The sequence below is a fragment of the Saccostrea cucullata genome, unplaced genomic scaffold, assembly GCF_032062105.1.
Source record: "Saccostrea cucullata isolate Sc308-1 unplaced genomic scaffold, CSIRO_AGI_Scuc_v1 ctg1153, whole genome shotgun sequence".
Classification (NCBI taxonomy): domain Eukaryota; kingdom Metazoa; phylum Mollusca; class Bivalvia; order Ostreida; family Ostreidae; genus Saccostrea; species Saccostrea cuccullata.
The window spans coordinates 350,897-422,985 of NW_026930762.1; the positions used below are offsets into that span (position 1 = coordinate 350,897).

The following is a 72,089-nucleotide window of genomic DNA, read 5'->3' on the forward strand; positions in this document are numbered from 1 at the left end:
AATGATGGCTTTAAATAAGGTTGCTGGTATTCATGTTACATTAACTTGTTTGCTAATAACTAATTGTTTTAGAAATTGCGTACAGCATGCTCTAGAGAATGTATCCTGTTAAATGACAGTTATCCAAATAATGTTATTTCAAAAAAAAATTTAACAGCTACATTTGATGGCATTTTAATATGCCATTTTTCTATATACTTAATTTTAAATGTGAAATACATATTATTTACATGTATCTTATGTTTAACTATAAATTTATGGGATCATTATAATGAAAAGATATTTTGGACATACCGTTTGATACTCAGTATGATATTATTTGTTTTCACTGTCGTTTCAACGTTTTGGACAACACTCGTATGATTTTGTTTATATTGTTTATCTGTAAATCATGGGAATCAGTAAATTAATATATTTGTGTGCATAGTTACCTTTTGTACTGATTCTGCCCCAAGTTAAATATGTATAAATATTTTTTCATTGTGTTCGTCAAACTTTTAATAAATCTTAGATTTCATGACTGCAGTGTTGTTGATTTTACGATCTTATTTAATCTTATTAAAAACAGAGCTGCAAAGAAAATATATATTTAACAGGATGATGCATAATTGTTTTGGTAAGGAAAGAGTGTAGTCACAGAGTTTGTTGATAAAGCCGCACAGATGCCCACTTTTTTCATTACTATTGGATTAAATACAAATACGCTGGCTTTCTTCATTGATATTTCAAAACTTAACCTGAGATGAATTCACACAGTATTTGACACTTTTTCACACGAACCATCTAATGCATCAACATTCAGACTTCTTGTGAAATCTAAAATCAATGTTTAGTCTATGAAGTTCATAGAGCATCCTGATCACTTAAAATTGCCTAGTAGTTAAAAATACCCTGTACACTAATATCTTAACATATGACGAGTGTTGCCTATGCATCTTTTTATTTTCGAAAAATGAAATTTTGCATAAGGTTTGCATATTTAAAATTAGACGCTTCTGGTTATTTGCAAAAAAAAAAAAAAAAGCAGTTTTGTAATGAAATAAAATTCTCAAATACTTTTCATAAGAAACAATTTTCATATTTTTTTTTACTTTTTAGAGTCATTATTTTAACGTTGGGATCTGCCTTCCCGGTAAAAATCGTTAAGTTATATTTTTTCATGTAAATAATTATTTTCTCGTATTTATTAGAGCTTGTTTGTAACCTTATCACCAAAAGGGTTATCAGATGTTTGAATTTCAGCTAAAGACAGCCTAGGTAAATATTTTTTTGAAAAGCAGATGTATGAAGTTTTGGAGCAGAGTTCAAGACTATACATGTCTCTTGATGCATCTTCTGATGGACACTGCCAGTACCTCAGATGCAGGAACTGACCTTCATTTTTTTTTAAGAGTGAGCAGGTTAAAAAAAAGCAAGGTATGGTTTCAATACAAATCTTGCCCTGTGATTTTCTTAAAAAAATGAAACTTAAGTAAAACATGAAAATTCATGCTTTCTGAATCATTGAAATTCCAGACAGAAAAATCATACAAATTATTTTTCTCACATGCATTTATAAATACTAATTGTGACGTCATAAACATGTGCATTTTCCCGTATTTTCTTAAAAGTTGCAGAAGACACCAATTTTCAATAGAATTTTCTTTCAGAAAAAATTGTTCACATGCATCGCCCACAAAAAATTTCAGATATGTGATTCTTCATTGCATTTTGCAATGATTTAAGAGTTAAGTGGGCTATGGCTGTGGACACTATTTTCTGAAGAAAAATTACCCTTGAAATGAGTCATTTTCAGGCCTTTTCTGTTTAAAGTAGAGAAATGTTTAAATTAATGACGTCATATATCCAGAATTGTAGTCCTTTATGCCATATTTTTTTCTGATTTATCACAGTCATAAACTAGACTAATATTTAAGCCAATTTGAAAACTTTTTGAAAACGTTGAATTTTAAGGGCACGATAAAGCTAAAACCATCCCGTCTTCTTTGGAACAGGTCTCATTCTTATGTAACTAAAACCCTTATTGTGACTAATATTGCATCTAGGATTGTACATTTCCAGGCATGGTTTATCTTTCTTATGTTTTTTCCAACTTACTGAACAAAAATTTGCTTTGGAGCAATATTTTTTTTTACATCCTTTCAATAATATTATAATAATATATAACAAATAACAATAATAATTACATTCGTACAATTTTTTCACAAATTAAAGTCACTATCTTCTTATTATATACATGTATACTGTATATATATCGACACGATAAATCCCTTGGAGCCTAAAATAAAACATACCACAATATCTGATATATTTGTTTCAAATTCTGATATTTTACTAGGGAATAGGAATAAAAAACCAACTTTTATGTTGAACCTGATGACTTACTGAAGTATGAAGCAATATACTCTTATTACCTGCAACAGGATTTAAATCTCTAAGTTGCTTTGATACCCAAGAGTATGCTCTAGCCAAGTGAAAGTATGGGGCAATGACATTCATCAAAGAATTTAAATATGTATGAAATTAAAAGATACTGCATGTAGTACTTGTTTGTATTATCCCACAAATTCGGGAGTGTGACTTGTTACAGAAAAAGTTGTTGACGTTGTCATAAAAATTGCCGAACGCCAGAATACTAGTAACTTGCACAAACACAATATGTACGAGGGTTGTCCCGTTCGAAAAGTAATGGGCGATACTGAAATTTTCATGTTTATTCATCATATTTAAGTGTATCATAATGTTTTTGATAATATATATACAAAAATAAAGATTTTATTCTGCTTGAAGGTGCACAATGGTCCTACGGCGCACGGTAGAAATAACAAGGTTGTATTAGAGAATATACAAGTATTAATTCGTAATAAAAGTTTTCAATACATAAGATAAGGATGAAAATTATTCTAATTCGATTCCTTAATCAATTCTATCGTCTTTTTGAAAATTTCAAGGCATTTGGTTAATTTTTGGCTGTTTCCCGAGAATTCGAAATGGAAAAGTTGTATACACAAAACACGAAAAATGGCGACGTTTCGTGACGTTACGGCGCACCGGAGAGCAGTTCAGTTAGATTAGGATGTTTAATGACACTTTAAAAGACTTTAAATGAATACGGAAGAACGAAAATATGATATATCACCAGATTTTTATTATACAATTAAAATGGACGTTTTCTTAGCGAAGTATTGAGTTCCCAGATAGTACAAAACATGCGGACAGACTGCAATTGTAATAGTAAAAGACGCTGTCACTGTTCGATATGAGATTCTCTGTTAGTTGACTTATGTGAGAATACTGTACGTAACTTGCTCATCAATATTCAGAAGATCGCATGAGTGTGCCACATTGGTTCCTTAACTGGTAATAAACACTCACGTATGTAAATCAATAAAATTTCTAAATTTAAGTGGGGCTTATCCAACTTTATTTTAGCAAACATGAAGCGTGACCTATTTTAGACACGTCGACGTTATCATCCGTGCGCCGTAGGGCGCTACAGTACTTAACATAAAATATTACAATTTGTTTATTTATGCATATATCTATTTGAAATTTGCTATTTACATTTATAATATATGTACTAAAAAGTAGTGAAACTTTCAGAACGCAGTGATGATTATTTTTCAAACTAGACAATTTGTCCACGATTTAACGGGACAACCCTCGTACAACTTAAAACTTTCATATTATGTTTATACATTTTTCATGGATTTTCCTTAATGTACACAGAGTCAATAATAATTATTATACAGTTAAATAGTATTAACATTTTTCAACACAAAATATTCATGATGAATAAATAGTCTAACACAAAACGTGATTCTTCAGGTATATAAGTTGAACACGATATAGGTGGTATTGTAATCATTTCAAGGATCAAAACACAGGCTGTAAATAACCATCCTCATCGTCATAGATAAAGAAACATTCCGTGGAAGAGTTTGACACTCTTTGCATCACTTCCCGGTAACATGGCGGGGGTGACATCACCTGTGTTCCGTCACTTCCGCTCGGAAATGGCGTCAACACAAACGTCTCATTATCTGTCTCTTCAGATGCGCTTGTCTCGTCTGAAAGCAGCTGCAGGCGAGCAGTACTTAGCTTTTGTGTTTCAATTTTTAGTTTAAGTTCCTGTCGAGCTTTTCGTTTGAAGAAACCACACTGTCAGAGAATAACGTTTAATATTATCTTTAAAACACTGGTATACAAAATGTTTAAGACGTTTATGGATATAAAAAAGGACAAGGTATGGTAACCGCTGAATCTGGCCCCTTATTTGACGTAAAAATCAGAACACAGTTAAAACTATAATAGTTTTTAATAAAGAACTTAAATTGATGCTTGTTTTAAAACAGCACTTATTTTATTGAAAGCCTACATAGAGGCCACAAGAGGGTGTAACAGTAGGATGTTTGCCAAATTTTCTCAATTCTAGAGGAATTTTGTCAATTTTGAGATACTTTTCACTTCGGGAAACGTAGAGCATAAGCTAACTTTCGTTTCTGAGATTTTCACATACAAGATGCATCTGACACTAGTGTATGAAATGTACAAATTTGGTAAATAGGCAACCTTGTGCTCTTTGGTTTCTGAAAGATAATATGCAGAAAAATTGATTAAAATTTGCATAAAATGAAAATTTCGGAAAGTCTCTTTTTGACCTTCCTGTGACATCTGTTTATCCCACAATTTAGAACCAATACTCATTTTGTGGCAGGGCTGATAAGTGATTTTCAATTTATAAAATGTTGCATCATTCTACAAGACACCCTTAACCGAGGACGAAAAAGAGGTCTTACCCTATCTTGTCCTTTAACATAAACTTCATAAAAATGAAAACATAACAACATTAATTCCATTAATATACAGAAGGCTGCTATGTTGACATCATTTAAAGTAACAAGGAAGCTATTTATGTAGGTTTAACGAAAACTTTCTCTAACGAGAAGATAATTCCCTCAAAAGGTTTTGGAAAATTAATAAGTAATTTACCTTGTACAAAAAGCAACTTATAACCACTAATATGACGAAGCCAACAAATACTGCCAGAGTTAGAAACCAATAGTGTACTCGTCCATCTAATTCATCCCGATAGACATCTTTCATTTCAGTTATTACGCTTCTCTACAAAGAAAAAAAAACATTGGATATTTTATGTAATTTTTGTCCCACTCTTTCGTAAATTTTGGCTTCTCATTATATATAAAATACGTTGATGACTCACACAGATAGGGTTTTCTCCAAGTATTGTAAATCTGCTTTTAAAGCATATCTGTGTTGAATATCTATGATCCACTATCCTCTACAGAAAAAAAATTAACATTATTCATCTAATTAAACAATACGTTACGAAAATATCAACAGAACACTACATTACCATTGTTGCTCAATATATTCCTATATTCTTAGGTATAGATAACGATAATTAAAAACTTTTCTCTCAAGAGTCATTCAAACTGACTCCAATATGCAGGATTGGAGTTGAAATAATCACAATTTTACAAAGTTATAAAGAACGAGGTGTGTTTGTGAAACACTATGCCCCCAGTGGTTTCAAAGTTCTGGGGTGGTATACACTTACCCTTGACAGCACAATAGTTATAGGACTGGTTAAAGTTGATAACAGACAGACAGGCAAACAAACACTCAAACAGACAGACAGGACAAAAACAATATACCCCCATGATCGTTCGATTCAGGGGCAAAAAAATACCTCTTTAATACGATGTACAGGAGTAGCAATGTGGAAATTGTACATTTTACACGAGCATCTGTTGTGAGTACAATGAAGGCTTCATTTAGATTATTCAAACCATCTTTAAAAAAACTTGGTTTACAAAATAAGTTTTACAATAAATATCGTCATCAAAGTACTTTGGAGTTAACGTTACATAAAAGAAACCTACAATTTACACCTCACTACTAAAACATTACCACTTTTTTGCTGCCTCTGTTGTGAAACCTTTCATAATTATCACTTTATCACTTGCAAAATTTACATCACTTGCCTAATCACTTACACTGATAGGTTTCCAATGCTGTAAATTAAGTGTGAAATGGAACAAAGCTTTCAGTACTATGATTCTGGATTTGGGTCTCAGTTCACACGATAAGATATCACAGTAAGTGTACTCACAAATCTGAAAAAGAAATCCAAGAGGATACATTGAAATTCTTGTTATAAAACATTATACATAAAAGAAGTATGTGCCACTAACATTGAGTAATCTCATAAAGAGATTCGCACTTTTAAAAACAGTAAAAAAAATCTCAGCGGTCTCAAATTTGAAAATTTCCGTAAAAGGATTATATTTGGATGTATATTCTATATAGCGCTTTTGACGGGGAGAAACTTGTTCAAAAATCAAATTCCACCAAATAACACACATGCTAGATATAATATCTGATTGACATTGAATATCCTATTTAATATGGCTTCATATATTAATTGGATGATATTTGTTGAAGAATTATCTAATGCCAATTGTCTAAATTTTCTTACCTTGGGATATTTTAAAATGTTGACATCTGTTAAAGTATGTGTAAAATTGCCCCATGCACATTCCATACTGGATGTTCCATGCTTAATCACCAACTATATAGGGAAAATCAGTTAATATTATTGAAAGGATCGATATATTTTATATAACTTAAAAACCTCTATAAAACAATATCTAACTTCAAGAATTATCTGCATGAGATTGAAGATAAGAAGTTTAGAATTGTATTGTAGGATTTGAGGTTTTTTTTTCGTATTTCAACATAATTAACATATTTGAAATAGGAAAAAAGAGTTATAAATATCACTTCGAAACTTGTTTATATGGGCAGAATTATAAAAATACAAATGATTTTGAAAATGTTAAAATTTATCATATTGTAGATATCTTTGACGATTTCATCTGCATTTAGTAGTTTTAATAGTTTTCCCTAATCATGCCTACTAGAAACTATTTTTTTAAAACAAATGGCCTTTTAAAAAATGATTAGGTTCAATTACCTTTTCCTAACATAATGTATCTAAAAGTTTAAATTGAACAAAGCTTAATATATCGTCAAAAATTAATGCAAATATGAAAAACTTTCATTAATCTGCTTTGAGAAATGAATAACATGAAATGTGGAAATAACGAACAGTAACGACGATTAAAAGTGAACAGAAACAAAACAAATTGGAGAAGAGCACACATGGACCTCTAGAATCATCAAAGGTGGGATTGGGTGTCATGGAGGAGCAAACATCCCCTATCAAGAGGTCATATCCGCCGTATGCTCCCTGTCATTATGGACCAAGTGGAAAAATCAATGGACTATATACAGTGTGTAAATAATGAGTAAAAGAAGGAAAAAACTCACTTCGGAAGTAGAAAGTTCTTTTAATCTTGGAACCAAGAAGTACACATTCTCCACATTGTCTGGGTCCGTCAAAGAAAGGAAAAAGACGTGGGTAAACCTGTTATCTAATACTCTCTGTGTGTTCACTAGCATAAAATTCGATGGTCTCGAAAACCTGGGAAAAATCCAAAACAATTCTAATTATAAACAAAAAAACTTGGATCACTTTATTATCCATTATGATTTTCTGGATAGTTACTTTCAAAATGTTGCCAGATTTTCTTTAAAATGCGTTTAGTTTAAGTTTATAAAGGTACCTTTTAATATTAGCATACACATATCGAACAGTCTGTACAGTGTAGGCCTGACTTAGCCTCGTTCGATTGCTCTGGACTGTGGTAGTTGTTACAGTGCTTTGAATGGTAACCTGAGACATGTCTGACTTAGGTTCCTGTATCATGTACTCTAGTCTTACAATAATTTGTTCGTTTGCTTCAATCATTCCAAAGAAGCATTCTAAATCTCTGTGTTGTTCTTTCCTTTTAATTGTACAGGAGAGTGTTCGATTTGAATTCGCGTTTACTGCTTGTAGGAAAAACATTTCACCGGGAAACACCTGGTACAAGATGATGTTGTTAATAGAGACACCAAGATTTGATAACTTTATCAGAAGTGAAACACTCCCTGGTTCAATGAGAAAATATCGACCATTGACTAATTTCTCCCACTCAAGACTCATGTTCATCGCAATATTACAGTTACTGTTGATTCCACAAAAATTCTTGTACTCAAACTGTGAAAAAAAGAAAGTAATTCATTAGAATATGAGTATTGACGATAATTTTTAATGACAGGAGAAACAAAAAATATAGAGGGAAAAATGATGAAAAAGTATTCTACACTTGTATAGACGTTCATAGTGTGCAACTTAAGCAATTGAAAACCAAAAATCCATTTACTTATAATTAATTGCCGATTGTATAAAAGTAAAAAAATAAGGATATAAAGACTATTGAGGTTTAACAAACATTCGGTTGTATAAATTATGATATAAATAAGCTATGAAAGAATAAATTTAATCTAGATTAATAACAATTTAAAAAATATGTTTCATACATATAGGTTCATCATTTTTGTCTAATAACTTGCTGAAAATAAGAACTCTATAATTTGCATATTGGTATGTTGCCTATTTTTCGTTTGCTTCTAAATTTTAAAAGGTGATATTATACTATACTCATATTCAAATATTGATTCCTAAATTATCATCTTTTTGAGAAAAAAAGATTACTCCAAGTTTCCAAAACAAAATCACATAAAGAGTGAAAATATGGTTGCTTTTAATACCTTATAAGGAAAATCTGCGGGTGTCATAGGTTTATCCAGTTCTCCTTGGAAATTATTTATGACAAATGGGGTTGTTACATTAGAAAGTTCAAATGATATTTTTGTTTGAATGTCCTCATATCCACCACAGCAGTCCTGAAATTAAAACATAAGTGTAGAGCAGAGGCTTTGACCTCTGGAACCTGGTCTCTTACTTCTACATGTATAATATAGATGTCAAATTCATAAAGCATTCAGCTTATCTTGGGTTGTATAGAGGATGCCTTTGATAATTGTATATTTTTTAGAAGTAATCGATCACTTATTTCTGTATAATTATATAGGATCTGTATCATTCTGATGATGTAATTTGATGTTGCCAAAACGACTGAAATTTCTGATGATTTACCTGAGTTGTTATTTAAAATTTTTCTTTCTTTTTTTTCGTATCAATTTTTTTTTTTTGCAGTTTAAGCTTAATCGATCTGATGAAGCTACTTTCAGCGTTCACAGAAGTAAGGAAATAATTATCAGAGTTTCAAACAAAAATCATTCCAAGATGTTACTGTTTTCAATATCGTTTACATTAAATTAAATAATCTTGATATCAATGAAAAAGTTTAATAATAAACGCAGAAATCATATTGAATTTAAAAAAATGTTGTTTTTAAAAGGATAAAATTTAAAACATAAAGTTTATTTACTAAAAATGTTACTTTTTAACTTCTTTATGAAAAATGTAATAGATGATCTTTTGGCTTGTGAGTACAATATTTTTTATCATTCCTAGAATATGAACCAAGAACGATAACTGCTCTATTATTTTCAAATAACAGACTAAACAATAAAGTTACAATTCTTGTTCCTCCTTTACATGATGCTAGAGGGGGAAAAACTATATTTTCTAACCATTAAAGTTAATTTAATTGGTTTGGCAGACCAAATACAAGTCTTGCATATTAATGCACGTACCCGGACTTGTACAATGATTTTGATATACTCAGATATTCAAATAGTGCTTAGTAGCCTATGTTTTCTATTCAATTGATGAACATGGATCGTTCTAATTAATTCTAGTTAAAATCCTGATTCATACCCCCGGTATTCTCTTTTAAGATAAAACTTCTCAAAATACTATTCAGTACAATTTAAGGCAGGTCGCGGGTTTGCTTTTGTCATCAGCTTTGGTACACAAATTTGATGATTCGAGCGGTAGTTACCGGTCACGGTAGACTAGTGGTAGAGCGTTCGCTTCGAGATCGGGAGGCCCGGGTTCGATTCTCGTTCGCGGTGCCGCGTCATACCTAAGACGTAAACATAGGTAGTGACTGTTCCTTCGCCAAGCGCTCAGCACTACAAGTGAAAGTCACAGGATATGACCTTAAAAACTTAGGTCCAGTGTCACGGTAGGCGTTGGCACGATAAAGAACCCTCACTGCTCAATGGCCCTGAGTGCCGAGTATAGGTCAAAATTTGAAGCCCTTTACCGGCATCGGTGACGTCTCCATTTGAGTGAAAAATTCTCGAGAGGGACGTTAAACAATATACAATCAATCAATCAATCGAGCGGTAGTTTTGTGCACATTTGATTATGACGTCGGTTACGTCACAAAGGGAACGTTACGTTGTTTCCCATTTAATTCTCTGCAAATGATCTCAAGTCTGTACGAATCAAGTAGATTAATACAAAGTGCAAACCTCGTACATGTTTAATAATTAAATTTCAGTCTGAATTCTGATGTGATTATATGCAATGTCTTTGGACTAATTAAGTACAATACCAAGCGAAAGGAATAATTTATATTGTAAGTGTAACTAAACTGCTAAAAAGGCAATCAGAATAAATCAGCGTAACAGTTATGATATGCAGAAAGAAAGTTATAATGAATAAAAATTGCTTACAATGTAGCAGAAAACTTGAGGGGTTGTATGTGCGCACGTTATTTGAAACTCAGGGGAACATGTGTATTGGATCTTGAATGCCAATCAAAGCCGAGGCGAAAATATGCGTATACTTTTCAAAATGGAATCAATCCTCATCACTAAAAACGTGTTAAAGTTAATTACATGTATTTTCCTGGGTTTTTTTTAATTATCATCATCATTATCATTATTGTTTGGTTGTTATGTATTTAAATCTCGTGTTCTCGCCTTGGTTTGCTGGCTAATGAATTGTGAAATGCATAAAAAATATAACGAACAAATTTATACAAACAACTGGACTTTAAGAACCATAAGACACTGTAAACAATTTAAAGATATCATTTTTTGCTATATATATTTTTTATAACAAAAGCTCAAAGTGTATAAGCTAAATACAAACTTGTGTTTTACGTTTTGCGTATTGAAATTTGATTCAGAGAATTCGAAATTAACAAATGTTTGAGATTTAGGGCCATATACTATAGTTTGCGACTAATATAGAAATTAAGAACATTGCAGGCAAACCCCCCGCCCCGCCACCCACAACCCCCGGCCGCTTATTTCCTCAGTATCGGGATGTTTTTCTTACCGTTTTCGAATAAAGTGAGATTTTTGTGTTATGCCTGAAATCCTATCGACCATGAATTTTCTAAAAATACAGGTACTAATATTTTATAACTTGCGTTGTTGTCGCTGTATGTTAATTTTCATGCACGAGGAATGTTTATACCGTTCATTCTGATTTTGTGATCAGAACATGAATTTCACAATGCTAGTGAAAATAAGTTCCTGGTCATCCTTATATGTCTCCGCAATAAACTAAATGATGAATAAAATTAAATTTTGTATTTATGTCACCTTTTAAACCTTGCATATTCCAAAGATCAAGTTAGATATTTATACTCGTACTGTAAAGGTGACTACGTTCAACAAATGACGTTGTAGATACATAAATAACGCCATAAACGCAACATTTTAGCAGTATAAAAGAAAACTTTGAAATTATTTAGTAAAAAATCTAGCGAGAAGACATATTGATTTTTTTGAATTAATAGTTTTGGTTTTACCTCATCTTCACATTTTGAAATTCCTGACTAATTCGTCTACGTCTTTAAAAAGTTATCCAATCTTTTTTAAAAAAAAAAACTATTTTCACAAAATTGGCTTAAAAACGTCATTTTTCCATACATTTCAATAGTAAAGCGTAAAAAAAGTACTACCAACAATACCGCGTTTACAGTAATATAGCATTAAAACTACGTAGGCAAATTTAATAAAAATTGCAGATAATACGCTGTAAATTCTAAGGAACATTATATCAAATTTTCAGGGTATGTTTTCTTGTAAGAATTTTTATGCAGTAAACCCACGACCTACCTTATATCATAATCTTTTGTTTCTTCAGTGTTTGATTATACATGTACTATTTGCGCTATATTTTAGATTGAATTTTGAAAGTATAAGATACTTTCCGTAAGTACAAAATGTACTAAACAAAACTTGAAATTATAATCACTGATTGCATATATCAATATGGTAAAACAGAAAAATACACTCTAGTAGTGAGTGGGATTGCTCTTTTATTAAACTTAAACAAAAACTTTTCTCCAAAGGCAAGCTCTCGAAAAATAGTTCTTGTTGTAAGTTTTATGAGACTGAAAGAGCTATCTAACTCAGGTAAGTGAATACAAATAGTATACATACTTTTACTGTGATAAAGTATTGTCCAGAGCATCGTCTTTGGTTGGAAGCCAAGTAAACTGAATCTTTCAGTGTTGAAAGAAACTCGTGTTTTTCGCCTTTATAATTTACAAAAGCGACCATTAGAGCAGGGTCTTGCTTAATGGTTGCAGTAAAATTCAGAATAGCTACAACAGAAAAAAATAAGTTAAAAAATTGTTCTATTTATAAAAAAAAAAAAAGAAACGAATAAAAAATCATCACCAACAACGACTATCATAAAGTTTTAAAAAATTCAGTTGAGGATGTTTGATTTTTTTCTTTTTAATAAAAATAATCATTTTTATTTTAAATTACCACTGGTATTTGTATTCTCCAATGTGTTGATAGAATTAATGTAAGTTTTCACAATTTTTTCTTAATCAATTAGGCAACAAAAATGTTAAGGAAATGTAAGAGCCATAGCTCATTTGATAGGCATTTTCGCCCACACTACTAGTGATTTTTTAAATTACGTTATTTAACCTTAATTTTCTCATAAAATCTTAGTTTATACATGCATAAAACCAAATCACACAATAAAGATATGTCAATGTAAATAGTTCCCTCATATGATAAATATAAAAATATCCAGTTTGTATGGAATATATAGTAAATATTGAGGTATCCACCCAACGATGACAAATTGTTGCCAAAGACCACCCTTAACCAGGAAAACAACTTTTGAATATTTTTGTTTGGATAAGACTACTCTTCATTTCATTTAAATAATTTTGGTTAAAGGTGGTCTTCATATTGAAAATGATGAAAATACATATTCAAGTTTTCTTCTCATAAAATTTAAATTCTTTTTAATCTGTCTTAAGGTCAAGATCTAGTAAATGAATTTAGAATAACTTTTTGATGCTAGGTCCATTATGACGTCATAATCACTTTCAATTTTCTTTTTCCCGTACTTTACGGCTCTAATAGAATTATGCAGAAAATAAAGTTTATTCATGGAATTCAATTTGAAATCACATGAAAAGTAGTCCCGATACCTACATTTAGTTTGACATTATTTTAAAGAAGAGGCCCAAGAACATACAAAGTACCGTTTTCCAAGAAACTGTAGGCAATCTGGATACATTTTCTTTGTCTGATATGGAAAAAAAACCACATATTCATGACCGATTTTCTTAATTTTTCATTAGAAATGAGAGTTTAAAAAATATGATTTTTCATCTTGTTTCCCTACAAATTATGCCCCAAAACTCCTTATTTGACCAAGCTAAAGTTATAAAGCACCATTAAAGGAATTAATTTCTCAAATTTGATTAATCTGTAGGCACCTTTCATTTACTAGATCATGATCTTAAATTTATCCATTTGATGTCATTGACTTCGTTAGCTCAATGGTATGATTGCAGGAATGCAAATTTAAACAATAAAATGCTTTCTTTGTTTGTTATTACCGGAATTAACGGAAGCAGCTATTGCAGAAAAAAAATTACATAGCCCGCTTACTGTTGCAGAAAAAATACATAACCCGCGTAAGCGGGCTATGTAAATTTTTTCTGCAATAGCTGCTTCTGTTAATTCCAGTAATAACAAATAAAGAAAGACATTTTATTGTTTATATTTATATCTGTTTAAATAATCATTTAAAGTAGTATTAAAAAGATTAATTATTGTATTAATGATGCGAACGTCTTTATACGTTTCATTGATGGAACAGCCACTGATCAAAAAATCTGTACAGGCGACATGCCTAATGTAGTTCATGCAGTGATTAACGCAATGGGTTTTCTTAAGAAATAAAGGAGAAAATATTCAATGGATGCAAACATATGGAGATTGCATGTTCGAGCCCCACATTTTTCCATTTTAGCTTTTTTTCTTTTTTTTTTCTTTATGTATCTTTTCTACGTTTTTCTTTATTATGTTTTATAATAAACAAGGCTTGATCCAAAAGTTCGTGGAATTTCTTTCTAAAATTTTATCGTGATCTGATGAAAGCAAACAACAGGCATATTTAAAATATTGAGCCATAATGCAACAATATTGGAAAATTTCACTACTTTCCAATTACCAATAAGGCCACACGAGCTTTCTGAAAAGGCATAGTTGTGAAACCCGGGGAGGACTTCCACGTATCGTCAAGTTAGATATGTATAAGTAGACGCATCTCACCCTAATATCCAATTCATATACGTAATTCAACAAAATACTGGTCCCTTTCTCCATTTTTTTTTCCTCACGAAAAGCCTGGGTATCCTCTCGCATCCAACTTATCTTCATTTTTTATTCATATTTCAAAATACTCGCGAACTTTCCATATGATGTTCCAATTTCAGTAGCAATGTCAAGAGCAATACGACAACGCCCATTAACGAGTTTAATTTTTCAAGGAAGATAAACACTTAAAAGAGAGCCTCCAAAAGAAGTACAACCTTTTAAGGACAGATGATACAAACAAACTTTTTTTCAACAAATATGAAAATAACAACTTGAGTCATGTTCTAATGAGTAAAATGAAAAACTTTCACCGCGTAGTTTTTAATTTTTTATTCAAATTTTCACAAAAATGGGATTTGAAGTGAAAAATATTTGTATAGATAAATAAGGATGGTTTCAGAGAGACAGAATTTAAACATCACAGAAGGTTTACAAAATCTTTATATTCTAGAATTTTATTATTTGCATCATTTTCAATTAAATTTAGCCAAAAAATATATACCTAACAAGGCATCCAATTTTTTGTTTGTATCATCTGTCCTTAATCAACGTCCATTGAAAACCTTTTTTTTTCTTAAATTTCTCACCAAAACCAGTAACTAAATGCATTTTCCTCAGCCTATGTCAATAATATACCCGTTTAAAGTAGAGTGATTCCGGGATTCACAAAAAATGACTTTACCGAAATTTTACGTTGTTTAACAACTTAAAGATGAAAAATAAATTATCAACTAATAAATTAAACAATTATCCTGTAAAACCAGTAAAACTCTCACACAAAGGTTTATAAAAGATCAAGCAATCCTAATAATGACATAAATTCCGTTTTATATACCACATAGGGTGGTTTAATTCTCATTTCACATATTAAAAATTAAAATGATAAAGAACGCGTTAATGTCTCCCTCGCATTTCCGAACAACCGTTTCTATAGCAACTGCCACAGAGTTACAACCATAAATATCTAAAATGTTTTATTATTTAAAATTTTCAACAAATGTCTATATTCCTATTTGTAATTTTCAATCAATTTCACTTAAAAATAAATAAAATAAATAAAGAATAAAGAAATTCCACGAACTTTTGGATCAACCCTCGCACATGTAAGACTCTAAACTCCGATTGCGAGGCCAAAGTCCGATAGTCTCGCCAAACTCCGATGATGTGCGCCAAATCCCGATGTCTCTCTGTTGTTCCGGACGACAAAGTCCGATGGCCCGTTTCCTATGAGACAAAGTCCGATGGTGCGGATGAACAATCAACGTTAATGACGTCACAATAATCCGACGTCTATCCTTGATGCCGTTGTCCTGCATTCAAAAGCCATCATTTCTGAATTTGTCCCCAAATACAATCTTTTTAATTTTTGCTTATTGCTTGCACCTCCCTGAAATATTAGGGTTAGTCCTCGCACACCACTCGATTGATTAGGGTTAGTCCTTGCATTGCACAACCAGAGAGATTTAGGGTTAGTCTCGCACCCACCCAAGATATCTAGGTTATTGTTAATGCACACTTTTCGAGCGTAAGTCTCGCGCATCTATCTGAAAGATAAGGGTTGGTTTTCGCATTTATTTATTTATACTTATTTTTAAGATCTTGGCATGCCGCGACATTGAGGTTTGGCGCAGTGGTACTATGGCGTCAAACATGTTAGTTGATTTCAGCACCATCGGACTTTGGCGTGTCAGACCATCGGGGATTAGCGCAGACTATCGGACTTTGGCGTGACTATCGGACTTTGGAGACCCATCGCACTTTGGAGTTCTACATACATAATTTCAGAAAGTTGAATTATACACATAACACTTTGAAAGTATCTCAGAAAAAGGGAGTCCAAAACTATTTTATATAAGTTTCCAAATTCAAAGCTACCTGTTTTACTTTGATTTTCTGAATCTTTTGTCTCAGAATTGAACAAGTTAAATGTTTGTCATTTGACATACTATGAAAATATAACACTCGTCCTCAAATCATATTACATATTTTGATATTGAATTGAAAAGGTACAGTTTATCTATAAATACAAACAGGTGATTTCCTTTTAAATTCTTGAGTCGGCCGTGTCGTCGGTAAGGCAGCTATGGCTCTTTGCTAAACTTAGTATTTTAGTACAAGTTAATTTTAACAAAAACTGATTATTTAAAACCACTTTCCTTGAAAGTTGAATTTATTTCATTGTGAATAAAAAAACATATTACCATATGATAAGCTGTCATCTTGTTGGGTTTCTACGAGAAAACAAATTCGAAAAGAGACACAGTTTTGACAGGTATCTGATTTCTGTGATATCTGTACGCTGGTTCTAATGTTAAGTACTGGTAAACTTTGTAACACAACAGCTTGACTTGAAGTATGACAACCAACCGCCACAACTAAAACAAACACAATTCAAAGATATTTAGAAGTCATTTTAAATAATAATTTTTAACAGCAAAGTAATATGCATGCAGAAGATAGGAACAGTCAAATGGCAGAGAAACAAAAGTAAATGGGTTACTGTACAGAGATATATTTGAGATAACGACCAACAGTTAAGCTCAGTATGTAGTTCAGATGTGGATAAGTAAAAATTCCCAGGACCTTGGAGAATATTTTGATAGATCAATTTTTTTTTTCAATTACATCAACAGACATACATTTTCAACACTTTACACGATTATAAATCAAAATCTGACATTTTTAACATCATAGACGGCTGTTTTCGGTACCTTTAAAGTATTTATTTGCAAAATTATTTTGTAAAAAATCATTCTGGTTGTACATTAAAGAACTTCATAGTTCATAGTGAAAACAAAAATGCTTAGGTTTCTGATTGACAATGTCTCTAGGTTTTAGAGGTCAGATCCTCCCACAATCTGTAGGAATTTCCATTCGTACCAATTGTGCCCCGGCAAAACTTATTTTGTATTCATAAGATGTTCAAAAACTTGTATATAAGGAAAAGAACAAATTTGCTGTTGACTTTAACTCGACATTAAGATACATCGTAAACTATTAATTTTATATACTTCATTCATACATCCACTCGATATATCCCAGTGCATTTGAAATGAAAGATTTTCTAGGTTTTTCGTGCGCTGTTTAACGTGGCGGCTCCGCCACAGCTGTATCGTCACAACTAAAACAATCAATCCCATAGTTCAATTCTGTATCGTCACAACTAAAACAATCAATCCATAGTTCAATTCTGTATCGTCACAGCTAAAACAATCAATCCCATAGTTCAATTCTGTATCGTCACAGCTAAAACAATCAATCCCATAGTTCAATTCTGTATCGTCACAGCTAAAACAATCAATCTCATAGTTCAATTACATTTAAATATTAGTGCCACTGTAAGAACGATATATATGAAACTTCTTTTTTTTCTTAATTTACAAGATTTATGATATTTTTAAAGTCTTCAGACCAATACATTGATCTTGTGTGACCTTCCAGAATTTCCTCTGTCCTTTGATGAAACACTGTTGGTGCATAATTTTCAATGTTGGGGGGTTGTAACCTTTTTTGCTTATATATTATGGAAACATTCTGGAAATGTCCTAACTTTTGTTTTAAAGTGTGAAAAAGATATCGATTAATCATTAATATTATTGACATTTTGAATCATTTTGCCAAATTATTTATCCCATTTGTGAATAATATTAATGATTCACAGGGACCATGTGCTTTTTTGTTGTGATTTCTTTGCAATTTGGTCGCAAAATGACAGCGAATATTTGCACTTCACTTGCCTTGCGCCACATTTAAATTTGAAATGATTAAGAACTCTGTATTCCACAAAGTCTGACACATCTGTTTCATTTTTGTAAAACGTACAATGTTAGGGAATATCTTATGTATATGAAAATAAATGAAATTCTCACAGAATCAATTGAAATGTCTACGACTTTTTCCGGTGACCAGTCGACAGGGGGTGCTTTCTCTTACATGACACCCGATTCGACTGCTGATGTTTTGAGAGTTCCGTTAATTTTGCTCGGCTTCTGATGTATTTTGTTACAAAAGACTTTTGAGCTAAATAACTGTTAATTTACTCCATACATAATGTACAAGCTGATGTTTGATTGATCTTAACAGGACCTTTTTAGTGAACGTAAGGTCAAGATCTAGTACACGTTTCAGACCCGACAATACAGTATGCATCCCAGCGAAGTCACATAGAGAAGCGGTCCCCATCGATTTAAAGATTTGGTTTTGTAATTACATTGTAGTTTAAAGTGTCTTTTAAACGCTAGATCCATTATGATCTAAATCTAATTTTCCGTACTCACGGCGGTAATATAATAATGTAGAAAATGATGCATTTTCAAGGCATTCAATTCGAAATTTTGTCCAAAGTAACCTCGATATCTATGTTCATCTCTAAATCATGCAATAATGATATTATTTTGTTTCACAGCATTTGAGCCAGATCATATTCTGATGAAAATTTGTACTACATTTCTTTCATAGTGTTATATACGGATATACATTTACATATATTTTGCTAGAACGCGATATGAAAATATAATATTGATTATATTGTAACTGTATATACATTGTATATAAACCTTCACATTTGCCAAAATAACTGTTAATAAGGAAATATGAGGAAAGGTGCAAGGTGGAGTGGGCTATATATCGAGTTTTAGTCCAATTAATTTTTCTCGATTTTTACGCAGTATCGCTGTATTTTTAACAACATGAGACCCATGGGCCACATCGCTCACCTGAGTAACTTTGTTCATGCAGTTCTTGACAAGATTTTCTCCTTGTAATACCTATGATGACCCCGCCTTACCCCCTCCCCCCCCCAAGGGTCATGATTTTAATAATTTAGAATCTACACTACCCCGGAATGCTTCAACATAATTTCAGCTTTTATTGTTTAAAATAGATCATGAAATATGTAAAGAAAACATTAACATTAATAAAAAGTTAGTAAAAAGTTCCTTTTTTCGCCTTAATTTTTGTAACCTACAAGATAATTTTTTTTCTGGTTTTTGTTTTGAATTTAATAAATTCAAGAAAATATTGCTAACTGTAAATTGAAAACGCGAAACACGTGCTTTTTTTTAAACGAATGTCCCTTGCCATCCTGAGAATTAACCACTGATAGAAATTAATACCTCGCTTAATAAGTAATATATTGGAACATTTTTCTTTTCTCTCTAATCAACAAGAATTTTAATTGCATAATTTAAAAGTAGAAACACATGATTGAAATATTTTTAACTCGCTTTGAGAAATAAAGGATTTTATAGAACAGCTGGATTTAAATCACGAAAAGAACATAACCATTCCTAAGAGAGATAATTATTTAGTTTATAGGAAAGTAGTAGACTACATTTTATTGCTCAGATTTATATATTGACGGACATCGTATGAAAGCGTACATTTAAAAAAGTTACTAATGTTGACAATATATTTATAGGAAAATAACAAAAAATACTATATTTCAAAATGGTGAAATTAAATCAAATTTAAATCGGATCTAATCTTAAGCCAAGGGTATTTGATACGCTACTCTCCTCATAAACCCTTGGCATACGGTAAAGTGAGAAGACGGGATTGATTACGTCATGTGATCTCCAGTTTTGAACAGGTACTCACAATTTGTGTCATCAACAGAAATAACTAACGTACATGTATTTAAATCATTCTCATATATGAAAGCTTGTTAATTAACAAGAATGTATTGGTTTTTCGTTTGTTATTTTAAGAGCAAATTTACATGCTCAATATAGATTTCAATTGAATTTCATATTTTGCACATATCTTAATAGTTTGAATGGATGACACCATATCAATTCAAAGAATAGCATGTGATTGTTGCTTACTTGCGTTTTTCATTCCCGAGAGTAAAGAATCAAAATATGTCCCGAACGCAGAGATCGTCATTTACAAAAAATAGCTGCTGATTGGTCGATCAATATCGATCCACTCCAATCAAAACTTGAGAAATCAACTTGAGAAAAAAATCCCAATTTTTTTTCAAAACGGTATGTCAAGGGTTTATGAGGAGAGTAGTGTATCAAAAACCCTTGGCTAGCTAAAATGGGGTTTACCTAAGAAAATTCCTATTCTTTGATTTGTTTATTTATAAGAAAAATTAGAGGGAAACTTGATCTTTTTCACAATATTAAACGCAAGGTGAGGAATTTGTTAATTTATAATAATGGATATATAAACTATGGTCAAGCTGTTTCATTCTGCAGTGGTTCTACTAGTAATATAACATTTTTAAAGATTTTATCATATATATATTATCAATTTTTTTTATGTAAAAAAATTGGTTTTATTCATTATATTAAGTTTTTGTCTCAGTAGGTGTTCTCATTACCCGTTATAGGATAAACCATTAACAGCCCTGTTTAAATTGAGTGTATAAAATATGGCCTTTTTTTTTAGATGTAACCCATCCAAATTGAATTGAATTTAGCTTTAATTGTTTTATTCTAATTTCACTGCCGCCAATTGCCACCTTAACATAATAAATATAGAAGATTTTTAAAGATTTGTTCTATATATTTCTATGTAAAACTTGGATTCCATAAAATTGTGGCCCCGCCCTACCCACTTTTGGGGTCATGACTTTTAACAATTTTACTCTTTTGCCATTGAAAAAGTGATGCTGAGATCAAAATAAGTTTCAGCTTTCCTGGCCCAGTGGTTCTTGAGAAGAAGATTTTTAAAGATTTGTAATCTTATATATTTCCAACTATGTAAAATTGTTTTAAGATTGATATGATATATTAAGAATGATATTTAAGAAATTTAAGGGGGGGGTTTATAAATTAAACTGTAGTTTTATGCTTTGTAAAGTGTCATGATGCAAAGTTAACAATTTATTTTTTATTTGACATGAAGTTGTACTGCTTAAAGTGCATATAAAATCATCTATTTAAATATAGAAAATGGCTGATATGTGTTTATCAACATCGCCTTCACTGTTTTTGAAGACATTTGATGCAAGGAAGATTTTTAAAATTTGAAATATATATATTTAAAACTATGTAAAAATTGGATTCCCTATTGTGGCCAAAGTCCAGTTAAATTTAACTTTTTTCAAATGTAGAGCAAATTGCAATGTTTAAATTTTTAAAAATCTAAATACCGGTACCAAAAAAACATTAGTGAAACATTCCTGGCACAAATTGAGCCAAGGATGTGTGAAAGGACTTTATTCGGCCCAGTTGTCCATCTTTGAGAAGAAAGATTTTTAAAGATTTGACTTCTATATATATTTCATGTAAAACTATGATGTCATATGTTCGAAATGACGTCAGGAAAATGACGTAAATTTAAAATTTGCATGATTTCTACAGAAAAAATATATATTACGTCATTGTTTTGAGTAAAAGTCACCAAGTGCAAGTCTGCTCAAGCTCAATATTTTGATATACTGTATAGAATGATAAGATCAATGAAATATATCAATATTGTTCTTGAGCAGGCCTGCGCTCTATGAATGTTATTGCCCAAATTGTTAAAATTGTGTTCATTTTGTCCTTTTTCTGAAAAAAAAATATATTTCTATGTAAAACAGAAATTGCCAGTAGCCTTCCCTATTGTGGCCCCGTTTCCAACTACCCCTGATTCTGTTGGTAAAGATTATGATTTTAACAATTTAATATCTAAACTACCCAAGGATTTCCACAAATTTTCAGACGTTATGGCCCAGTAAACTCTATCAGAAGAAAATTTTTAAAGATTTGTTCTATATATTTCCCTATGTAAAACTTGGCTTCCCGTTTGTGGCCCCGCCCTAAAGCTGGAGCAGAAATGTTACTGATTTTGAATATTTCAGTTGTGCATATGTTTTTGTCATATATTCAAAATGGCGCTATATAGGAAAATGAACGTAAAAAATTTAAAATTTGCTATTTTTCTACTAAAAAAAATATATATATACGTCATTGTTTTGCAGAATTAAGATGTGAAAAAAGGGCTGACCCCTAAATTAAGGGCTCAAGCTCAATATTTTGATATACTGTATAGAATTTGATAAGATCAATGAAATATATCAAGCTTTATTGTTCAAAATTGAGCAGGCCTGCGTTCTATGAATGTTATTGCCCAAATTGTTAAAATTTTGTTCATTTTGTCCTTTTTCTGAAAAAAAAAATACAAAATCCGACTTGTTTGAGACGTCATAAAAACAGAAATTGCCAATAGCCTTCTTTGAAACTATTATTAATAATATGTTTTGTTAATTTATATTTCTCATACAATTTATACAATTCAGCACGTTTCAAGAAATTTTCAAAATATGACTTTAGCGGGTACAAAAATATGCAATATACCGCAAAAAGTTCTTTCACTAATACAGATCAGTCTGCAAGGTCAAGTTTAGAAGGTTAAAATATAACTTCCTGAAGAAAAGTTAATATATGATAGTTTGGGCACTTACTGTTCAAAATTCATGGCCGTGGTAAAGGTATTTCAAATGTAGGTCAAATTCTAAAAGATCAAAATGGTTGGGCCCAAAATAAGCCGTATCACATGGAAAACACAAGAAAAGTATAGCAGACATTATTATAATACTTAACATTCTTTTTTATCATCGAATCAAAACTATATGCATGTACCTGTCTTTCTCCCATTGTCAATTTTCTCAGGGCGGGAAAATGATATTCCAAAACCTTTAATTGACTTCTGAAGGTCACGTGATTTTATGTGTTGTGTATATACCGGCCATATACCTGATATAAAACCATTAAATATATAAATTCCACCGCTTCCGTCGTCTTCATAGGGGGCACCAACAACAATATCTGGAAAAATATTTTTAAAAAATTAACAGCAAGTGTTAGCTTCTACGATAATTATACACAATAGACTAGGTTTTTTGACATCATAGACCAAGTCAGAGATGATTTTTATTATTTTTTTTATAATTGACACAAGATATAAGCAAATATTAGTCAGATGATGTTTTTCATTTTTCAGGATCAAGTAAAAGTATATGCTTCACATAATATTGGATTCCGAAACTTCATAAGAATCCTTACAAACAAAGATACATCGGGTTCCAAAGATACATTGCGGGTTACTCCTCACTAAGATATCACCTGTATACGGCGTTTATATACCACGGTTGATCCTATACGCAGGGGCACGCTCTGCGTGTGAACAATTTCTAAAGCAAGGTAAATCGTTGACAAACAAGTTGATGAAACAAGAATATCAGCAGTCTCGTTTAAAGTCATCATTTCATAAGTTCTTAGGTTGACACGATGACCTTGTCAGTAAATACAATTTATCATTGAGTCAAAAGCTGACTAGCGTGTTTCATACTCATTGTTTGTCCATTATTTATACACTAAATTGACGACGGATTTTCCCGTTATTTCCCGATCATGACAAGGAGCACACGGCGGGTGTGACCGGTCAGGAGGGGATGCCCACTCCTCCATGGCACCTGATCCCACCTCTGATGTTTTAGAGGTCCGTGTTTGCTCTGCTCCTTTTTTGTATTGTTTTTTGGACTTTGATATTGAATACTGTTTGTTATCTCGACATCCTTCATTTATGGTATTTCCATCCTCCTATGTTGTCATAGTTTTTTTGCAAAAACTCTTATTACTTTAAATTCATACTCAATAGAACAATATCTTTTGGAAGAATGGTTTTCTATAGTTGTAATGATAAATATTGTTTAAAAAAAGAGTTTTAAAAAAAGGGTATGGAGATAACTAATAGTATTTAATATCAAAGTCCATAAAACCTTACAAAGTAGGAGCAGAGCAAATACGGACCTCCGAAACATCAGAGGTGCATATTTTCTTCATTGGCAATAACTCCTTCTTAGGCATCTTCATTCAGGCATTTCAAGCTGGGCATTTCTAATGTAAAATAGTTTCCCTGATACAATTCAAAATTATCTAATAAGTAGCAAGTATTTTTGATTTTTCAGCATCAGAGTTATGTACTTGAAACAGTTTTTACAACATTTTTATCAAAATGTTAAAAAAATGTACGATTTTTCATGTTGACATATGCTTCTGTTTAGTTATGTTTCTCATCTTAAATAATAGGGCGACCTATACATTTTTGGCAATAACTGGTTAAGAACTGCACACGATAGCATTGTTCTCCCGCGTACTTCCAAGTCAATTTTAAAAGTTAACATATTCGATGATTTTTTGATATTTCTAAAGATAATTATATGGATTTTCATTTAAAACAATACTTATTTGGGGAAACAAAGAAAGGTAACTCTAAGATTTTGGTGAAACTTGTGTTTTTTTACTATAAAAATCAACGGAAAACGGAAAATATTTTTAAAACATCCCCCCCCCCGTGTCACAAAAACTTCTTTTCCTAGGTAATATGGACTGTTATTTCACCAATTCATACACAAGATTTTTGTATAACACGGGGGGACATATGTTTATTGGCAAAAAACGACAAAAATTGCTTATTTTCCAACAATTCCTAAGCGATTTACAACTGAAACATTACATTTTATTAATATATTTATGTTTTATTTATTTCCCTAAAACATAAGAAAAGATATAAGGAACATGTAATGATATCCAAGACTATTTCAAATATGGTGATGCCTGAAAATCCGATTTCAATGGAATCTTTCGTCTACCACCCCCTTTTTTTTTCAAGATAGAGCTAGAGGTACGGCTAATTTACTATTTAGCGCTGGAATTAAGACAGTTCATCAATATTCATTGAACTGTTCTTTGTATTGAACAAAGAATATATTGACAAATTGCCATTTATATTGAATTAAATGGCTGCAAAATGTAGGCGGGAATCGAGAGTAAGCGTGCGTATTTCTTTAAACTTTATTAAATGAAAATAAATGCAAACTTTGTACTTTGCACCATTAAAATTGTGAGATTGGAAAGATCTTAAATTCTTTTGAAGCGGAATTTGATCAAATACTTGACTGTACTGAAAAGAAGTCTGAATACTTTTACAACCTTGAAATCGTCGTTAAGATAATTATTTAGACATTTTATTTTAAATTATGTTTATTCTTAGTCAACAATCATCAAAGATTTTTTTTCTGGTTATCTGCTTCAATTTTATATTGACATTCTATAATAATTGGATATAATTATTTGAACTTAAAAAAGGCACCAGATTGTCTGGCACACCTGTTTCATAATTTGGATGTTTTACTAGAAACGCTAGCACTAAATAACAGAATTTAATGATAAAACTTCTAACCTCTTTTTGAATTTTTTTTTTTTTACGTTTTCCTTATTACCGAAGTGAGATAAAATCGTGTAAAGATGAAATCCGATTATTTAAGTCAATATTTCGAAAATTCTATGGTTATAAAAGTGGTTTTGATTAAAAAAAAACAATATTTATTCTTAATAATTGTCGACTGATGTCTTTTGTTCTTTATCCCATCTGATTGAAGATTATTGGTCTCATTATGATGGTGTGATTTCCAATGCTGATTGACGTAAATTTATTTAGGTATACGTACAGTTGTCGCAACTGGAAAATCAACACCCTATCTTATATTAATATCGTAGCCCGCGAGGCGCAGTGGGTGGAGTGTTTGTTCTAGGATCGCAAAGTATGGAGTTTATCCTTACGTTGCGGGTTCAAATCCCACTGTGGGACGTTGAAACCGGTCCCTCGGATGAGTGTATAAACCTAGGTCCCGTGTCGCAGTAGGTGAATGCACGAAAAAGATCGCTCAATGCTCAATGGCTGTAAATGCTGATTAAGGGCAACATTTATAGCTCTCCACCGGCAAATGGTGGCGTCTCCAATTGAGTGAAAAATTCTCGGTTATTATTAAAATGTATATCACCAGTGCACATTTACAGATCTTTCGACTTTGTACATATTTGTTACTTATAAATAATTTTCTACACTTTTTTACAACTTAATATAAAACGGTCAAAAACACGTGAAAAGTTTTAGATATCTTATATGACAATAAAAAAAAATACTTACCATTGAAGCCATCGTGGTTTAGGTCACCTAAGTTACCAAGAGATGCTCCAAATTGTGCATGTGCAAAGGAGACACCTTTTAGAGTAGTGATAAGTCCAAACCCTAACTTGAATATAAATTAAAAGAATAACAATACTTTTAGCTTCAACAAAAATAAAATGTCAAAGTCATATTTTTTCACTTTCTGTGTGTTTTAGTGACGTTTTTTTAAAATTATTTTCAAATTACATGCAAGAGAGAGAGAGAGAGAGAGAGAGAGAGAGAGAGAGAGAGACTTACAATTCCTCTTGATTTGTATACATAGACTCTCCCTTCGTTCTCCAAGCTATTTGATGTGAAGTACGGTGCTCCAATTATGATGTCATCCAGGTATTCATTACGTATCCTGTATGTCAAAAGTGACGCACCAAAACCAATCCCAATCTTTAAAAGTTAGAATATAATTATGATTTATTTTGTCCTATTCATTATAATACGTGGTGTAGAATTTAAATGTTATATTATGTTTTGTCATGAGCCACTTCAGTTGTTCTAGTTATTCCTAGTAAAATCATGACAAAAATGATAAATGCATTTCGCGGGAAAATGTCTTTTCCTTATTTCCTTGTCAACTTCTAACATTATATTTAATAGGTACATACATAATCAATGAAGACTTTTGAATTTAAAAAAAAAGCTGGATTTTTATTCGTTGTTTTTCATGCTGTTTTGCATTTACATTTACATATGGTTGGTTCATAAGAATAAAATAGACCTACATTGTAGCTTGGAAGTAGACATTTTCAATGGAAAAAGTAGAAAAAATTATATTTATGTGAATATAAATAAACTTGAAACGTTGAAATGGTTTGACAATTTTATCATGCGTAAATCAATGTCAGCTTCTAAAAGTGATTTTAAGGCTTCCATAGCCTGATGACGTAAGAAATTTACCTTGAATTTTTCAATTTAAATTCAGTTCTTTGAAAAAATTAAGTTAAATGTGTATTTTTTAGGCCTATTGGAGAATAGCATATATTGATTTTCATTGTAGATTAAATGTTATATACCGGTAATGTTAATGTGATATAATGTTAGTGTTATAAAGCACCCTTAAAGGAATTTATTTCTTAAATTTGATAAATCTGTAGGCATCTAGATTTACAAGATTTATCCTTAAGTATATTTTTTTATCATTCGAAAAGACAAAACCTTCATAACTCATTGACAATTAAATAAAATTCAAACGCTCATACTTAACTTTTATCAAATTATATATCTTACACATGTAGCAAACCTGAAAAATGCTGAATATAATTTGCTTTGATTTAATTTTAGGTCTGAAATGTATTAATTACTTGTGCATTCTGTATAGTATGGACAGGTTCCCTATTTCTGTCCATCCATTCGTAAAATAAGACCTGTAAAACAAAAATGATCATCTAGGGAATAGATAATACCAGAAACCGGCCATTGTCTTATTTCCGTACATTGGAACCGATTTCATTTTTAAAACTGGTAATACATGTAATAGTTTTGTTAGATAATTTTTATTTTTATGTATTATGCACTGAAATTTATAAATAGTCCTTATGTATATGTTGACAAATTCATTTCAAATTTCCTATCAAATATATGAAAGTTGTGTCTGAAAAGTATTTGCCGATAAGGGACTTCACCATTTTCATGCAATTAAAATCTTTGTGAGAATAAAATGATCAGACTGTTGTCTATTTTTATGTGGCGGTCAGCCGGGTTCGATCGCCGGTGGCCAGATAGCTCAGTTGGTAGAGCACCTGACCGGAGTTTCAGGGGGCCCGGGTTCGAATCCCAGTCTGGTCCGCTGCATTTTCTCCTCTTCCGTTACATTTGGTACCGTGCCATGTCCTGGAGTTGACAGGTGAAAGACCTGCCAGGGATGAGCCTGGGTTGGGGTCTTTGGAGGGCCAAAGACCTTTAAGGAGGGAGGAATGTGGCGGTCAGCCGGGTTCGATCGCGCATGTGAGTTAAGGTTACATATGGAAATCTCTATACAAAAGATCTAATTAAATTCCATAATTGCTCTACCTACCGCACAGAAAATGCTAAGACTTGTTTTCTAATACATTCATGGTACCCACAAAATGCGATAGCCAGTACACATTATGACGTCATATTATGACGTCATCGACCTGTACTACACAAGTTTATAAGAAACATCAATAAAATCGCTTCGGCGCAAGGGCATACCTTACTTTGTTTTACAGAAACAAGGTATCAAAAGACGCAGGATATTCCAGGGATCTAAGATATTGCTGCACAAATGTCGGCACTTCAATTGGTTACTCACTATTCGTGCAGTTTTAAGTTTTAAATCGGTAAAAATTCACTGTCCAGGGTAAGTTTCCTAAAATTTTTATCAATTGAGAAAGTGCATAGGATTTGTGTAGCAATTTTATTAATTTTAAGAACATTCTCCTTAATATTATATATTGTTTATTTTAAATTAGATAGGATAGGCCCTTGCGCCGACGTGATTTTGTTGATATGTTGCGCGCCGGTGGCAAGATAGCTCAGTTGGTACAGCACCTGACCGGAGTTTCAGGGAGCCCGGGTTCGAATCCCGGTCTGGTCCGCTGCATTTTCTCCTTTCCCGTTACATTTACTATCATTTAGGCGTAAATACATTAAACCTGAAAAGATACACATCCAGTAAATTCTATGGTCAATACGATGACCTTGTCAGCAAATATGATTTATCATTGAGTCAAATGCTGACTGACGTTTTTCATACTTATTGTAAGTCCATCATGTTATATGTAGTAGTACAATTGAGGACGAAATTTTTTCGTTATTTCTCGATCATGACGAGGGGCACACGGCGGGTGTGACTTGTCGACAGGGGATGCTCACTCCTCCATGGCACCTGATCCCACCTCTGATATTATTCAATCTAATTAGAATCAGACTTTTTAGATCCGCGCTATATACACTATGCGTAAGAAGATATGTCAGATCTATTTTAACAGAGTGTATATGGCGTGGATCCAAGGTGTCTGATTTTCATTAGTTTTGAATATTATTATACCCATAAATGCACATGTACATGTACATATTGCATGAATGTTTCAATTTTCTCGATACTGAAAAACAAATTCATTTTGTTAATCAAGGTAGATTTCTGAATGACGGTTAATTGTATGTCAAAGAGATTTCATTAGGCTCGTTTAAAGTCAGCATATCTATATCTGTATATCTTTCATCTGTTGGCCTTTTTTTTAACATAAATTACATAAGCATATATACGTTTTACTTTAGGGGAGGGGGGCCCATTTAATTTCTAGTTCTTTTTCTTAATTCTGCTAGTATAACATTACCTTTCCTGCTCTTGGTGCTCCCAAAGCCAGGCTTTTGAGAGTCCTGAATAAAAAATTTCCAACAGCAAGACTGCTTCCTAGGGATCCAAAGGAATGATTTTTAAAATATAAGATTTCTTTAAAAGTAACCTATAACAATTTAAATCTTTTTTCAGGCAACATGATAAAAAATTAATATTACAAAAAATATGAAAAATAAATCCAGATAAATTTTCCAAAGTACTTGAAATGTATTGCATGCAAATGAGAGAATGTTTCTAAAATAAGTATTTATAAGTCATTCAAAAATATTCCAAACAATTCATTTCCAATGTCTTACAAATTAAAATATAGACAATTAATTGTTTCAGAATGTGTATACAGTATTGAATTTAAAATAAAATGTATACTTAACCGATTTGAAAGTCCTGATAAGTCCCTCTAGGAGGTTCAATGTAATGGAGGTCGTCCTTGTTAGATCCATTTCTTTCAAGTACAACTCCTCCTGAAATGATAAATACAGTATCAACCAGACCCAACCTGACACACCAATAGTCCCAAAACAGTCCTTGGGTATCAGACTGGGCCCTCTTGGGACTGCTCTAGGACTGCTTTCTGTCAGGTTGGGTCTGGTTTGGACTGCTTTAGGACTGTTTTGTGTCAGGTTGGGACTGCTCTAGGACTGCTTTGTATCAGGTTGGGTCTGTTTTGGACTGCTCTAGGACTGATTTGTGTCAGGTTGGGACTGCTCTAGGACTGCTTTGTATCAGGTTGGATCTGGTTGGGACTGCTGTAGGACTGCTTTGTATCAGGTTGGGTCTGTTTTGGACTGCTCTAGGACTGATTTGTGTCAGGTTGGGACTGCTCTAGGACTGCTTTGTATCAGGTTGGATCTGGTTGGGACTGCTGTAGGACTGATTTGTGTCAGGTTGGGACTGCTCTAGGACTGTTTTGTGTCAGGTTGGGACTGCTCTAGGACTGCTTTGTATCAGGTTGGGTCTGTTTTGGACTGCTCTAGGACTGATTTGTGTCAGGTTGGGACTGCTCTAGGACTGCTTTGTATCAGGTTGGATCTGGTTGGGACTGCTGTAGGACTGCTTTGTATCAGGTTGGGTCTGTTTTGGACTGCTCTAGGACTGATTTGTGTCAGGTTGGGACTGCTCTAGGACTGCTTTGTATCAGGTTGGATCTGGTTGGGACTGCTGTAGGACTGCTTTGTATCAGGTTGGATCTGGTTGGGACTGCTGTAGGACTGTTTTGTATCAGGTTGGATCTGGTTTGGACTACTTTAGGACAGCTTTGTGTCAGGTTGGGTCTGGTCGTGACTGTCTTTGTAGAGCCAGCTTACTCATTCTAGGCACCTGATCCTACCTGAAATTTCCAGAGGTCCGTGTTCTAGCCCTCTTAATAAATTTGTATTGATTATAAATGTTTTGAGATCAATAACTGCTCGTTATCCTCACCACTTATAGGTAGGGACTCTAATCTTAGTCATTTGTCTAAACCTTAACCTAACTATTACAATGAATGAAAATAACGAACAGAATTCAAGATCAAAAGTCCATACAACAACACAAAATACAAACAATGAACCTCGTGTGATGGTGGTTATTTTCATTGCTGTGGTATCAGCATACCCACAAATATAACCTCTGAAACCTTTTCAATCTTAAATCCCTACAAACGAATACAAGTAATCCTTCCTTTCTACAAAAATGTTATGCCATGAAAATATTATTTTACATTATGCTATACATTTACAAAATGGGCTTGGGACAAAAAGTCCATAATTGTATAATACAAATCTGTACATGAACAAGACTGTTTGCATCAGTTGACACTAGACAGTCAAACCATGTTACTGGATCAAACATATGCCTCGGTCAATATGAATATTTTTCTGGTGAATAACAAACCATATTCAACACCAAAAGAGTCCATAATTGTATAATATTTAATAGCCATTCTCTGTAAGCATTTAAACTCTTATATAGAGAGTGTGGCACGCATGATCTTGGATTTTTATGTAACTTGGCATATATTCCTATATTGATGTATGTAACTAAAATTCATAATAGAATGGTTGCTATGGTCCATGGTTACCATGGCAACCAACATACATTTTTCATGGCCTAAAAATCACTAAATTTTAATGAAAAATGACCCTTTTTTGACTTATCAAAAGTCTTTAATGGAACAAGCTATTAACATGACTTTACCTTTTTGCCAAAAAAAACATCATTTTACAGTGCTTTAGTAAATTTTTAGTATTTCAGTAACTTTACCTCATAGAAAAAAATATCCCTCGTTTATAGGTAGGATTTTTCTTGGGGAAAATTGTAGATTTTAGGCTCTTCTGAAAAGCCTGTTATAAATTTTTGCGGATAGTTGGGAAAAAATGAATACATTGGTTTGAAAGTCTATATATAGTTCTAATATAAACTACAAAGAACCACTTGGTATTCATATTTAGTTTTCATGTTACCATGGTTACAAACTTATGCTTTTTTAATTAATCCTAGAAAAGTACAACACGTAGATACAATCAGGATCCATATAATTGCCTGAGTATTTTCAAATGGATTAAATTTTTTTTAGATATATGGTAAACAATAGCAAAAGCAAAGAGAAAAAAAATCAATTTTCATGACTAAGGGTCGAAGGTCAAGGTCAAAATGGCAGATTTAGATAGATATTTAAGAAAACTAAACAACATTTTTTCTGTGTCATAACTAATACTTGTGTTTTAAACAACAAATGAAGAAACAAAATTACAGTTCTGGTCAACAATAACTAGCATCATATGAATGTGTGCCCATATGGACAGAAGGTCAAAGCTCAAGGTCACAATGGTATATAAAGAACTACGCACGCTAAATCTCAATTCCCGCCTACATTTTGCGACTATTCTATTCAATATTAATGGCAATTTAGCCATAAAATCTTTGTTTAATACAAACAGTTCAATGGTATTTGATTCATTAGTTTAATACCAGTGCTAAATAGTACATTATCCCTTATTCCAATTCTTGAAATAAGGGGGGGGGGAGGGGAGGAGTCGATATTTTCCATTGAAATCCGACTTTCAAGCATCACCATATTTTGAAATATCTTGGATATAATTAAATGTTCCGTATATTTTTTCCAGTGTTTTACGCAAATAAGTAAAACATATATATATTAATAAAATACCCTGTTTTAGTTGTAAATCACTTTGAAATGTGCAGAAAAGATCGAGGCATTTTTTTCGGTTTTTGTTATTAAAAAATTATACATATGCCCCCCCCTGTCTGTTTAAACATTTTAATATCGTGTCATGTCTTAAGAAGCCTACAATTTTTTTCAATTTGAGTTTATACCACAAGACCCTATTTATTTCTAGGTCAAAAGTCAAGGTAAAAAAAAAACATTGTTTGTATGTAAACCTTTCATCTCCGAGCGATATCTCAAAAAGCATTTCGGTAAGCTTTTTTATATCATAACTCCATATGGTCCCACCCGCCCCTCCCCTACCCCCACCACCCTCTGACACACCCCCTCCCCCGTCCACTCCTCTTAATCTACACAAGTTCTTATCTCCTTAAGCAGGGGACACATATTCTTTGAATTAGCTGTTTATAATGCATTTTACTCGGGTATTCGGAATACTGGTATTGTAAATGTTGTATCCTGACCTCTATCCTGAATATTAAATGTATTTTATTGAAACTGGTATTACATTCTCCCTTTAGCATGATGCATAATGTGAAATTGCTTATAAGTTAGGTTTTTCGGGTTTTATTGATATAAATTTAAGGTAGGCAATTAAGAATATTGAACGACTATACACTTTCCATATTGAGTGCAAGACTTTTTGTACGTAGAGAATTGTGCTACAAGCATTTAAAGACACTCTTTTGTTTTAGTAAACTAATTCCTTGCTCCTAAATGTACATTTTTAAGACCATATTTAACAATTCGAACTTTTCAAGTGACAGTCAAAATGTGTTTTCCAGTGACTTTTTTTCAGAGAAGTTGACGGAAAAATCTAATTTACTTTGCAATATCATTCTTAAAAAATTGAGATTTTAGAGATGCTGATGGTAAATATTTCAACTCAAATGTGCTTGGATCTACGCAAAAGATCTGCTATTTCCAAAGTTTAATCAATAATTTGTTGTAAAAATCTGCTGGACCTGTTCGAATAATCTGCCTTTGTGCTTTAATTAACTGGGTTTTTTTTTTTGGGGGGGGGGTGTCAGAAAATTATTTTCATTATTGATAAAAGATTTAATATTATTAACTGTACTGCTGTGAGATTAAATCATAATGTATCTTAGTCCAGAGAAATGATAAACCGTTAACTTTAAATTTGATTCACAGACAATTTGTATTTCAATGCAACTCCCCCAATCATCAAAAGTATATTTTTGACTGATTAACAAAACATTTTTATACTTGTTTATCCTGTTTAAAAACTACTGTAACATAATATTACTGCGTTTACTATGGGTTAGGGTACGACCTTTGATCCAGAAGGGGGGGGGGCAATTTTTTTCAAGTTAGGTTTATTTTCATGGCAGGACATATTATTTATTTCCAAGATGATCTTAAGGGAAAATTATCAATTTTTTTTCACAGAAAAAAGTCTGAAGAGCAAAGAAAAAACAAAACAATAATAATAAATAAAATGCACAAACTCTTTTTCGTTTGGGAAGGGGAGGGGGCTTGTATCGGTAACAATTTTTTAACCCATACACATGTATAATATGTATTACACTATGGGTTTCAAAAATTATTATTGAAATAACGACCTATGGATGGGAATTGTAGCTAATATTCGGTATTGATTTTTTTTTTCCTTTCAGCCAAGGACATATTATTCAGTTTTAAAAGATTATTAGTCTTTATATGCGTGCCACAAAAGTTTAAGTGGTTACAGAGAATGGGTATTAAATATTTTTAATATAAAAAAAATATTTATCAGCAGCCACTTAAACTAGGAGGTAAATTATCTTATAAATGTAATCTTTAGAACTTATGTTGTAACAAAGAAAATAAAAACCTGAACAGTCAAATGAAATATTTGGTGATAATGAACAGTATCCAAAGATTTGCTGTTAGATACAATCGACAAACACATGTGTCGCAAACAGGATGCTGCGCGTTAGCTCTTAGAATATCAAAGAGAGTAATGTGTAAATTAAATCCCCCATTTCCTGTGCATGATATATGTTTAACTATTTACATCCTTTTCAAGAAAAAATATAAATGTGAAACAGATGTGTCAGACTCTGTGGTATCTATTATCAATATAAATTATTAATTTTGTGTACAAACCTGACCAATCATTAAGTCCAGGTGCGCCTAGAATTAAGTATCCTGATACCTGGAAAATACAAATTTTCACGGTCCTTTCAGTTAATATTATGTGTCAATATTCTTTGATTTTTTTTTTTTTAGAAAAGTTTTTAAAAAAAATCCAATTCGGTTGGCAAGTGCATAAAACATGCGCATGCATAATAAATGACTTTAATTACAGTTAAAAAAGAAATGATGAATAAAATGAGCTATTTTAAAGATAGCTGAACAGAAATAATCATTATATAGGTGAATACCCCAGAATATATTGCCGACATTCCTAGTCCACCCATGGAGAATTCGGCATATCTTTGACGATTGACTAGCCTTTCTCGAATGGTCAAAGCCGGGATTTTTCTGGCGGTTTTGGAAAGACTTGAGTCTAGTTGATAACACATACCATTCATGTGAGTGATTCCATTCAGATGTAAGTTTAAATAGCTGTCTTTCCAGCGATGAGCACAAATCTGATGACATAGAACATTAAGGGCATTTGTAACGTACATGTACATAAACCTTACAATGTATTTATTTACCGACTGATGAATTTTAAGTATTCTTCATTTAAAATCATATAATTGTCATCAATTTTTTCGACAAAGACCACTATTATTTCCAATAGTGATGTATATGGCTATTCATAGCATATATCTTAACGCAGCAGAGTTTAAAAACAATTTGACACTAAGTTAAATATGGATATCCAAAAGTGTATGTAACAAGCTCAAACGTTACAAAGTGGGAGCAGACATGCATAAACCTAAAAAAGAACTTAAGAGATGGGATCAGGTGCCGCTTCAATGAATTTCAGGAGAATGGTTATAGCTGCAAAGAAAAGCTTAATGCAAATGGCATGAAATATCTGGAATTGATACAAAAGAAAATGCGTCATTGTATACGTGATGATTAGCTACTGTCTTCAAAATAATGAACGAAACTTTTGCATTATTTTTAAATAAGGTTGCAAGGTGCCTTTGGTTTTGAATTTTTACGCCCCCGTAATCGAAGATAAGGGGGTATATCGTTTTTGTCGTGTCCATCCGTCTGTATGTCTGTTTGTCCGCAAAAAAGCTTTAACCTTGCCCATAACATTTAACTTTGTGGAGCTATAATTTTCATATTTCACGTATGTATTCCTTGTGGCAAACCTCTCTTTGGGTACCACCAAATTTGACCTTTTGACCTTGGAGTTTTACCAACTTTTACACAAAAATTCTAAACTTTTACTTTGGCCATAACTTTCGAACGGTCGGTGCTAGGACTTTCATACTTTACATATGTATTTTTTGTGACAAGGCCTTTCATTGGATACCAACAACTTTGACCTTTTGACCTTGACCTTGGAGATTTCCGTACTTATGAAAAAAACTTTCACCTTGGCCATAACTTTTGAAGTAAGGGCTATGGCTTTCATAATTCACAAATGTTATCATTGTTAGAGGACCTTTCATTGGATACAAAGAACCTGGACTCTTTTTCTCTGATGTTTTTAAATGGAATTAAATCTAATTGTATTCATTTTTGAAATTCATTAGTTAAAAGGTTCAAATATTTGTATATTACTGCTTGTTGCCTTTCTTTAACGTTTCACTATAGTATGAAATGATAGTTACCAGAATACTTGAGTGGTTTTCTGGATCAACGTCTAATGCCACACCAAGCCATTGGTGGTTTTTATCGTTGTGGAATCTTATCTTTTTCCGATGAAATAAATAGGTTTCTTCGGAATTTCCTATTTCAAACAAAATAAAGGTTTTTGATTCACAACAGTCTTGGATTGAATAAATAAGATTAAATGCATACAAGATTGGTTGTATTTCATTTCTAGATTGTTGAGACTTTAATCTTGACCTTTCTTATTGTCGCAGAGGTTTTTTTTTGCATTTAACCTAAATGAAATTATAAAAACAATCTTGAAACATTTATTTATTTATTTCTTCAATTATACCATCTCTGTTAGACCATTGTTATTAGAGAATTTTTTCCGGAATTTTCAATGCCGCAATGAATTCTTGCAACTGTTGCTTGTATCATGAGCTTGTTTATTCAGACCATGCATTTCGATGGAAATTATTTTTGACCCAAACCCCTACCCTTATAATTTTAATCATAACTATATAAAGCATGTATTTTTCTTCGAAGCAATTATTGAATTTGTTAGCATTATATATTTTTTTTTTTATTTTAAAGCAATCGATCCCCTGACTTCATAAATATCGATGATTAAGGAATGCTGAAGCAATAATGATTTTTAAAAATTTCTAGAAGTAATTTTACTCTAAATTTGATTTATTGTTAGAAATTTAATCCCTTAACGACGTTCGATCCTGATATTTAAAGTCAAACTTTTTTTGCCAAGTATATTTTTAGTTTGTACATGCATAGCTTAATTAAAATTCAAACCAAAAAATGGGGGTCAATACGCTTCTTTTGGCGCTACAGTACATTTAATATGACCTTCTTGCACTGAAAATTGTGTCTTAATTAAAAATTAAATTTTTGACGTTTTCCCTCCAATATTTTTATCCAGTTAAAGCATGAAACAAAATGAACTCTAAGTTTGTTTAAAAAAAAAAAACACTTAAAATTGTGACTAAGAAAAAGTTTCAAATTGCTTCGCATAATCAATTATTTGACCTTTCTGCACTAATAAAAAGTGATTTTTCTGGCATTGAAAATCTAATAAGCAAGAAAATTATTCTAAAGTCTTAAACTTTTTCTGATTTTAAGCAAATAGGTCAAATTTAACTTGAATATTTAGAAAAGTATATCAAAAGTGGGGGTATATGATGAAAATTTTTAGATATTACTAAAAAAGTGTCAATTTTACGTTAAAATTGGCTCATCTTTTTTCCCGGATTTTCAGAATATATTGACTATATTTGTCACACTTCGTTGATAGAATTCATAAGAAATAATTCAATAGATATTTCAGAACCAGCATAACACATTTCACTGCAAAAAACAGCTTTGTGTGCAACCAGGATGGAAAAATAGGAATCCAAAATTAACAGTGCTGTTATAGTTCAAAATGGAAAAACTGATCATTTTCGTCTAAAAAACCTAGCTTCCGCCACAAAATATAGTCCCTAGCTTAATTCTACTTGAATGGAATTTAATCGCAGTTTTTTCATTGATTATAGTTCAATTTGCATTATAAAATTCAGATTTAATGTTAGAACTTAAAAATGATGCAGAATTTTATAGATAAAGGACATGACCAAAATACTCTCACAATCTCAGGATCGAACGTCCTTAAGGTATGTCACTCTTGAAATTTGTTATATCAAGGATTTTTTAGACGTATATTTTGATATTAAGGTAAGTCACTCGTCAGCTTTTTAGAAAAGTTCACGCAGAAGCTTTTACTTCAAAACTACTTATTAAAATTCAATTTTTGTAACATATTTAAATTCAACAATGTAAATTTTTTAACATTCAATGAAAAAGCTGCTCCACAATCTACAAAGAAGCAAGATTTATGAGGGACTTTTTCTTTTGGTGGAAGGATATTTAGCAGAAAATTCTGCAAATCTGCACATTTATAAAATTTAATGTAATGGAAATTTAGCCTCACATACTTTTACTCGGAGAGTATTTTCCGTTTTGATATTGCTAAAAATATTCAATATAATTCTTAATTTATATTTTTAGACTAAGTTTTACACCTTCCCTCAACAAACTTTTCCAAAGAATGAAAATATATTAAAGAAGTCAAGATCAAATTTACACCATTTTTTGCCTGAAAATCACATATTTTGACAAATATTTCAAAATTAACATCACTGACCCCACCTTTTTCTTTCATTATTTTAAACAACTCGATACTTATGACTGATCAGCACTTAAGTCGTAAAAAGTTTGATATAAGAAAATTTTTTATTGCCTATAAAGTTTTTAATACCCCAAATATGTTATTTTTTAGTGCAAAAAGGTCACACAATAATTTACGCGCGTTAATTTGCAAGATTTGTTTAATGATAAATATTATTCAAACTATTTTACGTAAAATAAGAGTATATTTATTGCCATGCTTACATCTGATCAAATATAATAAGGGTTAAAGTAATTAACCAAACAGATGAAATTTAAGTGCAAAAAGGTCAACTTAAATGTACCGTAGATCAGTAGGATGCACACTGACCCCCAAATTTCTTTGCGATTTTGAGTTACACTTTATGAGTACTTATCCAAAATATACTTCTCAAAAAATCCTTGATTTAACAAAATTCAGGAGTGACTTACCTTAAGTATTCATATTGTATGACTCAAAATCGCAGAGTAAATAGGGGGTCAGTGTGCTTCTTACTTAGCTGCGGTACAATTAAGTTGACCTTTTTGTATTTCAATTTTAATCACTTCAATCTTTATCATATTCTATCAGATGTAACAATGGCTAAAATTATAATCTCATTTTAAGTAAAATAGTTTGAATAGTATTTATTTTAAGACAAATATTGCAAATTAATGCGCGTACATTATTGTGTGACCTTTTTGTTCTAAAAATGAACATATTTTGGATATTGAAAAAACTAAATAGACAATAAAATATTTGTATTAAACGTCTAGCGAGTTGTCCGCGTGGTGCAGTGGTTAGAGCGCCTGCTCTAGAGTCGCGAAGTAAGGAGTAAATCGTTACGTCGCGGGTTCGAATCCCACTGCGGGACGTGGAGACCGGTCCTTCGGATGAGACCGTATAAACCGAGGTCCCTTGTTGCAGAAGATGCCAGCACGTAAAAGACGACTCCCTGCTCAATGGCCCTGAGTGCAGAGTACAGGACAAAACTTGCAGCTCTCCACCGGCAAATGGTGGTGTCTCCATATGAGTGAAAAATTCTTGAGAGAGACGTTAAACAAATATTTAATTAATCAATCTTACGAGTTTAATCCTGATCAGTCAAAAGTATCGAGTAATTTTTAAGAAATGAAAGAAAAACGTTGGGTCAGTGAAGTAATTTTTGAAATATTGGTCAAAATATGCGATTTGCATGAAGAAAAGGATGTAAATTATATCTTGACTTTTTAAATATATCTTCATTTCCCCAACAGTTAAGTTTGTGAAGGTAAAGTAATTTTTTTCTAAAAAAAATAAATTGAGACCCATATTTAAAGGTGCATAGACACAGACGCAAAGACATAGATTTTGGAGTTAATATTTTCTGTATAATATCACGACTGATATATTGTAATAACATTTCACATGAAAATATATTAAAAATCTTATTTCATCTAAAAGGTATTGAAACTTCAAATTTGTGGATAGGTTTCATTGACACATCCTTGCACTTTCATGAATAATTTCATTCTTTATACTTAATAAAAGTGGCAATCTTGTTGTGTAAAGTTTTAATATTTTCCATCAATACACAACAAGATTGCTACTTTTTCAAAGCATTAACAATAAATTTAAAATTTATGAAAGTGTGAAATGTACTTCAATATGATGTACAAGTCGTGATATTATACAGTAAATTTGAGAAAATATTAACTTCAAATCTGTGTCTATGCACCTTTAATATCCCTAGTATTTTATGACTGAAAATATTCGTGTTAAAGTTTTTGAGGCTGAAATTGCATGATATTAAAATAAATGTGTAGATGTGCAGAATTTTCTGCTAAATATCCTTCTACTACAAGAAATAGTCCCTCATAACTTTTGCTTCTTTGTAAATTTTTGAGCTTTTTTTCATTAGATGTTGAACAACTTACATTGTTTAATCTAAATATGTTATAAAAATCAAATTATTTCAAATAGTTTTGAAGTAATGGGATCTGCCTGCACTTTTCTAAAAAGCTGACGAATGACATACCTTAAAGGCGCCGAATTGGAAACTTTTCGTCCATAACCTACACATCGACCGATGTAATGAAAATATAAATATGAAATCAAAGTATGTGTCATAAAATTATTGAATATTCATTTTTGTATTAAACTATGAAGTTTTATAATATAAACAAATATTTTCTGTTACAACAAGAGATGTTGTGAATAACGTATGTCCCGACCGACCGAGAGACAGAAATACCGACCAACCGACAGACAAACAGCAGCATAGCAATATACTTTACCTTCTTTGAAGGCGAGCATGATAAAATATGGCGATATCAACAATATTCAGGCTCACGACTCCGTTCAAACAATTTAAATCAGGAACAGAGAAAACACGGGAGAGATGGGATCAGGTGTCATGGAAGAGGGAACACCCTCTGCTTAAATGAGGCCTCAGACAGTTAAGCCCAGACTGCATATAAAAGACAACAAATAAAAGGAAACCGAATTCGTGTAGAGAGAGAACTTGACAAATAAGAATAATCCGTTGAGCGCAGATAGTTAGAGCGGTTGCTATAGAGTGATTAAGTAAGGAGTATTTTGTACGTATTGGGTTCCTTGCCATTGCGAAACATGAAGACTGGTCCTTCGAATCAAACGATATGAACTGAGGTACCAAATCCTCGTGTCGTAGCTAAGGTTGGCAGAAAAAGATCCGTCACAGCTTGAAGGCTGTAAGTGACAAGTATGGTTTTAGATTTACAAGTTTTGATGTCTCAATATCTGTGAAAAATTCTTGAAAGCATGTTACACAAACATTTAGACTTAATCAACATCTTGCAAATTGACATCATTTGGCTTAATACTGTTAACCAACTTTTATCCGAGTGCAAGGAATAAACGCATGATATGCAAACCACTGTAAATCGCAAATATCAATCGCCGCGAACCAGTCATTTTGCTTTGTACGTATTTGAGGAGAATATTTCATCAGTCGCAAAAATAATTGCCGCAGATTGATCCCGAACCAACGAATCGGCGGATAAAGGATGGGGCGAATAAATATTGGTTTAGGGAAACACATCGGGGTTTTTAAAAATGAGAAATAGTTAACTTTAAGTATCAGGTAATATGGGATAAATACAAGTAGTGTTAGTGGAGTATTAAAGCTATTCCAAAAGGGTAGTCCTACTTTTATCTAATATGGTTAAAACAAGGCCGAATTATCAACTCGGTCAACATATTTTGATCATGGTTATTACATGTAGCATTGAACATTACTGTAATTTAAAAATCTTAATTTTATGTTTACTTTCTTCGTGATTATGAGAAGAAGATGATTCTTTCCTAAAGATATTTAGTATATAATTGAGATTTTTTTTTATTCTCGTTTAAGCTGTTTAGCTGTTTAGAAGCTAATTATTGTTTAAACATGATTTGTTTGGCTTTTAAGGAACTTTTACAGGTGTCTCGTATAGTCGAACCGTTTGAAAAATGCCTGTTTGTTTCAAGCCTTATCAATCCAATCTGTTTAATGCTGGTTTCAAAATGCTTAAAAACATTAATGTTTAATTATATTGTCTATGAAAATTAAAATTAATTTCGTTTCTTTTAAAATATAGAATATATCGTCCATGTTGGACCAATTTTTGAACTCGATCCATCATGTCAAAATGGATATCTAGTTATCGAACTTTGTTTCAAGGACAATTAAGGCTTTAAATTGATAAGACGCAAAAAGTAATGACGTTGTTTCCGTGGGATGTTTTCTAGACATAAGCTTCCTACGTGTACGTCCATTTCCGTTTCATGCTATTAAAAAAAGAATATGATCAAAGCACTGAACTGACGTAGCAGAAAATCTTGAGTTCATTACATGTTAAGGACGGCGATGGTTGCGTTTGCTTCAACAAGAAGTTAATAATGAATTTTTTTCTTGCTGAGCCAAGCACAAATATCACTGTCCGGTCCTTAAGATGCAATGAACTCTAGACTTTCTGCTATGTCAATTCCGCTGCTTTGATCATATTCTTTTTTTAATAGTTTAAAGCTAATAAGATTGCAATTTTCTTTGCAGCTATGAACACAATACTAATCAAATTGCTCGTAAACGACCCTTTTTATATACATTTGATTTGCTCTATATGAATTGTACAGTGTTTATTGAAATAATAAATAAAATCTTTTTATCCAAAATATCATCCAAGCTTTTAATTCTAATTTGCAGCTCTGAGTAAAACCTATATGGATTTACTATCAACAAAAATTTTCTCTTCAAAGTTGTGGTTGGTATATATACCACTATAGCCTCGCTTTTAAAATTTTCATTTAATACAACTAGATAAAATGCTCAAATTTTCACCATATAATATATAATGGTAATTTTCAAGTAAAAGTGATTTGAGTTTTACATGAATCCATTGCCGCAAAATATTAAGCATTTTTTGAGACACAACGGCTAAATATTCTGAGAGAAAAAAATGTGATTGAAGGTTAAATACAATGTAAATCTAATTCTTTGTTTATTTACAATTGAAGATTTGAAGAGATTGATTGATTGATTGTAAATTGTTTAACGTCTCTCTTGAGAATATTTCACTCATATGGAGACGTCACCGTATGCCGGTGAAGGGCTTCAAATTTCGACCTTTACTCGGCACTCAGGGCCATTGAGCAGTGAGGGTTCTTTATCGTGCCAGCACCTACCGTGACACGGGACCTACGTTTTTTAAGGTCATATCCGAAAGACCCGTGACTTTCACTTCTAGTGCCGAGCGCTTGGCGAAGGAACAGTCACTACCTTTGTTTACGTCTTAGGTATGACGCGGCGCCGCGATCGAGAATCGAACCCGGGCCTCCCGATCACGAAGCGAACGCTCTGCCACTAGGCTACCGTGACCGGTGAAGATTTGAAGAGAAAATTTTGAAATACAAAGCATTCCTTACAATGAAACATGAAGATAACAAACAGTATTTTATCTCGAAAGTCCAATTATACAATACAAATTTGTAGCAGAGAAAACGCGGACCTCAAAATTTAGAGATGGGATCAGGTGCCATTGCGGAGTGAGCATCAACTGCCCATCGGTAACTCCGATGTGTATTCCTTGTCATGATCGAAAGAAAAACGGAAAAATTCGTGGACAGTTTAGTGTATAAATAATGGTCTAACAATAAGTATGCAAAACGTAAGTCAGTATTTGACGTCTCTCCGGGAATTTTTTTTTTCTCATAAAGAGGCAATACTACTATAGGTATATATATATGAAGGCTTCAAATTTAAACCTCTACTGGACTCTCAGAGCTATTGAGCACTGAGGATTCTTTATCGTGTAAAACGTTCAACGACACCGGACCTAGGTTTTAAAGATCGCATCCGTAAGAACTGCAAATAACACTTAATTGTGCTGAGCGCTTGGCGAAACAGCAGTTGCTGCCATTTTTTTTTATCGTTTTCGTAGATCAGTTGCAGCCATGATTCGAACACACGACCCCCTGATCAAGGAACCAACGCTCAACCGACGGAGCTACCGTGGCAGTTGAAATGAAACATATGGAGATAACGAACAGTCTTCAAGCTCAAAAGTTCATTAGATAATACAAAATTTGCAGAGCAAACAAGGACCTCCAAAACGCAGAGGTACGATCAAGTGCCGTGGAGGTTTGAGCATCCCCTTGAAAGCGAGGGATAGTGTATGATTTATATTCTTTAATCAAATGTGCACGAAGAAACACTGAATACCTGAACTGTCGACGTTGACTTGCTGACATATGCCTCCATATTCTGCAAGGTAGGGACATTTATATAATGCTCCTGGTTGCCTCACCCAAGGCTGGAAAATATCATCACCTTCTGGTGCACCGACCAGGATCCTTTGATTTGAAATAGAAAAAATAGGAATACTGATGAAAAAAATTCTTCAAACTCATTGTAAGATGATAATTTGTAAAACAATGCAATTAGAATAATACATGCCAAAAAATATACTGCTTATTGTAACAGCCATTTAAATCAATAAAATTAATTAAAGCTGTACACGATTCGTAAAAATAATTTGTGCATTATTTGACTGGTTTTTTGCTCATCTTAGGGCATCAATATATAAAGCCGCTTAATTTCAGTGAAATCGATCGTCACCGGTGTAGACGACTGTATGCCATACAGTACTCAGTAAAGACATAAAATACATGTAACTGTGTGCTTCAAATGCAGGAGAGTATGTTATCAAAGAGACATACAACATTTGCACTAGTCAGTGCAGTATAAAACAAACTCAAATGCTCGTACCTGCACGAACACGGGTTGCTATTCCAAGCCGATACCTGTGACAGTAAAGCAGTCAGGTGTAAAGAATACATGGAGCATACCCCTTTGCTATATTGTCGATAGTATCATCGAAAAATGGCGAATTTTTCTATTAAAGAGTCGTATTCAGCTTTGATAGATTGAACTATTTTACTTTGGATAATCAAATTGCAAATTGTTTTGTCGGTTTGTTTTATTCTTCAATTTCATGGGGTCGGCACTTTGTTTCTAGAGAATCCGTTCAACCAGGAAGCATATTTTTAAAGTATAGTTTGACCAGCTTGGTCAACTACCATTGCAGCCCGATTATAGAGGGAAACTTTTGCACAAAGCCTTTGGGGTTTAAGTTCCCCTCGTACTCGTACGATCAAGTTCATCCCGATTTTAGAGGGAAACGTACAGGGTTGGCTTTTCAAATATCCATAGTACAATTATTAGCAACTTTATATATACATAAGAATTTTTTGTCTTTTATAATTAAAATACCGACTTTTGAGAACTTCCATTGAAAAAGCTTCTGAGCCGAGTGTTCTTATAAACGGTGTAATTACAATTTTGAACCCGATAATAAGCACTAATGTAAATTAAAACAATCCATACGGACGTACATGTACATCATAACGTAGAGGCATACCATTCGAATCTATTATTAGTTATTTACATTTATTTTAGACGATTTCGTAAGCTTTCTATGAGGCAGACTTGTAAATGGAAATGTTTGAGTAATACGTTAAAAGAGTTTGGGTACTTTGATATTCGCACTGAATATCATGTGATCTGAGAAAAACCTTTCCTTGTGTGATGAAATCCTTTTGTTGGAACTTTTTTGTCCTCGGAAGTCAACAGTTCATTGCTTTCATTCCTAATGAAGTCAATGACATTAACCCCTCCCTCTGTGCTTGACTGATTACTTCCTTTTATATTTTTTGAAGGCTTTTGAAAGATTTTCCTTTAAAAACTTGTAGCAAATAAACATGCATGAATAAATCCTTTAAATCTAGATATTAATTCACTTTTATGCATATTAATGACTTTCTTTTTCTATGTATTACACATTTTCTATATATTACATATCATTATATCACAGACACACAGACACACATCTCATTCTCTCATCTACACCTTTACAGTAATGACTGAATTTATAAATGCTGAAATGCATGAATGCTGCTTTAATATATGTTATAACCACTAGGTCTTCGGTGCGTTGTATTACAAATTTTCTTGTTAACTGCTCTTAAATGGAGTAAGTATATATTGAATGTTTTGTTTGTATAGGAATCCAACATTTTAAAGTCAAAACATCTGCAAATATATATACTTATAACTAACTTTACTTTTGAAAACCCTTACATTAAAAAGAGGACTAGAATTTGGATTTATAATAATTCAGTTAATGTCATATTTGAGTGAAAAAGCAATTTCATGATGAGAATCTCTCAAATAAGGTTTGCGATTAAGATTAATTTTAATAGAAAGGTCGAAATCTCATAAAATTTAGTACACGTTTAAATATGACATTTTGCCAAAGTCTAAACGACACGAACAGATCGACACAATACCATGTCTGAAAAACAGACGCAACGCAACAAAGTGAAGATCAGAAGAAATGGGCACAAAGTGAAGAACAAAAGAGATTGGCACAACGTGGAAAAAAGAAGAGACAGGAACAAAGTGAAGAAAAGTAAAGAAGAGGACAAAGTGAAAAAAGGAAGCGAGGGGCATTCAGTGACGAAAAGAGGAGAAAGGCACAATGTGAAGAATAGAAGAGATGGGCACAAAGAAATAAAGAGAAGAGATGGGCACAAAGTGTGAACCAAAAGAGACGGCTTCGAAGTGAAGAACAGAAGCAATGGGCACAGAGCCAAGAACAGAAAAGATGGGCACATTGTGAAAAACAGAAACCACGGGCATTAAGTGAGTAAAAGAGGAGATGTGTACAAAGTGAAGAACAGAAAAGATGGGCATAGTGTAAAGAACAAAAGAGACGGGCACAATGAAAAAAAAACAGAAACCACGGGCATTATGAGGGGCGTTCAATAAATAATGTCATTGGGGCTCGGAAAGAAACAAAAAACGCTTTTCTATGACTTAGTCTTAATGATTTAACTAAAATATTTTCTTTCAATTAAAATGCATATCCGTTACATTTTCATTCAATTTCTAATTGTTTTCGAACATATTTTTGAGTATGACCCTTTGTATACTGGAATATGGCAGATCCTATGATTTGCTGCACTTGTTTTTTTTCTTTCTGATAGATGTTTTTCTAAGTTTTTGAAATGAAACAAGTCAAAGGTTGAAAGATCTGGCAAATTTTGTTGGTGTGACAAAACATTAACTTTCTGTTTATCCCCAAAACTCCTTTACTCTTCATGGTCTGTGGGTTTGGACGCCGTCATGAAGACATTTAATGTGGTGAATTCCTCATTCTGTTTCCTTCCTCTCATAAACCTTTCAATTTTTTTGCAAAAAATTGTTTTCTAGACTCCTCCAGGAATTTGAACTTCCTCACCGTATATGAATTTAAAGAACAAGACCGCTAATATTTAAGAAAGTAGCATATAAAACTGTTTTATGCTCCTACAATTCTTTGCTCTTCCTAGGCCTTTGCAGTTTTGTCAAGTGCATCTTATTGTAAATTTGTTTTGAGGGCTTAAAGCAAAATGGATTCAAGTTTCATTATCTGTTAGAATTTCATACAAACGTGGATAAGTACAAATTTTGATTTTTTGAAATAATTGTTTTGATATTCCTACACGCTGTCGTTTTCACTCATTTTTCAAAACATTGGGTGACATTTGAGTATTAAACTTTTTAACTATAAAATGAATCTTTAAAACAAAATGAATTATCCCCAAAATAATTTTTATCAATTTTGCTATGTGTCTTAAAGTCAATAAAACATAATCAGTGATAATTTGTTGAAATTTCGCAAATTTACATCGGTTGTTGTAAGTCATTGTTGCCAAGGACGGTACCCATTTTTGATGCCCATTATATAATTTTTGTTTATTGAAATCTACATGTTCACCTGTCTATAAAACAGGCATTGGTTGCTGTAAATTTTACATATTTCAGTTGATATATTTTTGGGATATAAACAAGTTTTACAGCTGCTTTAACGAAGCGTTTAATTTTACTCTAGTTTACTGATTCTTGACCATTCATTTTTAATGCAGTGTCTCGAATAGCCCTTGTTTTTCAGCTTCCCACGATGAAATAATGCGATGAAAAGTGGTCACACAAACTGTTATTAATTCATTAAAGATTCAATATTGAGAGAAAGTCAAGCTTTATGCCATATGGCTACTATGTTGTATGCCATCGAGCTAATGACATTATTTATTGAACGTCCCTCGTAAGTGAGGAAAAGAGGAGATATGTACAAAGTGAAGAACAGAAGAAATGAGCACCAAGTGAAGTACAGAAGAATTGGGAACAAAGTGAAAAAAAGGAGAGACAGACACAAAGTGAAGAACAAAAGAGAAGGGCACAAAAGAAAAGAAACAATGGAGACACAAAGTGAAGAACAGAAACAATGGACACAAAGTGTAAATAACAGAATCAATGGACACACAAAGTGAAGAACAGAAACAATGGACACAAAATATGAAGAACAAAAGCATCGACACACAAAGTATAGAACAGAAGAAATGGGCACAAAGTATGAAGAAGAGAAACAATGGGTCAAATAAAGTGTGAAGAAAAGAAACAATGGGCACAAAGTGTGAAGAACAGAAACAATGGACACACAAAGTGTAGAACAAAAACAATGGGCACACAAAGTATAGAACAGAAGAAATGGGCACAAAGTGTGAAGAACAAAAGCATCGACACACAAAGTATAGAACAGAAGAAATGGGCACAAAGTATGAAGAACAGAAACAATGGGTCACATAAAGTAAAGAAGAGAAGAAATGAGCACAAAGTGTGAAGAAAAAAAACAATGGGCACAAAGTGTGAAGAACAGAAACAATGGACACACAAAATGAAGAACAGAAACAATGGGCACAAAGTGTGAAGAACAAAAGCATCGACACACAAAGTATAGAACAGAAGAAATAGGCACAAAGTGTGAAGAACAAAAACAATGGATACACAAAGTGAAGGACAGAAACAATGGACACGCAAAGTGAAGAACAGAAGAAATGGGCACAAAGTATGAAGAACAGAAACAATGGGTAAAATAAAGTGTGAAGAAAAGAAACAATGGGCACAAAGTGTGAAGAACAGAAACAATGGACACACAAAGTGAAGAACAGAAACAACGGACACACAAAGTGAAGAACAGAAACAACGGACACACAAAGTGAAGAACAGAAACAATGGGCACACAAAGTGAAGAACAGAAACAACGGACACACAAAGTGAAGAACAGAAACAATGGACACACAAAGTGAAGAACAGAAACAACGGACACACAAAGTATAGAACAGAAACAATGGGCACAAAGTGTGAAGAACAGAATCAATGGATACACAAAGTATAGAACAGAAACAACGGACACACAAAGTGAAGAACAGAAACAAAGGTCACAAAGTGTGAAGAACAGAATCAATGGATATACAAAGTATAGAACAGAAACAATGAGCAAAAAGTGTGAAGAACAGAAACAATGGGTAAAATAAAGTATAGAACAGAAACAATGGGCGCAAAGTGTGAAGAACAGAATCAATGGATACACAAAGTATAGAACAGAAACAACGGACACACAAAGTGAAGAACAGAAACAAAGGACACAAAGTGTGAAGAACAGAATCAATGGATACACAAAGTATAGAACAGAAACAATGGGCACAAAGTGTGAAGAACAGAATCAATGGATACACAAAGTATAGAACAGAAACAATGGGCACAAAGTGTGAAGAACAGAATCAATGGATACACAAAGTATAGAACAGAAACAACGGACACACAAAGTGAAGAACAGAAACAAAGGACACAAAGTGTGAAGAACAGAATCAATGGATACACAAAGTATAGAACAGAAACAATGGGCACAAAGTGTGAAGAACAGAATCAATGGATACACAAAGTATAGAACAGAAACAATGGGCACAAAGTGTGAAGAACAAAAGCATCGACACACAAAGTATAGAACAGAAGAAATGGGCACAAAGTGTAAAGAACAAAAACAATGGATACACAAAGTGAAGAACAGAAGATACTGGCACAGAGTGTGAAGAAAAGAAACAATGGACACAAAAAGTGAAGAACAGAAACAATGGGCACAAAGTGTGAAGAACAGAAACAATGGGCACACAAACTGAAGAACAGAAACAGTGGGCACAAAGTGTGAAGAACAGAATTCGAAACAATGGACACAGAAAGAGAAGAACAGAAACAATGGGCACAAAGTGTGAAGAACAGAAACAATGGACACACAGGAAACAGAAACAATGGGCACAAAGTATGAAGAACAAAAGCATCGACACACAAAGTATAGGACAGAAGAAATGGGCACAAAGTGTGAAGAACAAAAACAATGGATACACAAAGTGAAAAACAGAAGATACTGGCACAGAGTGTGAAGAAAAGAAACAATGGACACAAAGTGTGAAGAAGAGAAACAATGGGCACAAAGTGTGAAGAACAGAAACCATGGGCACAAAGTGAAGAACAGAAGAGAAGGGCACAAAGTGTAAAGAACAGAAACAATGGACACACAAAGTGAAGAACAGAAGAAATGGGCACAAGGTGTTGATAGACAGAGTTAATTAAAGGAAATATTTAATTGTCAAAAGACTGGAAAAATAATGGCATCTTGTTTGCCATGTGAACCATAAGATACCGGTAGTAAGATTTCAAACATTTATCCATTAATCCAGGTTTCCAGCTGGTAAACTTTTATGAGAGGAAACTTGGAAAACACCGGTTCTGTTATGTTTTTACACGCTTACTGGCTTTTAATTTAGTACTCACAAATTACTAAAAATGAAATTCTTTCATAATTAGCAAGAATGCAAGAAGCAATGTGTACTGGTATCTCGGAATATCGTGGAACTTATTTCTTTTGCCGAAAATGTTATCGGCAATTCTTGCATTAAGTAGTTCTTCATCTCCTTCATCAGATGTTGTTCCTTAATCAATCAATAAACATATTTTAGTGGAATTATATTTCCAAGGCTTGCTTTGTTTTACTTATAATATTTTTTGAAACAGAAAGTTTTACCGGTATTTACTACCTAAAATTGAGAGTCTAATTTTATCAACAATGAGAGACATTTTATTAACAAGTATCATTACCGGCCGCCAGGCCCCGGGATCATGAAACAGACTTAGACTTAAGTCAAAATTTTAATTATCTATAAAATCTTTAAAACTTGTTAAAGGACACTCATAATTTGCATACAACAGCAGACTGATGATACAAAATCGGAAAACATTTTAATTTTGGGCTGCTTGAACCTCAAAAAAATTTTAGCATCTAAGGCATTTTTTGACTTAAGCTTTAGATGCTTAATGATCCCGGGGCCAGGAGGCGGTCGATTATATGATATGAAAGTTTGAAGTCGCTGTGCGTTTCTGCGGAGTTAAAACAATTTAAATAAAAATATTTAACATTAATATAATAGTATATTAAAAAGAGCGTCTAAATTTTAAACAAGAAGCACAATAAACATAAAATTATTTTTTTTTATAAAGAATGAGGTAAATATTTCATCCAATCCTGATTGAGAAACTTAGACATGTTTGAGATGCGGAGAAAATTAGGACATGTGTTGGGCATACATGTAGTCTAAAGCAAAGACCGCGTTATGTATATTGCACAATTTTACTTTCTCTATTTAAACAGGATTTGTTGTACGTATTCATTTTAAAATGACGTGTACACATGTACATATATAAATTTTTTCAAAAATATGGTTAAATGTTAATTCATCAAAAGGCCTAGCAGGCTACAGAATATTACAAGATTTTGTCCTTAGCAGACGAGGATAATGCAAGTTTTACAATGTGCCAAGAATTTTCCCGCTACAACTCAAAGAAACTGAAAGAGAAGAAATGTAGTGGCGGATCTAGAGGGAGTTTAGTTTTTTCCTCTAAGAGAGAGCAAGGAGCCCCACATATTTGTTGCGTTTTTATTGAATTAAAACTACACTGCTTATCTAGTTGTAGATTACATTAAACTTTAGTTTTAAACTTTTAATGTAAATGCCTCTTAATTATACAGGCCCACGGTTTGTTGACGCAGAGGACCAGGGGTACTTTGCTTATATATACATGTAATGCTGAACATGCATTATATAATTATGAAAATCATGCAATGTCTTGCACAAGCGTTTAATGTCACGAGGATATATATTAACAGGTAAATGTAAGATATTTTAAAACAGATCATTATTTCAGTCTTTAGTTGCTTCATAAAAGAAACAATTAATTGGTTTGCGGCCGATTTTTGACGCTTGCGTCAATATATGTTTCTTGTCTATATATATTTATAACAGGTTGAAATAAATCTTAAATTAGAATCATACGACTCCTTTTCAAACACGTTTTTCTATTTTTACCTGAGTGAGTAGGAATACTTGTATGACCGGTTAGCTGGTAATGTTAATAAAGGTGTGTTCTTTGTTTTTTGTCATTCGAGCTCAAGACTGCGTGCATTTCAGTCACAATTCGCCCCCTCCTTCCCGTAAGCTACATTTAAAGTATTGTGTTGTTGTAATAGTAATGTTTGTAAATGTTATTAAAGCACTTTATTAAATGTTGAGCAATGTCGTCAATTAAATGCGCAGGTCTTGGAGCTGCTACCCATAATACTGGTGTTTTGATTTTTGAATGAGTGTATAAATAATTTATGTTCTGTTGAGATTGGTCGAATTAGAACATAACCTATTTTTCAGAACATATTGCTATACAAGGAACCATTATAATACAATGAACTGAGGACAGTATAATTTATGCTTCAGCCAATCCCTGTTTTCTTACTTTTAGCTTTTCAGCGTTTGTGTTTGTTAAATAAATATAGAAGTACTTTAAGGAAAATCCTAATAGTATAGTGCTCAGTGAATAAAGAAATGATGAATATTTTTAACTATCTTAAATCTCACCAGAAGCCGTCGGAATTGTTCAACAGTGCTACGGAGTATCCGAAAAGACTGCCATGAGGACCACTATAAACTGTAAAATTCTTCACATCCACAAAATAACCATGAATAGAGAAGATTATGACATGAAACGTTTGAAAGATCCCGAAAAATTCTCTAACACTCGTCATTTCGGTTTGTTCTCCACTTTAACTTCCGACATTTGTCCAGCCGGCAGGGAAAATGTCAATCGATCATTAGATTATACCAAAATTATTATTAATTGGTGAAAAATTGCTCCAATTTGAGCTGCATGGTTGTAAATAAGGGTTTTAAGTGCAGATCAGATATAAATTTTATAAATCCAGCAACCATTTTTAGGCCAGCATTTTTTTATTTTTAGGTTTACGAACATCAGAATGAAAAAGTCCCGTAGGAGGAGGAAATAAAAAAAAAAATAGAATTATATTTTGGATACATTATCGACTTTTCTACATTAATTTTTGCTTCTTTTTTTATGCTCTCCTAACAAGCTTGTTGTCACTGGACACATAAGGGTTACAAATGGGAAAATACAACCTTTAATTGTTTATTTCATCATCTACCAGTTGGGGGCAGTGATATAAATCTTTAGATGTTGGACAAAATACAGATTTTTTTTAAAAATCAATTTTTTAAATCTCTTTTAATATATCTTCATTTTTGTTTTTAATGTGTGTTAGGTAGAAATTATTCTAAAATATTAATGTACTTGAGACCTATAAAAATAATAATTCCTTTCATAAAACAGACAGGGAGTATTCCCAAGGAGTATTGAGGAGTAGGGTGGAATTTTTTTCAATTAAGTGTAAAATAATTTTTCTGGCTGCCATAAATGATACTACATGCCTGTATATATTTGTATATTCTTATTTTTAAATAGTTAACATATTTTATTTCTGTAGGTTATTGTTTATTTCTTCCTCAAATGGACTTAACTTCTCCCATAGTTTTATTCATTACATCTAGTGATGGGGAATCGGAAAAAAATCAGAATCGATTATCAGTAATAATCGGCTGGGCAAAATCGAATAATAATCGATTATAAAATAAAAATTTTAATTTTAGTGAAATTAATGTAGAAAAGTTAAAACTTATTCAGATTTCTGTCAGACTTTTACAAAAAAAATTTACTTACATCAAATATTCAAAAATGTTAAATGAAATTTCTTTTTTAAAAAGTGGCAAATAATATTTTGTTTACTTTAAACAATATAGGACTATTAAAACAGAATGGGAATTTTTTTTTACAAAGTCCATACAATGGGTATTTTACTGATATTAGTCCCACCTTTCATTAAATACATGTATTTATTTCTTAAAATTAGTTTTAATTAGTTGAAATTGCAAGTTTTAAAAGTAATTATTCAGAAGTTAGACTTGTATTTATAATAATAATTACGTTTAAAGATTGACTAGACTAATTATGTTTTCCTTTGAATAGTAAAACCTTGCAATATTACCATTTCCTGGTATTAGTCTAACCCCATATTTAATCATGGCGGTAAAAGTATCAACAAGACACGGAATCCTTCCATGTTTTCAACATTTATCACTACTTTTATGCTCTTTGCACTTGGATTTGGTAATAAAATTAAAGTATGACAATTTTATTTTTTGTTAGTGATGTCGGCGATATTTATTTCATAATCGATTAGTAGCATCGAAAAGCTTCTAACGACCGACAATCGATTGTCGGCGACAATCGTTCCATCACTAATTACATCTGATGCATAAGCGATCCTTTTCTGAAGAATGATGCTAAGACTGTAAGCTATGACAGAAACCTAAACAATGTCTCTGACAATAGCTACCATGGGCAGTTTTAAACATGTGGGAGGAAAATAATTTATAATTACAGACAGTTACTTTTGAATACGGATACATTATTATCTCACCAACATGTCACTTTGCAACAAAGTCGTCAGCATTTTATTGTTCTCTGAACGGGTGAAACGTTTTGAATGGCACTCCTATCGATAAATATTTACATTAAACCAAGCTTTAGTGCTGCTATGGACTTGACACAAATCTCCCTTCATTACCCGCCATGATCATTTAAAACCGGAAGTACGAGTTCGTAAATTTGAAATCTCGATCCCGACTCAAATTTGACATCGGAAAGAAAAAAATCTGTTTTTCTCAATTTTATTTTTTTTCTGAAAATTCAAAAACTTGAGCGGCGGGTTTGTAAACCTAAAAATAAAAAAATGCTGGCCTTACTCAGTGTGTACATGTATCTTTACATTGCCAAAATTAACCATGTAACTGGGAGGCGATGGCCGTATCAAGAAAATTCATTTCATATATAGTTACAGGGGGAAACAATTCAGAATATTAGAGAAAAATTACGAATACATAATAGTATGTCTATTAATCATTTACTGTGGTAGACTTTTTCCGTTTAGTACGAAATTTATTTTTGACTTTTTCAATAACTAGGAATTGGAAGCGATCCAAAGTATGGCCGATATAGTTACCTTGTTTGCACATGAAAATATGTTGTTAAATAAAATATGAAAAAAGCTACAAAATGTATTTTTTCAAATACAATTTCCCATACCCTTTTTTTACATTTAGACTCATTTTAATTAATTTTTCATTTGATTTTGATTGACAGTGTATGTGTTATCAAAAAGCACTTGACGGTATCACCCAAAAAAAAGAAAGTCAAAAACTACCGTCATCACAGTAAATAACAAATTACAGCTTTGACTCTCTTGTGCTTGGAGTTCATAAACTTATCTATCATTTTCTTAGGAATATTATTCAATGATTTCAAGAAGGTATTTCTTAATTGGTCGAAAGTACATGTAACAAGAACATTCCACTTCCTCCGACACTTTCTTCCAGTCAACCACAGGTCTTTTAAAGACAAAGATGTACTAAACGGAAATCAGTCGAGTGTGTTTACGGGACAGTACGATTGAAAATCATCAAAAACTGGCTATATTTGGCCGGATAAAAACATGCTGAAAAATAAGGCATATGTATAGGCATAAATAATATGTCTGGTTATTTTTGCCAAATACTAGCTATTTTCCATCTGAATAATTTGTCGGGATCGATATGATACCCTTGTTAGCAAATACAATTTATTACGTTCAATGCTGACTGTCGTTTTTCACACTAATTGTTACGTCATTATTTACAGTGCATTGTCTACGGATTCTTTTGTTTTTCCTGAGGCCTAAAATAAAAATTTGTTTGTTTGCAGTTGCCTACCGACCCACTGAAAATGCACTCGACCCAAACTTTTTTTTTAGCCATTTAGTAAATTAATTTTTTTTTTATTTTTCAGGATATTGAAACTGTTTCATTTTCAATTTTTGAATTTTGTTTTTATCAATAAGTGGTTTATAACAAGAGTTGAGCTTATTCGTGTTTAACAGGCCTTTGAAAAGCTCTTTTATCTGCTATCTAACAAAAATCTAAAAACAATTTTTTTTTTGAAAAAAAAAGAATGCCTACCTACCTACCCAGTCTAAAAATTATAAGTCGGCAACTGCAAACAAAGAATTTTTTAACCTTAGCCTGATCTTGACAGGAAGCACACGTTGGATGTTACTGATCAACTGGGACTTTTTGTCCTCCATGGCACCTGAACCCTCCTCTGATGCTTTTGAAAAGTCCGTGAGGTTGTATTCAATTTTTTAAAAATAGATTTATGAGATGGAATACTGTTCATTATCTCTCAATTTTATTGTATCACTTTTATAAAAAAAAAAAAAAGCTTGCTCATAGATTTCATTCAGATCTCTATTTTTAATTTTCGTTTGTCGCTTTTGTCTAAATGTTACCTGCAAGTTTTCATTTTGTTTGCAAGTCCACTGTCCGAAGTACGATGTTTGTTTGTATATATTGTTTCAAGTCCCTCTCGAAAAGGTTCAACAAGAAGTAACGAATCGTTATGCACTTGTTCACATTTTTTTTTTGTCATCCTGGAAAGCATCTTTCATAAAATAATATCGCAAAATATTTATTAATATCCGTCCAGAAATGTCTATATCAAAAGAATATTGTACTGTCCAACTGTGATACCAGACTTTGAATTGACAGAGACATGGGTACAAGGATTGATGTTTAATTAATTAGAATCCATATCTTTCATACTATGAAATTTCTTATCTTTTAATCTCAAAATTATTGGTAGAATCTAAAAAATGGATTCTATCATAGAACAAAATGACTTCCCACATGTTTTCTAAATATAGAACTATGCTAGATTACGAGGGAGGGGGAGGTATCCCCTGAAGACGTAATTGTCCAGGTTCTAGATGTTTTGAATGACCTTTTGACCTCCCTGTTTCTTTGTTTTTGAAGTATCGTCATAATACTCTTCTCATTTTAAAATATCATAGAAATATATTTGAAAGCAAGTTCATCAAATAGGTTTCCGTAAAAGTGTATACCCGATTTGATTTTAATAGAAGCCAAACCTAACTCTATTGTGATTTAGAATACTAGTATTACTTATATTCATCTCAGTACCTATGTTGGCATATTGAAACTTCAGACAAAACGAGTTATTATGTTCCCCAAACGAAGTTGGGGAACATATTGTTTTTACTCTGTTTCTTATTAGGTCTTTCCACCTTTCTGTGGAAAGACCTATTGATTTGCTTATGTTTATTATTATTCCTATTATTTTTCTTCCGCTGATTTTTTGTTTCGACATTTAACGAAAAGACTTTTTGTTCATCGTAAAGGTCATTAAAAGTTAGGAACAAATTTGACCCAACGCGTATGAACTATGACGGCTTTCGAAGTTATTGCCCCTTTCGCAAGAAATGCTTGTTATCGCTACTCCTTTGAAACCGTAAACCGTAGAGGTATGAAACCTTCACCAATGTCTTGGATTAATTGAGAGGACTCTGGAATCTATTCATTGCAAAAGTATTCGGTGACTCCTTCAATGAGTTATTGCCCCTGAAAGTCTTAAAGCTGACAAGAAAAATTAAAAACTTTTAAAGGACAAGTGGTAAAGATATGGGACCAAGTGCATGAGATCTTATAGACCTTTGACCTTGAAAAGTAGGTCAAGGTCAAAGGTCAAGGTCATTGGAAAACCAGAGAAATGGTCTACTTAAGCTTAAAATCCAAATGACCTTGACTAATGACCTTGAAATTTGACATTGACCTTGACCTCTGACCTTGACCCTTACTCAAAAAGTAATAAAGAAATATCTATTTCCTTTATCTAGATTCAGCATCAAGTGTTAATCTCGAGTTTACCTCTCTCTCCCTCTTTTTTTTTTTTGATGACCTTGACCTTTGACCTTGATAAATGACCTTGACCTTTGACCCCATTGACCCAAAGGTCACAATCAAGCTAAAGGTCGTGGAGTTATTTACAACCATCACTCTAACAAATGCTTATAAAATACCCCCCCCCCCTCATAAAAAAAAAATAAAATCAACACCAACTTAGAGAAAATGTCTACAAGTCAAACGAAACCAAATATCGACATTAGATTCGTAATAAAAGGAAGAAGAGACCTGAAAGAAAGTGTAGTGAAAGTTTTAAGGTGAGTCTCTAAAGTACAATGAAATTCTAGAGAATATCGGCAAAATCTGCATTTTTTTTCTGTCTGAAATTAAGTTACTGCTGATCATAAAAATTAATTAAAGCTTGCATTGGCTATTTCTGCAATTATTGTTAATATCATTCGATTCTCCTGCTCTATTACGACATTTTAATACCAAGCATTCTTGCTTTCTTAGGTGTATGGAATTTATTTTAATTTTATTTAGATTTAAATATGAATCGGCTGAAACTCGGAAATAGCGATTTTTCATATAAATTAAATTTGCACGCTCTCCGTGACACCGTTTTCTTCATGAAATGCATGTTTCAAGTTTAATTTATGCTCATAACTATGAATTCAATGCAAATAGAGATTAATATTCAATCTAACCTATGAGTTCGCCATTTCTGTCAAAACGGACGCGCCTATATTTTCACAAATTGTAAACACAGTGCCGACACGGAAGTTCGAATGTATCATAAGTTCTGTATGATTAACTCAATCTATTCAAACTATAAACAAACTCAAATGATTTTTTTATATAGGAAATCTCCATTTTCATTATCCACCAATCGTTTCTCTCAGAACTATTCATTATTCCTCTCTATGTTCCATCACAAACAAATAAATACACGTGTTTCTGTACTATTTTTATTTAAATCCACGTGCTTTCATTTCTTTTTTTTTCTTCACTCCTAGTTTACGGAAAACACTGTCATCGGAGCCTGTGGTGTAGTGCGTAGAGCGCTCGCCTGGCAATCTGATGGCTGAGGGTCAACGGTTCGAATCCTGCTGGCAGCACTTATTGATTTTTTTTTTTTTTTTTTATAACAATTCAAATTACTTGGAAACATTAAAAAAAAAAGAAGAAGAAGGTGGAAAGACCTTCTAATTGTTCAGTGAACAATTAGTCTGCTAGTTATTATTATTAAGGTCTTCCGTCTTCACGGAAGACCTTATAGTGATTCTATTGTTTCTTATTATTATTATTATTATTCTTATTTTTCTGACTTTCTAATTTTGTGCACGCGATTTCTCAAAAACTACTGGATGAAATTACATGAAATTTTCAGGACAGGTGTGTTGTAACATGAATTTATTATATCTGAGAGAAACTTTGGAAACTCACTTCCGGTGCCAAGTTACGGACAATTTTCTGAAATTAAAATGACATTTTGTCCACGATTAAACTTAAAAACGGTAAAAGATATCAACATGAAACTTTCAGGGATTATAGATCATGATATGTGCTATCCAGGACATGACGTTTTGTTCGTCGTCGGAACTTCCTGTCGTTAGGTGAAACGAATTGATAAAATCGCATTTTCTAACTTTTTTGTTTTTCAACATTTTTTATTTATTTTTGGAATGATAATAGAAACCCTTTGATTGATGCTTACTATATAAGTTGTTTGGATATTGGTTAATCAGAACTCTAGATATTAATATTTGAAAATCTGAAGCGGGTCCAAGATGGCGTCTGCCTCTGTCAACTCCGCCATTTCGCGAGTAGGGGTTTATGGAGGCAGCTGAGCGTTTGATTAAACCATTCTGACATAAGGATACATGAAATGTAAAAAAACTACTTGGACTTTCACGTAGTAGTACGTTGTAATTACGTGTCAATCTTAAAACTTAATTTCCGTTTCACTGCCTTAGTTTCACTGGGCTAGATACGATATGTAATGTGTACAATGTGTTAAATATACCTTCTTAACGTCGAAATAAAATGAAGGCGATAAGAACGTTTTATTTATTTAATTTCATTGAAGCTATCACATCTATTTAATAGATCAGTCCAAGGAAAAGGCGCGAAGATTTACTCGTGGCGTTTGGCACGAAATTATCAATAGTGGTCCGCCTTTTATAATTCTTAGACAGGTGTACTGTTGCAAATGTATACACAAGTATATTTAGAGCAGTGCTCCCAATAGCTTAATGGTTTGCGCGTTAATAGATCACGTAGTAATTACGTTACAATTCTGTGTCAAACTAAAGATTTATTCCAGGGTCTTCTCAAACGTCTTCTGTAACTGGTTTAGGTTGGTTCTCAAAGTAGAAAAAGAAAAGACTAAATGTGCAAATGAGAGATACCTATATTATCATTTGTTTTGCAAGACGGAAAAACAGATCTTAAATCATAGTTATAAGTTATAGTTTTTCAAGAAACAATATCGATGCATGTATATAGTAAGTATAAAACGTATAACCACTGTTTTTCCCATGCACACTTGTGTGATATTAAACGAATAGAAATGACAAAAATAAGAAAACCATTTTAATAAGATCGTCTAATGGAGTTTATATTAACATTCTTTTCTCAAAGATCTGAATCAAGTTATTGAACATAAATGGTATCTGATTCCTTGACTGTCGTAGAGCGAGGCGTGTTTTTCGGCGAAACATTTCAACCTTTTTATGAAAGTGTAACTAATCGGCATAGTTCACTTCTGAGACGGGAAATTAAAAAAATTAATTATAGTCATCTCACTGCTTTTGTGTTACTTTTCTATAGAATGTGTACAGTGTGTTAAATATATTCTCTAAACCTCAAAGGTAGGCTATGAGAACGCTCTTTTTTCTTAATTTCATTGAAGCTATCACACCTATTTAATAGATCAGTCCAAAGAAAAGGCGCGAAGATTTACTCGTGGCGTTTGGCGCGAAATTATGAATAATGGCCCGTCTTTTATAATTCTTAGACAGGTGAACTGTTGCAAAAGTATACACAAGTACATTTACAGCAGTACTCCCAATAGCGTAATGATTAGCGCGTTGGGGATAAAAGGGGAAAAAGCGGATTGGATTTTCACGCTGGCGACCTGGATTCAATTTGTGACAAAAATTTTTAATCACTTCTAAGCTTGACTTTACGAGTTTTTTCTCCAGAATCGGACGGAAGACCTCTCGTTGCTCGCAACGAGGTCGTTTCTAGTTATTATTATTTTTCTTCTTCCTGGGAAAATTTTGTCCACGAGTGATCTTGTAAACTACACATCCGACTAAGGTAAAATATTTTTAGGGTCAGTAGACATGTTATGTAGATTTGCCGAACGAAGGTCATTTTGCGCGCACGTGCTTGCAAGAGCGCGCACGTGCAACACGAAAAATGACCAATATAATGGATATTGCTGTAACTTTTCTTTTTCTTGATGAATTTTTTTGAAACTCAAAATTTAAGGATACATTAGTAGTATAGACAAGATGGCATGGTCAAAATAGCAAGATCTCACGCGCATGCACGTGCGCTTCGCTCTGATTGGCTGAAACTAAAGTCTCAATATCTTTCTTGTTTCTTGTCATAATCTTTTGAAATTTTTAACATAGTCCTACATTATGAAGATCTACAGCATGATATATAAAAATTTTCATGAAAGCATGCGCATGCGAGCGTGCTGCAATCTGATTGGCTGAAAGTTTAAATGGCTATATCTCCTTTATTTTTTGACGAAATGCTTTGAAATTTAAAACATAGTCATGCATTAGGATATCCTAAAATATGATGTAGAAAAAAATCATGAAATCACGCGCATGCATGTGTGCTGCAATCTGATTGGCTGAAACTTTATATGGCTATATTTCCTTTGTTTTTTGACGAAATGTTTCGAATTTTAAAATAAGTCATTCATTTAGATATCCTTCAATACGATAAAGATAAAAATTTATGAAATCACGCGCATGCATGTGTGCTGTAATCTGATTGGCTGAAACTTCAAATGGCTATAACTCCCTTGTTTTTCAACCAAACAAGGATTGGATTTAGAACATAGATAAATATAAGGGACTCCTCAAGAAGGTGTAGTCATTATGCACGTGCTTGCGCGTGTGTGCACGTGAAAGGAGTAAAATTAAAAATACACTCGAATGAGTGTATTTTTGATACTTTTGGATTAAATGCTTTGATATTACATATATTAAGATTTGAGATAGTGTAGACAAGATAATATGGTCGTTACGCACATGAACACGCGTCCAATGCCTATTTTTAAATATATTTTGTATTTTTCTGGGAAGACCTTGATTAAGTCTAAATTCCATGAAGTATTTCTTATCTAATAGAGATTACAGGGAATATGGCACCAAAAAGGAGTTGGGGAGCGTTTGGGGAACATCTGTAACGGTACCCGTTACAATTAGCACTAGTTTTGGTTGCGTTTTCTTTTGTAAAACATGACAGTTTAAAAAGGTTATGAATTGCAATATCAATACCCACAGATCCCAGTCATTATTCATATGTGTCGAGAAATCACAAATTTCTTTGCCTAACACGTATTCCTCCTACTCTTTTACCTAGAAAATCCCTCGTGAGCTTTATTTGACTTGTCAACAGAGTAATATTAATTTGTAAGCTGAGGTGTGCGCTTGATATGCATTTTATATCAAAGTAAGGCAATGAATTTCCTCAACACATTGGGTCAAATGTAGCACATAGATTGTGAAAATCCGGGGGAACAAAGCTCCAATGTCTGCTATAAATTAATACATTTTTAAAATAATTTTTAACAGTTCATCTCACGATTCCTACATCCTTACAATTTCACTAAATTAATTTTATCCTCAATCTTCTCAGCATATATAAGTTCAAATAGATTTCTCATAAATACTTTTGCTTTAAATGTAGGAACAAAATAATATAGAGATAGATACTTAAATTTTTACTTTTGGATTTTAATGAAATATCATATGTAAAATACTGAAAACATATTTAACAACAGATGCTAACGTTTCTTACTATAACGTTTCTTACTATTTCCTGATTTTTTTTTCAGTATTGCTTCATATCTTGCCATTTCTCAAAATCTGTTTCTTTGCCCTCTTTTATCTCCACGAAACAATGTATTATTCACTCCCAGGTTTTCCTCTCCCATTATAACTGCTTTTATTTCATATTTTCAAGTGTTTTAATTTTTAAGCGGTTAGCTTCGCTATCCGCTTTATGGCATGTGTCCAACGATATTACGCAATTTTTATCGACACCGGAAACTTCCATAAGGCGCTACCTATCGACAACGGAAACTTCAACAAAGCCTCTACCTATGATTTGTTTCTAACACAATACATTGTATAACATATGTTAAATAAAATCAAGACTATCAAAACAACATAATCTTTCGGTTTTTTAAATTCTTTTCTGATTTTGTTTGTCAGTGAAATAAATTTATTATTGTTGTATTAAAAAAGTTTATGTATAGGAGCATTTGGTGTCGAGATTAAATTTCCGTGACGTCAGCTGATGGCGATCGGGCCCTGTGACGAAATTCGAAGTCAGCATGAGGTTTAGCTGATAACATTATCAACGCGTTGGATTTAAACTTTAGGAAGAAATATATAGCGAGAAATATCATATTTGAACCCAATGCTATACGAAAACCAGTAGGCATATCCGATTTATGTGTTAATTTGAAGCCTGAATCGAACAAGGGTCAAAATGGCGTTTCACACCTTGTGTATTTATATATAGAGGGGGTAGAATGTTTCGATACTTGGCTAATTTAGAGACTTGCTGATGAAAATTCAGGTGCCTGTGATTAATTATAAGGCACCCCTCATGAACAATAAATATTTGACCGAATTATGCTACTGGGCACAGGGAGGACGGGTTAATTGCTGGCTAAAGGGGTTGACTGCAAAACATCGGAGAATCTCTCGATCGAGTTTCATTTTCCTTGCCAAAATATTAAGGCATCCCTTTAATTAACTTAAGTAATACTAGTACATGAAGAAAGCCTTTATATAAAAATACTGAATACATCTGTAAGTTGTACAGTTATGGAAACAATAGGATTACTTCCATAATGAAACGTTTGTTTTCTTCTCCTTTTTTTCTCAATTGAAATTATTTAAAAGATGATAAAAGCTTTGTTTCCAGTGATAAATTCTGTACTCAGTCTAATTATTAAAAACGATTATAAACGATCACATTTTTATTTTTTTAAAAAATAATGGGACTCTGAAAATAGCAAAATTAATCTAAAAAAATTGGGAAAAAATTTAATCGGCATTCGATCCTCTTCTAAAAATCAGCCGATATAAAATATGCACAGAAAAAAGAGGCATGAAAAATCTTGACAATTAGCACTAATTGGAAATTATATCTAATAAATGATTATTTTTGAAAGTTTGCTAAATTCATATGCAAGGTATAAGTTGTAAAAATACTTTTTGAATATGAATTTGTCCAATTTGTTAATTATCATTTTGAGCCTTTGAGAAGAAATAAAAATTAAAATACAGATGCTTACAGGCATATTGATAGAAAATCGCATACTTGTTTTTAGTAAAAAAAAAAAAAAACAACTATGTATTGCTTATGCGACATATTGAAGAGAGTGACAATGATACGTAGGTAATTCTTGCAATGGACAATTAAATTGTTTGTTATACACTGACTTTTAGTGAACCTTTGAATTTTTAAAATAGTAGTATTGAAGGATTAAACAACAACTTTCCTTTTCACACGTTTTTTTTTATATCAATATTGCATAGAAATATTTGCCAAATACTCAGTATATGTTCGTTTATACGAGGATTGTCCCAAAAAGTTGTAGACAGGGAACATAGTTTATTTTCTCTTTGCTAAATCAAATTTCTTTTCTTGTCATTGCAAAAGTAACATTTTATGATCATGCATTTCAAGTTTCATGACGATACCACATTTAATAGGAAAACTATGAAAAAATTAAGAAACCATGTAAGTGTACATCGGCGCACGAAAGCAAGCGTAATTTACGTCTCTCATAACGTCATGATCCCTTTTTCTGCTACACATGAGGCTATTAACATCCAAATGAATATTTTACAGTGAAAAACCACTGTTGACTAAGGGACGTATTTAGATTAACTACTGTCCGTTTTCTTAAGCAGATTCAAATTTTAGTCAAAATTAAATTAGTTGAAAGATCACCTTACAGTTTAGGCAGCAGAGAATACAACTTGTTTGACGACGTTCATGGCCAAGAACGTTCCCATATATCTGCGTTTAACAAACAGTACTTGACTTTACATGCAATAACTATTTTTTCGATATAGAGGAAAAACTATGTTTGAATCTCATGCTATTAAAAACAGATTTTCTATTATAAAATAGAGTGTAATGTCTTTTCTGTAATCTTTTTCACGTCTCTGATGAATATAAAACATACCAAAACAATTTATTACATTTCCGTGCGCCGGGTACGCGTTCAACGACGTCATTTTCATCAATCTCAATTCGAACAACACTTTGAAAATCATGCCACCACTCGTCTGTTTCTAATTCTATTTATATAGAATTTTGACATATTATTACGATTTTGATTCTGGTTTCAGTGATTTAAATTTTATTTCAATCTTTTACATAGTACTAAAGAAATAAAAGCAAATGTAATAGTTATATGCGTAAACTATACCAAATTTTGGTCGTGCGCCGACAGACCATACCGGCCTGCATATAAATCGTCACAATATAATTAATATGAAAGATATATATTTAAGAATTCACAATTTTAAATAACATTGAATGTATTATGTCTATGCAAAATTTGGTTAGTACTGGTTGCGTGTTAAAAAAGTCTACGACTTTTTGGGACAACCCTCGTACATATCGTGCAAGACTCTTTTTTAAATAATTGTCATATACCATTTACTTATTCGAACATTTAATTGTATGAAAAGTCAATAATGTACATTTCTTAAAACTTTATTATCTTGTTTACTTGTCTTTCTTCCAGTGAGAGAAATAGTTCATAATATTAATAAACAGATGTACTCAGTATCTGTATCAAAATACAGAATGAACAGTGATCGGTCTCAAAAGAAAAACGGATCCTTGAAAGTTCCGGTGCCTAGGAGAAGTGAGCATCCCCAATGACAGGTCACACCTGCTGACCCGCAGTGAGCCTACGAAACTGAAGCTCTCTGAAAATAATTAATTTACAAATTCTCTGCTCGTCCATCCGTTTTTCTCAGACTAGCCAGCTAAAGATCTATGTACAGTACTCCAAATCAATTAATCTAAAGAATTTGAATTATCATTTTATTTTATTTTTGAGTTGTTTGCTACAGTAGCCTTTACAGTTACCTAATTTCAGAATCAATAGAGCATGAAAGACAATTAAATTTGCAACATCAACATAATTTTTTTTTCGTTCTGAGCACTTTTGGACGCCACCATTGGAGACAATTAGGGAGAAATTTTTGAAATTGAACTTCCTGTCTTTCAAACTGAAAATCTCAGGTTGATATTTTGAAACATACATTTGTGACATCAGTCTGGGATGTTATTGGTTTTACCATTTAGTTAAGTACTACAAAATTCAGTGTGTCCGCTGATGACATTGGACAAAGGTATGCATGCTTACTTTAATATCATCATTCAATGCATTTTTTGTTATTGTACACTGTACATATTCGATGAAAGCATGCTAACCGCTTTTCAGTACTTTCAGTACTTTGATTTTATTTACCACCTACCTGCACATTTTCTAAATATTAAGGTCTAGTCGGTAAAGGACACGAACTTATTATCTAAAGATGGTATTATAAATAAGAAACTTTGGCTTACATTATAATTTAGTATCAAGAAAATATTAAATTAAATTTTTGAGTAATACCACACAATTGTACTGCAGATAATGCCGAGTAACTATACGGGGAGAAATCCGAAGACATGTATATTACAATGAAAGAGTTGTTGTACAGGAAATAATAACAAACAGTTCTAAATTGCTTCATGTAAAATCGAATATTTTCGTGGGGTTAAATTTTCGAGGTTTGAGAAAGAAATATTGGCTTGTGGGGAAATGTTGAGTAGTAATGCATATGGATTTTTACATTTCGTTGGGGTAATGAATTTGCGTGTCTCTCCATACCTCGAAAACAACGGAAGTTAACCCCCCACGAAAATTATTGATTTCACAGAATTTACATTTAAAGAAAAGAGAAGCTATTGCTTAGTTTAAATTTTGATTAACGATGATCGATATCTAAATCTTAATTTTATTTATACTATTCATAATAATATGTGCATAATTGTTTGAATATATTACTAGATAAAAAGGATTCAAAATTATCACAATATGAGAACGCCGTTTATGTTTATAAATCTCATTCGAAATCCTTCTCCCTTCTCTGATGGACCGTCTAAAGATATCCAACATGTACATGTGCATGTATTTCTTCTTATTATAAATGAAAAATGTTTAGTTATCAAAAAAACTACAAAATACTACCCTGTGAATAAGGCACAAAAACACAAGCCTAACAATTTATATAAAAAGTCAATTTAAGAAGCTATTTTTGCTAACAAGGTCATTATGACGACCACATAATCTACTAAATGCTGACTTTAAATGTAATTGTTGAAATCCCTGTAGAATTAATTTATCTGTGAGTAGCCTGCTTCGTTTTAAGAATTGATAATGCCAAAGAATGTACATGAATGTGCTAGGAGACAAAAACAACACATGCAGGTGATAACGGAATTTCGCAACTTATAAATATTTAAGAAGAGTTGACAATGGAAAAAATTGAAGTGACTTCGTTCGTCAAACAATTTACTTGTATGTTAACCCTTATCGTCTATAAGGAAGTAAATATACAAATACAAAAGAGATAAGGCTAACTTTGTGATATTTTTTTTTTGTTTACTGGAATATGTTCAATCAACAAACTTCTAAGTATTGTCTCAATAAACTTAAAAGGATATACCGAGTTTTTTTTTAATTAAGAATATAACTTTTTTCTGTTTGTTATTCGAAGCAATTGTAATTAATAAGCATCATTTTGTTTAGTGATTTTTTGAGAAGAAAATAACATTTCATAGCAGAAATTGATATTTAGGTTTATGTCGGCGAATGATTTATTTTATTCATTAATTAATGGAGTCATAAAGCCATAACCGAAATATGTTTCGTTACATTGTTCAAATTTGAGGAAAATTATTCAATCATCACACATATAATATATAAGAATAACGCAAATGTTTTAACATAAATAATATGATTTAATTCTTTGAAAATATTTGACGGAAAGCAAACATTTCAAACCCAATTACTTCAAATCCAGTGTCAGCTTGAAATGATTCTAATATTCCTACAAAAAATTGATTTTCTTTAGGAAATTTTTTATTTTATAGGAATCTTTATAAGTGTCTGCCAGTTGATTGAATATGCATGAGCTAATTCTGCTAAAAAGGAAATTCTTAAACGAGGCAGACTTTTAATAGATACGTTGCTGGTAATAAAAAGATATATAAAATTTTACCTCTGTTTTCAGTTATATTGAAGTGATTTTCCTATTCATATTTTTTTTTAATTTTGTTTTGATTTAAATGCTTTATTATTTCATATTATATGATATTTCTAGAGAAATTGACATGAGCCTTTTATGATTTACAAGGACGTGATCACCTTTTATAAGTTGTATTCCTATAACACGTCAGTGTCATTCTACGTATTTGATTTCCATGCGTTTACCCTACCTCCGAGAATCTAAACCAATAGGATGATAATCTGTAATTAACTGTTGAAATGAAGCCAGCGGCAATATAAAAAAGACCGTGATCATCTATTTCTCATTGTAGGATATCGGTTTCCTAGACTCACCTTACCAAGTGAAGATATCAAGGTTATTTCCTTTATTATGTGGTTTTATTTACTAACTTACGTATCTGATATGTGAAGATGAGTATTCATGATTAATTTTTTTTTTAATTTGTGAAGTTAGTCATGTTGTTTATCAGGAAGTTTTATTTAATGATTCAGTTTTTTCGTGCATTATAATTTGAATACTTAGGCTGAACAATACATACTTTTTAATTCAATCTTTTAAGGTAATAAGAATTACATGAATCATCTCTTGTACAGTTAATATGATTTCTTTTTCAGATATGGGCGTAAAAATTTTGCTGTGTCTTTTATTCTTCATTCTTTCAGGTAATTAATTAAGCTTTCCTATGAACTTCGTGAGAATGTTAATCTGTTGCTGTTGTCGATATATTTTTCATACTGGAAACACAGTTTTAAAAAATCTGATTTCAGATTTCTCTTTTAATGTACAAATTTTTGTTCTGTATTTTATGAAATGAAAATATAATAACCTGAAAAAGAACAGAATCATAATAATACCGTTTAGACGAACTCCAATACAGCTTTTCCAAAAGTAAGATATTGAAACAGAAAAAGACTCCGAAAAAAGAGTTCACGCATACACAGACACACAAAAATGGTGATTTTTCGCTAAAATTATGGGTTTACAAAAGTTGTCCATGCAAAGTTTTGGAAAATATGGCAATTTATTTAGTACTCAGAAATGCTAAATAAAAGACTTCGGAAGACATCGTATTAATTGTCAGATTTTTCATTTTGATTTGTAAATAAGGAGACAATAAATTCATTCATAAATTAATTCTTATCAGCAGTATTGAATTTGATGGCGTATATCCAGAATCACTGTACATGTATAATGCAAGAGATAAATGTTTATCCACAAAATAATTTAATAAGTGTAACTTCCATTAAACAAAAATTAAAAGAAAATTAAGATAAGGCCACAATGTACTAAATACAGACATTAAGAGGCCGTATATTTGAGGTAAGCGAGTTCAACAATTACCCTTTATTTTTTTTTTTACATCGGACGTCATTTTGCCGCAATGCAAGATAAAACCAAAGACTTTTTTTGGAGTTCACGCCTTGAATTCATCTAGACTATATATTTACTAAGGATTAAAAAGGTCGATCCTTATTGCAATTTCTTCAAGATTCCATCTGTGTGTTTTAAATTATGTTTATGGTAATCAGTTCAATTGCACTCAATCTTGATCGAATGTTGATTTTCGTCATTTTTAGTCGATGTTTTTCATTACCAATATCACTCTTCATAACAACATGAATCTATAGAAAACTAGAAATGGACTAATCAACAATGATAAAATAAACTAGGGCTAATTGTAACGGGGACGGTTACAGATGTTCCCCCAAACGCCCCCCAACTCCCTTTTCGTGCCAGAGCGAAGCGCACGTGCATGCACGTGAGTTCGTGCTTATTTGACAGTGTCACAATATCTACATTATTAATATATCTTTATATAATGAGTTTCAAATCATTTCATTAAAAAATGTAAAAGTTATAGCTATATTAAGTATATCAGTCATTTCACTCATATCACGCGCACGCACGTGCATGCGTATGCACGCAAAATGACCTTCGTTCCAACCACCTACACTACACACCTATTAACCCTAAAAAGGTTTTAGCTCATTTGGTTGAACAGTTTCTGAGAACGTTAACACTCGCGGACAAAAAAGTACCAGAGAAGAAATAAGAAGAAAAAAGAATAATAACTAGAAACGATCTCGTTGCGAGCAACGAGAGGTCTTCCGTCCGATTCCGGAAAAAAAAACGTAAAATTAAGCTGAAATAGTAAAAAAAAATTGCACACAAGACGGATTGAATCCAAGTTGCCAGCATGAAAACCCAACGAGCTTAACATTACGCTATTGGGACCTCTGCTTTAAATCTTCTTATACAATGTATATATACCTCTGTATAACAGTGCTTTTGTCCTAGAATTATGAAAAGCGAGTCACTATTCATAATTTCGCGCCAAACGCCACGAGTTAATCTTCGCGCCTTTTCTTTGTAATGTTCTATTTAATATGTGATAGAAAACGTTCTTATAGCCTAAAATTCGACAATAAGAAAGTATATTTAACACAAATTACAAATTCCATATCTTATGTAAGCAAGTAACACTAAAGCAGTGAAACGGCTATGAATTTTAACTTTTTTAAATTTCCTGTTTATCCCCAAAGTGAACTATCCCGATTAGTTAAACATTCATGAAAAGGTTGAAATGTTTCGCCGAAAAACATTGCTTGCCCTACGACAGTCAAGGAATCAGAAACCATTTATGTTCAGTAACTTGAATAAGATCTTTGAGACAGTAATGTTAATATAAACTCCATTAAGCGATTATAGAAGACGTTTAAGAAGGACTTAGTTTGACACAGAATTGCAACGTTAATACGACGTGACAATCCATGTATTCTTTTACATTTCATTTGTCCTTATGTTACTTTCGTTCAAGCAAACGCTCAGCTGCCTCCGTAAACCCCTATTGCGAAATGTCGGAGTTGACAGAGACAGCCGCCATTTTGGACCCGCTTCAGATTTTTAAATGCTAATACATAGAGTTCAGATTTATCAATATTCAAACAAATTATATAGTAAGCATTAGAAGAAAGGTTTCTATTAACGTACCAAAAATAAATGAAAAATATTGAAAAACAAAAAAGTTAGAAAATACATTTTTTTAATTCGCTTGTCGTAAAGACCGGAAGTATTGACGACGAACAAAAGGTTTGCGTCCTG

General features: G+C 32.4%; 1 protein-coding gene across 1 annotated transcript; it reads right to left on the reverse strand.

The window, feature by feature from the left end:
• Positions 1–3,671: 3,671 nt before the first annotated feature.
• Positions 3,672–53,398, reverse strand: LOC134230020 (integrin alpha-4-like). Its single transcript, XM_062711795.1, has 21 exons — positions 53,194–53,398; positions 44,573–44,703; positions 36,674–36,792; positions 35,318–35,527; positions 35,040–35,088; positions 30,136–30,225; positions 29,742–29,818; positions 27,744–27,806; positions 26,686–26,829; positions 26,407–26,512; positions 23,058–23,243; positions 16,683–16,856; positions 12,289–12,452; positions 8,683–8,817; positions 7,653–8,128; positions 7,357–7,510; positions 6,503–6,595; positions 6,021–6,140; positions 5,225–5,302; positions 4,993–5,124; positions 3,672–4,161 (listed from the first exon to the last, which is right to left on the reverse strand). The coding sequence occupies exons 1-21, from the start codon at positions 53,358–53,360 to the stop codon at positions 3,877–3,879; spliced, it is 3,153 nt and encodes a 1,050-aa protein (XP_062567779.1). The 5' UTR covers positions 53,361–53,398; the 3' UTR covers positions 3,672–3,876.
• Between the last annotated feature and the right edge of the window lie 18,691 nt (positions 53,399–72,089).

Coding starts and splice junctions, on each gene's coding strand:
- LOC134230020 (XM_062711795.1), bottom strand. CDS start 53,360: ATGACGAGTGTTAGAGAATTTTTCGGGATCTTTCAAACGTTTCATGTC. Junction 8,129..8,682: donor CCGCAGATTTTCCTTATAAG/GTATTAAAAGCA, acceptor TTTTTTTCACAG/TTTGAGTACAAGAATTTTTG. Junction 5,125..5,224: donor TTGGAGAAAACCCTATCTGT/GTGAGTCATCAA, acceptor TTTTCTTTGTAG/AGAAGCGTAATAACTGAAAT.